Source organism: Chiroxiphia lanceolata, chromosome 23 (assembly GCF_009829145.1).
Source record: "Chiroxiphia lanceolata isolate bChiLan1 chromosome 23, bChiLan1.pri, whole genome shotgun sequence".
Lineage (NCBI taxonomy): Eukaryota > Metazoa > Chordata > Aves > Passeriformes > Pipridae > Chiroxiphia > Chiroxiphia lanceolata.
The window spans coordinates 7,245,553-7,316,163 of record NC_045659.1 but is presented as its reverse complement, the minus strand read 5'-3'; the positions used below and the strand labels follow the sequence as shown (position 1 = coordinate 7,316,163).

General features: G+C 47.2%; 1 protein-coding gene across 3 annotated transcripts; it reads left to right on the top strand.

The window, feature by feature from the left end:
• The first annotated feature begins 14,189 nt into the window (after positions 1-14,189).
• SNX19 (sorting nexin 19) lies at positions 14,190-53,188 on the top strand. 3 transcript variants are annotated; one of them, XM_032709567.1, is made up of 12 exons: positions 14,190-16,200; positions 16,561-16,699; positions 17,501-17,601; positions 17,723-17,842; positions 18,104-18,234; positions 19,372-19,468; positions 19,713-19,878; positions 22,178-22,307; positions 32,670-32,854; positions 33,652-33,739; positions 34,539-34,706; positions 52,962-53,188. In XM_032709567.1, exons 1-11 carry the CDS (start codon positions 14,677-14,679, stop codon positions 34,660-34,662), a joined length of 2,805 nt encoding a protein of 934 aa, XP_032565458.1. In that variant the 5' UTR covers positions 14,190-14,676; the 3' UTR covers positions 34,663-34,706; positions 52,962-53,188. The 3 variants fall into 3 exon arrangements, with proteins under 3 accessions (XP_032565458.1, XP_032565457.1, XP_032565459.1); XM_032709566.1 differs by lacking the exon at positions 52,962-53,188 and having other exon boundaries at positions 34,539-37,333; XM_032709568.1 differs by lacking the exons at positions 32,670-32,854; positions 33,652-33,739; positions 34,539-34,706; positions 52,962-53,188 and adding an exon at positions 24,087-24,305.
• Positions 53,189-70,611: the final 17,423 nt, after the last annotated feature.

Sequence of the window (70,611 nt, the reverse complement as noted above, 5' to 3'; positions counted from 1 at the left end):
AAAAAAAAAAAAAAAATTTTCCTTATCCTCTGGGAAATTCTTCAGGAAGCTTTTTTTAAATGGCATTTTGCAATAAGCATTTGTGTGTGTTTCTGTTTGATAGCCTGAAATACTGTGGAATCTTGGGTGTAGTTAGATATCTTATCAGTGGACAAACCGTGTTCTCTTCTGGCATCTAAAGTAGTGATATTAGGTATAACAACTGTGATATTTCTGTGGAATATGTTTGAAAAATGCAGAGCATATCAGTTTAACTGTCTAGGTCTATATTCGGACCTATAGTAATAGACAGTTTCTTTAGAGAAAATATTAATTTTTTTTGCGTAACTGATAGTTTCATCTGCAGATTTTCAAACAAAAAAGCCATTTCAAAAAAGCAATAAAGTAATCATATTAGATTCTATAGCATTAGAACAACTTACAAAAATGTTATTGTGTGGGTGGGTGGTTTTGATTGATTTTGGTTGCTTTTTTTTCTTTTTTTTTTCCTCCCCATAACCAGTAGGCCAGACGGGAAGCATGCTATTGGCAAATGGGCATTTTAGGATGATGCTACTACCCACTTATGTCAAACCATCTTCAAAAGTTATCCATTTACACTTAAACTTGTTTATGTGGCATTTATACCCACACTGTAGTGATATAGATAAGCTAATTTGCTACATAGATTTTGTCAATTCAAATTGTGCAAAATGAACATATTGCAATATATTTTGACCTAATGAACCTTCTAATGATCAAACTGAAGTGTAAATGGATAACTTTTGAAGATGGCTTGACATAAGTGGGTAGTAGCATCATCCTAAAATTAGCTTAAATTAGCACATGAAGTGTAATTTTAATGTGTGGTTTTATCTCCAGTAGCACAATAATAAAGGATGACAATAAGGTAACACTTGTTTGTGTTTCCTGTTCTCAGAAACCAGTCTTGAGCTGCAAGTCAGGTCTGGTTTTTTTAAGCTATATTCTGTATATATTTTTATTAATTATTCCTTGTCTACAGGGTGTCTTTGTGTTGATCACCTTCATGCTAGCAACAAAACTTGCAGTGGTGTTTCTGCTCCATGCTGGGTGCCTGGTAAAGCTAAGTAGTTTCCTGAGCATGAATCCTATTGTTAGGGCTGCAAATGAACTTCTGTCCTGACTTCTTTATGATGGTATTTGTGGGATTCCTGTTATTGGACCTTTGGTTTTGTTGTTTTAGTATGAATAGTAAAGCTCATAAATGATAACGTAATGGAAAGCAGGCATGGGAAAGTTTTAACTACAGCAGCATTTAAGCTTGTGATGTAATTGGAATAAATATTCATGACCAACTTCTTTCCCATTTGCACAGCTTTACTAAAAACCAATAGCATGCATATATAATTTGACTTTCACTTCTCAGATGGCTCTAGCTTTTAATTTCATTCTTTGTAATGGCTGTTTCACAACGTTTGGCTTGCAGGGCACGTGGGTGGAGTACATTTAATGCTGATAACTAGAAGCAAAGTAGTCTGAGGTTTAAAATGAGTGATTAATGCTTTCTTTTCTAAATGGGAGACTTTGTTCAGTAGCCTTACATTACAGAGTGTGAGAGGAATTGCTACCACAGACTTGATGAGGTGCTCATCCTGTGAAGTCAAAATAGAGTTTTGAGAGTGTAAAAATAAAACCTTGTTATATAATACACATAATTGCATCTAGCCAAAATTAATATAGTTTTAGTTTATTGCACTCTGAAAATTGCCCATATCACTTAAATCTACCAAAGAATAAGTATTCAACTTGCCTGCCTTTGAAATTTTGACATGGCACCTTCAAGTTTTAGGTAAATTTCTCTTTCAGATGAGCAATAACGGATGATATTTTTCTAATGCTTTGTTTATGTTGTATGATTTGATGCTGTTTTGCCATTTGTAAATGCTTGTAGCTAGAAGATCAGGTGTTTGTTTCTGTATAATTTCAGCAAGAGTCGCATTTAAACTGGGTAATGGAAGACGTAATTTACAAATACATCCATTGTAAAGGGAGTATGGTGTTTTTGAATCAGTGGAATGCCAACCATCTTACCCTGAAACTGCTTTCCTAACTCTGGTTATGAAGCGTATAAAAGCCTAAATCTCTGTAAAAAAGTAGATGACATGGAGACTCTCAAACTCTTGACTTGTCTGCTTCTTCCACCTAGCTATGAATAGGTATGACAAAGCTGCCAGTAAATGTGAGGAAAATCATGTGAACTCCAAACAAAGATTCTTGGTGCTCTAGTTTAAATCTGAATCCTAGAAAGCCCACTTCAATAACGAAAGTCATCTGTGGAACTAGGCCAGGTAGGGGTGAGTGTGTTCCAGGCAGCTATCAGTAAGACAAGAGGCCTCGGTCTTAAGCTCTGCCAGGGGAGGTTTAGGTTGGGTATTAGGAAGAAATTCTTTGCAGAGGGGGTATTCAGACATTGGATTGGGCTGCCCAGGGGAGTGGTGGATTCTGCATCCCTGGAGGTTTTTAAGATGAGACTGGATGTGGCATCAGTGCCATGATCTGGGAACCACGACGAGGTTGGGTCAAGGGTTGGACTTGATGACCTCAGAGGTCCTTTCCAACCCAGCTGATTCTATGATTGAGTGAAGTTGTTCTGCTGAAATTGCTCCAGTTTACAGAGGTGGTTATATGGCAGTGGTGAAGACTTGGAACGCATTTGTGATTGATGCAGTGATTATGTGGGACTGGTCTACCTTTCTCTGTCCCTCTGGTTGCTTTTCTTGTAATGAGACTGGGTCACTTTCTCTTCTTGATGGACTTAGGGCTATTACACTTTTAAAATATCCACTGGATGAATGGGTGCAGGGTGATTTGCAGGACTGGATTTCTAGATAAAAATCAAAAGAAGTGCATTACCTATTTAACTCTGTGGATCCTGCCTTACTTGCAAAGAAAATCACTTGAAAAGAGTGTAAGTAATGCAATACTTTGCCTGAAATTGTTCTGTGATGTTTTCAGACCTTGCAATACAGATGTCGGTCTTCATCAAACAAAATATAGTTTAAAAATATCTTTGAATTAACTATATTTCCACATGATCTGCTGTTGAGGGTGGTATGTTCTGTGGTTTGTGGGGTTTTGGGGGTTTTTTGCTTGTTTTTTTGTCTATACCCTCAGAATTTTGGTGTAAATGCCATTTATTTTTTGTATACTTTCTTATCTGTGGATTTTATTACCAAAATGTTGTATGCCTCAGCACAATGAGCTTTGTGATTAAGGCAACAATTCACAATAATATCGGGTACATTATCCAGTCTAAATTAGAAGTGTGTGTTGACTACCAATGAAATTAATAATCATCATGGCTGGGCTTCGCGAACTAAGATTTGGGAAGGGCTCTACCCACGTTTGTTGCAAGTGCGTTGGTGGCTGAAAAGGCCAATACGAGACAGGTATGTCCGGTTGCAGAAGGCACAGCAGAAAGACTCCTTATATGGTATATTCTGCCAGGCACGATTCTTTCTGCGTTGAATTAATAATAGGCACCAGAGAAAACCATACTACTGAGAATATAATTCTTGTAAGTGTTTTGGTATGTTCAGTTGGAAAGATAATAATGGAGAGTGATGCTGGTTCCCAGCAGGTACCAGCCATCTGCAGTCTTGTTTCAGTGGGATCAGACTGAGAAAGAGCCACTGCTAATTCTGGAGCGTCTCTTTCTGCCCCACACACCACCTAAAACTGTGTGGACCATTAACAAAATGTTTGCTAAGCTTGTCATTAAAGGCAGAGGACCCTAAAACTGTGTGGACCATTAACAAAATGTTTGCTAAGCTTGTCATTAAAGGCAGAGGACGACTGCAGGAACTAGACGGAAGGGATCCTGCCATCATCTACATCCCAGCTACGAAGGACAACTTCGATTGGATGCTGGTTGAGGACGCAGGATTCCAAGCTGCCTTGGCAAGCTTTGATGGTGACATTTCAATTCATCTCCCTAAACACAGATTGTGGGCAGAAATTGGTAATTTACCTTTAAAAGCCACTACCAGATGCAAAAATGAACCAGTGAAAGGCCTCACGGTCTTTACAGATGCATCTGGAAAAACATGAAAAGCTGCAGTAACCTGGGTAAACCCTAATACAGGACAATGGGAACGAGAGGTACAGACCATAAATCAAGGCTCTGTGTAGGTTCTGGAACTAGCTGCCATTCGTATTGCCTTGGGGAAATTTTCTGAACAACCTATTAATATTGTAACTGACTCTTGTTATGCTGCAGGGTTAGTCTCACGTCTAGAATGTTCGTTTCTTCGAGATGTCTCTAATCCTCATCTGTTATTTGAAATGCGTTCTATTTGGGTTCTTATCAATCACAGAAGGTTTGATTTCTACATAATGCACACCCGATTTCACACTGACATACCAGGGCCAATAGCTGACGGGAACCAGGAGGCTGACAAAGCAGCAATGTTTAACACCATATCCAGAGTCTTAGAGCAAGCAAAATTGTCCCATTCATTTTTTCATTGGAATACACGTTCTCTAAAGAGACAATTCAAAATAACGATTAATCAAGCTTGAAACATTATCATGGCATGCCCAGACTGTCAGAAAATCACACCCATGCCATCTCAGGAAGGCGTTAACCCCAGAGGGTTAATGGCAAATGAGATCTGGCAAACACACATCTCCGAATTTGGCACATTGAAATATGTACATGTAACTGTAGACACACATTCACAATACGTAACTGCCACAGCACACACGGGAGAGAAAGCCAAGGATGTAATAAGACACTGGCTCAGTTGTTTTGCTACCCTTGGTACCCCAAAACAAATAAAGACTGATAACGGACCAGCATTCATCTCAGAAAAGGTAAGAGATTTCCTGTCAGGTTGGGGAATTTCACATGTCACAAGAATCCCACAGTCACCAACCGGACAGGCAATTGTAGAAAGAGCACACCGTACAATGAAAGAAATGTTAGCTAGACAGAAAAAAGGGGGGAACCTGTATAGCCCGCAAGAGCGTCTGTGGAAAGCCATATATGTTATCAGTTTTTTAAATTGTGACAGTGCTGAAAGAAGTAAATATGAAAGGCAACATAGACCTCAGGCATCCGCCTCTCCCAGACCACCGGTCATGGTTAAAGATTTGATTTCGGGACAGTGGACAGGACCCCTAGATCTTGTGACTTGGGGTAGAGGCTATGCCTGCGTGGCTACAGGAAAAGAACTTAAGTAGATTCCTTCCGGGTGTGTAAAACCCTATTTAGGTACACAATCACAGCAGCAGGAACCAGAGTAACGCAGAAGTTATAAAAGAGTTATGTTTATGTTTCAGGTTTACATTAAGGGATGACCAATGTGGTGAAAAGCAGTCTGCAAAGTATCTGTGCATGTGTGAGTGTGAGTGAAAGACGGCCGTCGGTGAATGAGAGAGTGAATGAATAAGAAAGCTGTTTGACTGGACAAATATTAAGACACAAAACACCTCACAAAATAACATTACCTCCACCACAAGGTCACTTTAAGATAATTTAGTTTTGCTAAGCTTAGTCTGTTTTTTAAATAAAGTTGAACTCCCCAGTTATTTAAAAACCCTCAGATTAATAAAGGTTATAAGTTTATACATGGTTGAGCTAAGGCCCCTAGGTTAATAAAGTTATTTCTCCAAGTTGCACTACCCTTTAGGAATATGTATGGCCAGTCTTCGCGAACGAAGATTTGGGAAAGGTCTTTACCCTTCGAGCCTGCGCAGTGGATTTTTTTAGGTGAGACACAGTGTGCGCTGAGCTGAGCCCACCCTTTAATCCTAAGGTTCATCTGCCGGGGCCGAGCAAGCTTGGACAGTGGCAGTGAGGTCCTCAGGACGTAGGTTTGTTTAGAGTGACCTTCTCTTAGATGGATGGCCTTACAGGGCTGACGAGCTCCATCTGCCCGGGGGACTTCTCTGACCGGGAATCGAACCCGGGCCGCGGCAGTGAAAGCGCCGCATCCTAACCACTAGACCACCAGGGGGCCCCCCCTTTAGGAATATAAGAAAGTTTTAAAAGGTTTACAGTAGAAGTATAAGAGGCCAAAGCAAGCGATATGCTGGGTCGTTGCGAGCTTTGGTGGTTTTGATACAGGGGGTTAGGCCCAAAAGAGTTAACTAAGAAATTTGGGCCTACAAACAAGTTACCAACATCTAAAATGATCTGTACCCGTTCTGTTCTACTTACTGGACCAAAAGCTTAAGAGAACAGTACAAGAACATGTAATAGGCCTAGACGCAATAAATTAGAAATACAGCAGGATCAGGTAGACATTTGAATAGGAGAAATAGGCCTGGAGCCAGGGCCTTTTCCGAGCTTCAGTGAGCGGGTCAAGGACAATGGAAAGGAAGAAAGGTCAAGCTGAGGAAGAGGAGTTAAAGCCCCCAGACCCACCAAAATTGAGGGCCAAGAGAAGCACCGCCCCAAGTCCCGCCTGAGCTCCACCTATACTCCACCTATTATTAATATGCATAGATAGATGTTGTAATCACTTGAATATGCATTTAATCACATCTGAAGATTGTATAAAAATGCTGATTTTGTGTGAAGCCTTTGAGCAAGTTTGTCCAGCGCGAGCTGGCTTGCTCCCAACGTTGAATAAACAAATACCTTGCTACTTAAAGATAAAAAAAGTCTCTGAGCAGTTTCTTGGACCGATTTTTCGGATTCAGTTTACAATGTACTGTTCTGATTATTTGCACTGTTGTTTTTGCACTGTTTTCGTGACCTCCTTAAATAATTAAGAGGGGGGTGATGTAGGGGGCGTGTCTAAGGTACCAGGGAATGTACCAGGGCGAGAGTGCCCGAGGGAGCATGTGCCGATATAGACAACCCTATTGGTCAAGGAAGTCACATGGTTTTAAGGGATAAAAGCAGCGCCGAATTTGAAATAAACCTCTTTGTTTTACCACCTCACGAAGAGCATGTATATTCTTTATTACATAAAGACACGTGCACCCTACATGTGATCATTACGTTAACAGGACCGTGACCATCATCTGGACCAACAGGATTTAATTTCCTTTTACTTTGCACCCAGGGGGGCCACATGATGCTCAGCACAGGGGTTGACAAACACCGTTCTGTTCTTGTCCCAGGGTGCAGTTAATACATCTGTCTTTGTGGGTTAAAACCATTTTTTTCCGTATCATTGTATTTATTGTAATCTTTTTAGTAAATTGTAACTGACTTGTAATCTCTCTTGAGTTGGGTTCATTTCTCCCGCCAGTTTACTTTTAAAGCAGCACACAAGCCTTCATGCAAGATTTTGTTTTCAGATTTGAGTCAGCTCAAAAAATGTATTTAACAAATAATAAAACCAAAAAGACCACAAACAGCCAGGCTGTTTACATCTGAAGCAGCTTAGCTGTTGAACTAATTCCACTACAGGTGCAGAAGGAATTATATACAAAGAACTTTGCAGATTTAGTGGATTCACATAGTGGTATATAGGTACATTGGCCTAAAATGTGCTGACTGTGGTGTAGATGTGATCCTCCCCTGAGATCTGCCATTGTGTGTCCACAGGTTTCAGCTGCAGCAGTGCTCCATTTTCAGCTTGAAGTAACTTTTGCATTGGTTTGACCAGGTAATACAGCCCTTTGAAACTGCTGCATGGTGGGTTCATGCCTACAGCACTTAACGTGTCTATGGCGACTCTGGAAGAGTAGTGTGCTGGTCTTAGAGACCTCTGGCTCCAGTCACATCCTTGACCAGAGGCATAACTCTGAGCAGACGGAGGGTTCAATCAATAAAAGAACTTTCAACATCAGGCTATGTATGAAAAGTCACTTGCACAGTGTAGTAGTAGAGAATAAAAAGCTTGTTATGCTAATCTTTCCAATGCTGGCCCTCTTGGTCTCTGCAAGGGGTTCATAGGTTCTATTGAAATAGGAAGATTTGAACATCTAATGAAATCAAGGAACAAAATGTTAATGACATTTTATGGAATTCATTAAACTTGGTAATAAACTTTGCATGCAACATCCTCTCTCATCCAGAATGAAATGTTGAAAACACAAGTGTCTTTAAATACCCTAATATCCTAGGTGGTGCTAATGAAAACCTCTCTGCTGCAGATGCAGTTATGCCTGCTGGGTCGCACTGGGAAGCCGGTGCTAATGGCTAAGTTATGTGCAGCACTGTGTGTTGTTAAAGAACCTGCTTGTCTCTTGGCCTGGCAGATGCAGTGTATTATTAGTGGGCCTGTTGCCTGGCTTTCCTGAAGCACAATAACAGATGATATTTCCTGAAGCACAATAACAGATATCCCAACCGCTGACCTTCTGTTGCAGCTTAACGTATTGAGGATCTGTCTTTTCACAGAAAGCAATTTTTTTAAAAAAATCAACAGCTAGTATTTGATGAATTGCAGACTGAATCCCTGAGTGATCAAGGTGAAAGAACTTTTGGGCAGGATGGAGCTGGGCTTGTAGCTCATTGCTACTCCTGCACTGTCCAGCAAGTGCAAAAACCAGTATGCACTGTTCTATATAAAAGTGCTGTTGTTTTCCTATTATGCAAATAGCGAACACTGCAAGTTATACAGGCCAAAGAAATTATTTCAATTTACCCCTTGGCATGCTTTGTTCTTTATTTGGTGCTATATGCAATTATTTATATTACTAATAATTTTTAAAAAGGCTACGTCCAAATGGTTCTGTATTAAAAAGAAGCTTGAAACAGTGTCAGAATATACTCTATATACTCTAGTTTGCAGTAGTTCTCTTTCTACCGAAGTTTACCTTCTATCACAATAAGAATATATTACAACATACACTTAATATTGAGCTGAAGGGCTTTCAAGTTTGCAGTTTGAAAATATTGATTGTGAACAGTTTGGTGCCTAGGAAGCAATTTAACAACAGCATCAGTGCTGTGAAGAGTACCCAATAAATACGTGTCAGGATGGCTTATTGCATGCTACTTTTCATAATAAATTAAGAAATAAACTGTGTAAGATGGGAGATACCACCCAGCAAGAGCTGATTTCAGAAATGAAGGCTAATGGCTGCCTTTGTATTACTGGGCTTTGTAAACATCATTGTATTTATCTAACAGGTAGCATTCTGCATGTGCGCAGCTTTTGGTGAAGGGTGCTGACTAACTGTAAGGAGTTAAAGAGCACAGGTACCCATCTCAAACACTGTTACGGCTACAGAAGGAACTTGCTGTAAGATAAGCCTCTACAGTGGAAAGTTGAGATAAGCACAGAAGGGAGGAATTTGTGACAGGAAGGCAGTAATTCCAGGCCTGGGAGAGGTTAGGTCTGGTTAGCACATCCTGGTTAATGCAAGTGGACAGATGTTCCCACTGTGTCAAATGGTATGAAAGGAAGTAATTGCTCATACACATATCACCAGTCAAACAAAGATCACCCCAAGTAATGGGACAGGCGGCATCTGCGACCACCAACGAACACCGAAGCACTCCCAAATTAATTTCGGGGGCCTTCCACCAGAGGACTGTGCATGATCCATTAGTGTTGCACCCATTCCCAAGGAAGGTAGCTGGGTGTTCCCACCTGAACCCATTAAATTTTGCTTCATGGGCTTCCCCCGTCTTGGAGGGATTGAGGCATGCAACCATCACTTGGACGAAGAGACATCTAAATTGCAACAATGAAGTCTAGTTGCTGGATCCAAAGGTGGTGATAGCCTTCCTCTCCACTATCTACTCTTATCCTTTCTTTCTCTTTTTTTCTTTTCCTTAGATATTTTCTTAAATGATATCTGTCTTGATACCCTCTCACACACTATCCTTCTGGACAAAACATCCAGCATACAGCTGGATAACCATGATGGGTGAGCAACTGGCGAAGTTGTTATAGTGACTGGGGTGACATCAGGCAGGTGATGAGCCACTAGTGAGGCTCTACAGGGCTCCATGTTCAGCCCAGTTCTCTTCAACATCTTCATAAATGACTTGGACACAGGACTCAAAGGAACACTAAGTAAGTTTGCCGATGACACTAAATTGGGAGAAGCTGTCGACTCTGGCAAGGGCAGAGTGGCTCTGCAGGGAGACCTCAACAAATTAGAGAGATGGGCAATCACCAACTGTGTGAAGTTTAACAAGGGCAAATGCCAGATTCTGCACCTGGGATGGGGCAGCCTTGTCTGTGTTGTATAGACTGGGGCATGAGGGGTGTCAATAGCGGGAGTGGAAAGCTTAGACAAAGTTATTAAAAAGTAAAGCCTTACTGGTGATTTTCACGGCACAGAAAGGATTTCCTTGCTTTCTAAACCCCTTCTCAGAGAGGAGTCTAGGTGCAGCTAAACACAGTCTTAGCCTCAGATTATATAATGGTTTAAACTTAAGGAATTATAGAGGTATGACTGAACAACTTTTGTCCCGCAGGTTTTAATTATTGGCAAAAAGAGAATATTTATATAAAAAGAATAATTTATTTTATACAAATGTGTAGGGTGCACGTGTCTTTATGTAATAAAGAATATATACACTCTCCGTGAGGTGGTAAAACAAAGAGGTTTATTTCAAATTCGGCACTGCTTTTATCCCTTAAAACCATGTGACTTCCTTGACCAATAGGGTTGTCTATATCGGCGCATGCTCCCTCGGGCACTCTCGCCCTGGTACATTCCCTGGTACCTTAGACACAAATAATCAGACAGATTTTAATCAAAACTACTTACTACACAATATAAACACTAAAAATCTACTAGTAGAGTATAATATAGCATAAAGTAGTACTGCGCACTGTAACAAAGAAATTATTGAAGCAGTTATATTAAAGCTAGTGAAAAGAAATAACTATTAAGTAGAGGTCTCATGTAACCCACCCATACCAATGTTCATGGGGAGATCTCTTTCTCTCAACCTCGAGGAGTGACCTTGGAGGGCATCCCCAGCCAAGGGAGGAATCTCCGCACATACACCTCAAGAAGGGTTGTGTTAGAAGAACCTGACTGTACGAGAGGGGACTGGACTTGACCACTTGCCTGTGGTCGATATGTAGTATGTAATTGCCAATCAATTTGCAGAATGCTGCTTATTCTTTAGTGGTCCTCGGTCCGAGGAGATGATGTCAGGTACTTTGAACTTGGGGATAATTTCATTAAGTAATACTTTGACAACTTGTCAAGCCCCAGGAAAGAAAGCCTGGAAGCTTTGGCTTTCTGGCGCAGTTGGTAAGCCAGCCTGGGCACTCCAGGGGCAGCAAGAGCTTTCTGGTGTAGCACCTTTGGTGTGGGAGGAATCTTTGTCAGTATGCAATTTTGGGAGTCAGGCTGGCAGTTTGAGCGCAGGGCTGAGAAAAGCAAACAACAGCCCTTATTCCTAGGAAAGAAAGCCTGGAAGCTTTGGCTTTGTGGTGCAGTTGGTGGGCCAGCCTGGGCACTCCACGGGCAGCAAGACCTTTCTGTACTGGCATCTTTTGTCTGGGAAAAATCTTGGTCCCTCTGGAATTTTGTCTGGGAGGAATGGCAGTTTCAGTGCAGGGCTGGAAAAAGCAAACAACAGCCCTTATCCCCAGGAAAGAAAGTCTGGAAACTTTGGCCTTGTGGTGCAGTTGGTGGGCCAGCTGGGACACTCCATGGGCACCACTACCTCTCCTTGCTTGGCCTACCCATACCTTGCCTTACCCTGCCTTCCTCTCCCCTACCTTGCTTTGCCTTCCTTTGACCACCCCTACTGACCTTGTTTTGCAAGCCTTGCATTACCTGCTCCTGTGTTGCCTTGCCTTACTTGCCCCTCTCATGACTTGCCTTACCTTCTGCTCCCTTTCCTTGCCTTGAATTGCCTTGCATACTCATCCCCTGTCATGCTGTCTTGCCTACCCCTTGCTTGCCTGGTCTCGTCTTGCCTTGTCTTCCCCTCCTTTGACTTGCCTTGTCTTGCCCACCCCTTCCTCTCCTCGTCTTGCATACCTCTCGCCTTCACACATTTCACAGAATAGTCTGAGCTGGAAGGGACTAACAAGGACTGTCAAGTCCAACTCTTAAGGGAATGGCCTTCCCCTTCACTGCCTTGCCTCACCTTACCTTGCCTCTCTCTGCCCACCTCTCCCTTCCTTGCATTGCCTTTCATACCCATTCTCTGCCTCAACTTGCCTACCCCTTTTTTTTTCTTCCCTTACTGATCCCTCCCTTGCCTTGCATTGCCTGCTGCCTCCCTTACCTTAGGTGCCTAGTTTGCATATGTGATTCATTAATGTGTGTAATTAGGTATTGATCAGCTGATTCAGATATGTGAATGATTGTTATGCTTAATTAGGTGTTAATTGGTGGTTCTCGCCCAAATTGCTAGTCTACCTCCCAAAATTGAATACGGATTAAGATTCCTCCCAGGCAAAAGGGGCCAGGACAGAAAGGTCTTGCTGCCTGTGGAGTGCCATGGGAGGCCCACCAACTGCACCTGAGACACCCAGGCTATGGGCTTTCTTCGCTGGGGCAAAGGGCTACCGATATCAGGGAGGCTGCTTGTTTCTTGTGCCGTTATGCATTTCTCCATGAAGAACAAGCTTTCAGATTCCTGATTTATACCTATTATAAATTCAACTCTTAGTTGTCCTCGCTTCCCAGCTAAGCTCAGGAGCAACAGCTGCCAGCGGGTCCCTTTTTCTGCAGTTACACAGCACAGAAGCGTTACTACCTGCCCAAGGACCCCTCTGCCCCCTCCCACCTTCAATATAAAAGCCACTGGAGGGACAGGGATGTTTGTCACCTCTGGCATCATGATTAAAAAGTCTTGGCATTACTCTGGCAGGTCAGCATTCTCCAGCTCTGGTACCCTGTTATACAGGTAAGGCTGCTTGGCCAATCAAAAACTCATAGCAAGTCCAAAATATCTCTCAAAGAGTGAAGGGAAACATCTGGAAAAGGCTGGAGGTGAAGGGAAACTGAGGCACAATGTTTTAACTACTAAATCTCTTGGAGGCTTAATCCTGAAGCAGGATAAACCAGGCTCTGCTGCCCAGCTTTGTAACCCCAAAAATTCAAGCTCTCCCTTCTCCACGTATATTTTGGAGCAAACCTTGGAGGCAGAAACAGTTTATAAGATACATTTTACTTCCAAAAAAACCCCAAACCTGCTTCAGCATTTATTCATACCCACCTGGCACATGATACCAGGTACTGGGGCTTGTCTAACATAAGTATTTACACCATAATACACTAAAATAGGGGTGGCAGCACCCAGACCATGAGGGGCACAGCACAACCTGCACATAAGCAGCTCCAGCACCCAAACCCACCCTTGGATGTGCAGGAATTTCAGGGATGTACCACACCAGCATCACAGCTCTGCTTCCCAGAGGATTCAGGGTGCAAAGAACCCCTTTGAAAGCCTAAAACCAGCACCCTTTGGGAAAAAAAGACCAGGAAACCTTTGATTCAAATGCAAAGGTTTTGATTCAAAAATAAGGTTTTTATTAAACAAAGTTTTCTTTGCTACCTTATCCTTCTGTACCACTCACATACAGCTAAAAGACACTCTCAAAAATTACATATTTGGGGCAATTATTATAGCATTGCAAAATTCTCCACTACAAATGAGCAATTTCACATCCTGCTCCCCATCCCAGGCAGCTGTAGCTCCCAAATCCCATCCAATCCCCAGTCCCTTGGGCCGGAGCAACTTATCCCTCCCGTTTGCAGTTTATTTTTTGCTCTAAATAGAAACCCAAGAGCCACAACCACACACAGAGAAGAAGCAGAAAATCCCTGACAGGTTTGTTTAAGTTGTAGTCAAGGAGTTTCTCAGCACCGAACACAAATATCATCATTAAGAACAATCAAAATTTGCAGTAACACCTTCCCAAAACTCTTCCAGCAATAGTAGAAAAAGACATTATTTTCCTTTATTTAGTTTTAATAAGTTTTAGCTGAATAATAGTTTTTTTATGAGGTTGATAATAGTTTTCAGGTTTCCTTTATTTTAGTTTTAACACATTCATAATAAATTTTAATGAATTAAATAAATTTAATTTTTAAATTTTATTTCTCATCCATATGAATAATAACAATAAGGATAAATAAAAGATGAATTGATTGCGTTTTTACACTTTTCCTAACGCATCTAAAATATAACGTGTGGAGGTGGAAACTTATTTCGCGCTGCTGTGAAGTCTTAAAAAATTTTTTTTTTAATTTTTCATTTTTAAATCTCAACGACTCGGTTGCGAGAACTCCCGTGAGTCCTCCGCGCCGCCAGGGGGCGCTGTGGGGAGCACCGGGACGGAAGCGGAAGTAGCGGGCGGTGCCGCCGGTGGGCCCGGGGCGGTGAGTCGGGGCCGGGGGTCTCGATGTGGCGGTGTCGGCTCGGCAGCGCCGGGGCTGGGGGGTTTTATGTTGTCGGTACCGGCTGAAGGGGCCTGGGCGGTGGGGGCCTGAGGAGCTCCGGGGTCCGGTGAAGGGACCGGTCTGGGGGTCCATGACAAGCCCCAGTGAGGGTCCCGGGTGGTTGAGCCGTGGTACCCAGTCAGAGGGCCTGGACTGTTGTGTTCCGTGAGCCCCAGTGAAGAGCCCGGGCTGGGGCTCCCTGACGAACTCCAGTGCCTGCTGAGCGTCCTGCTCAGTTGAGCCCCAGTACCCTCTCAAGGAGCCCGGGCTGGGGGGGTCCCTGACGAGAGCCGGTACGGGGTCGAGCTGTGCCAAGCCCTATCTCTCATTGACCAGCCCGGGTGTTTGGCGCTTGGCAGCCCATCTGCCCACCCCACCATGCCGGGCCAGGGCCCCTCGGGGTCCCGCCGGCCGCTGCTGGCCCTGGTGGTCGCGCTGGGCTGGCTGCTGGCCCTGCAGCTGCTGCTGGACCTGCGGGCGCTGGGGCTGCTGTGCGGGGCCCTGGCGGTGCTGGGGGGCTGGCTGGGCCCCCCGGCCCTGGTTCCCCGCGGCCGCCGGCTGCGCCTGGAGCGCTTCGTGAGCTCCCTGCGGGCCCCGCCCGGCTGCCCCGCGGACGAGGCGCGGCTGGAGCGGGAGATCGCCAGCACCATCCGTAAGGTGGTGCGGGATTTCGTGGCCTCGTGGTACCGCACGGTGAGCAGGGAGCCGGCCTTCGAGGCCGAGGTGGAGAGGGCCATGGTGGGCCTGGCTGCAGAGCTGCGGCGGCGCATGGCGCGGGTGGACCGCCGCGCCCTGGCCCGCCGCCTGCTTCTGCTCTGCGGGCAACATCTCCAGAGCTTCCTGCGGGCACGGGACGCCCTGAGGGACGACCCCAAAGGCGGTGGGACGCTGTGGCGGGAGTACAGCCGGCTGGCAGGGCTGCATCCTGCCCTGCTCAGCCCCGCGGCCGAGGTGGGATGTGCCCGCGCGGCCGTGGAGACGCTGCTGCAGGCGTTGGTGCCATGGCCACACCTGGAAACGCGGACGGGACGCTTTGTGGTGGTGGAGCTGGTGGCCTGCAATGTGCTGCTGCCGGCCGTCAGGAAGATGTCTGATCCCGACTGGATCAATCTGCTGCTCATTGGGATGTTCTCCAAGAAGCCCCGCGGTGGGAAACCCCACACTGCACCCCCAGTGCCAGATTCCTTGCCCTTCCCAGCACAGATGGATATGGCTCCTGCTGGGCTATCCCCCTCCCCGAGGACTGTGGAGGGGCTCAGGAGAGAGGCAGGGACTGCTGGCGAGGAGGGAGAGGAGATAAGGAGGTCGTGCCACACAGAGGAGCCTTTCCTGCGCCCTCAAGCCCTGGGATCCCTCTTCCCCTGCGAGGGTTTGGAGCTGGAATCCTCCACGCCCAGTGTGGGCCAGGACACGGACCTGCTGGCACCATCCCCCACTGGGGAGCTCCTTGATGAGCCCCCCCAGGACCCCTCTGTGCTGGAGGGCCTGGCCTCTTTGGAAGATGGAACGGGAGACCTGGAGGAGGGCCCTGCCCCCAGCTCAGATGTTGGGCTGCTTTCCACCTTTGCCTTGAGCTCCTGCCCTGACATCCAGATTGAGCCGGTGGTGGAGAAGGAGGAGGAAAACCCAGCAGTCCCCAGGAAGTTCTCCTCGCAGAGACCCTCTGTTCTGGGGAGAGATCTGGGAGCAGCAGAGGGCCTACCACATATCCCCCCAGAGGCTGGGCAGTCCCTGCCCCTGCTCTCATCCTCCCCAACAGCTTCCATGAGCACCTTCAGCTTTGAGCCCCTGAGCAGCCCTGACGGTCCAGTCGTGATCCAGAACCTGCGGATAACTGGGACCATCACTGCCCGGGAGCACAGTGGGACTGGCTTCCACCCATATACCCTGTACACTGTCAAGGTAAGGGCTCCCCTGGCACTCACCTCTTTTCCCAAATCCCTGCCCTGACTGGAGCACTGGTTGGTGTTTGGAGGTGAGGATTTGCTCTGTGAGTGTCTCCACAACAAATTTTGTCTGACAGTGAGGGAATATCAGGCACAGGGTGTGGGATAGGAGTTCCCACTTTTAGCCAAGGGTCACATGAGGCTGGTAGAGTCTTTTGTGTTCTGTTTTTGCCAGTTGTTCCATTGGGATGGGTTCCTTCATCTTCAGGGAAGGGTTAATGCGAGGATGGAAGGGTCCTGGGAATTGTGGGGCCAGCAGCGCATTGGGATTGTTTTGATAATGTGTAAGGTTTGTTCCTGTTGCCTTCCTCCTCAGTATGAGACAGTCCTGGAGGGTGAGGGTGCAGGGAGCCTTCAGCAGGTGGCTTATCACACCGTGAACCGCCGCTACCGGGAGTTCCTCAACCTGCAGACCCGGCTGGAGGAGAAACCGGAGCTCCGCAAGTTCCTCAAAAGTCAGTGCCTGCATTAACTCTTGGAGTAAATCCTCTCCCTCTCATCCCATTCCATGCTCCTCAGCTCTGAGGGTTTTCTGCCCTGCCGGTGCCCACACCTCTGTTGTTTTGTGCAGAGCTGGCTGGAGAGTTTATCTCTTTTGGCAGCGAATTCCAGTGTTTCAAAATATTCTTTTTTTTTTTTGATCGCAACACCCAGTTTTGTAGCTTTGCACCTTAACAGTCAGTGGAAACACTGGTGTCTGAAAGAATCTTGTTTGCATAGAAGAAAATAGAAATATGTGTCAAACATGAGCTTTTTTTAGGAAGAAAACAGTATTTCTTCTAATGCTACTTCTATATAAAGCTCCATGGAGTTTAGCATGTTCCAACATAATTCCTTGGTTCTGACAGATTGACTACAAAACTGCTTTGTTGAGAATATTTGGGCTCTTGGAGCAATTTAGAGTCCTTGTGCTAGACTGGTGTTCTTACTGCTTTTAACTTGAAGGCATGGAAGATGTGAAATCCAGCAGAACACAGATTCCATATGGATTGAAGGTCTGATTCAACAGCCCTGGTTGAATCAGGGTTGAAACAGCCCCTGGTTGAGGGGTGTCTTGCCTTGGGCAGTGTGTGGTAATAGTCTTAACTATGAAAGCATTTAGGTTTTAATACAGACTAAAATCTGTATTTAGATTTTAAAATCTTAATTTTTAATCTTGGATTTTAAAATCTTTTAAATTAAGATTAATTTTGTCCAGTTAAGATTAATTTTTTCCAGTTTTCTCGAACTTGCTCATGGCTTTATTTCCTTTGTAGACATCAAAGGCCCAAAGAAACTGTTCCCTGATCTCCCCTTTGGAAACATGGACAGTGATAAAGTGGAAGCCAGGAAAAGTCTGCTGGAATCCTTCTTAAAGGTGAGATATTTGTGTGCCCCTGTGAGCTAAAAGCAGATGTGACATCAGATCTCTTCTACATTACATGATCAAGCTGGGAAGTTGACTCCAGAAAGCCCTAAATTTCCACCTCTCCTTGCAGCAATTGTGTGCAGTCCCTGAAATTGCCAACAGTGAGGAGGTGCAGGAATTTCTTGCCCTCAACACAGACGCCAGGATTGCATTTGTCAAGAAGCCCTTTGTTGTCTCCAGGATAGACAAGGTAGGAAAGCAGGAGACTGGTTACCTGAGCCCCTTCTACCTGGACATCTCTCTTAGGCTTCAGCGTCTATGAGGAGCCAAAAAACTCCAACATTCTGTAGCTGGGCTCAGCTTGCTCAGAAAGCCATAAAGCTGGGGAGGGTCAGACCCCATCTCAAAGAACCTGGGGTTTAATAGAAAATACAGTGCAAATTTGAAAACTCTTAATATCTTTAAGGAGTAAGGATCTATTCAGTAATTAATGGCACTGCTGGCCTTGCAGATCGTTGTCAATGCTATTGTGGACACTCTGAAGACGGCATTCCCCAGGTCAGAGCCCCAGAGCCCCACGGAGGATCTGAGTGAGTCTGAAGTGGATGGAAAGTCCCAGACAGATGGGAAGAAGGCGACCAAGTAAGGGCTTCTCCAGCTTTGCAGAATAAGGAATTAATGCATAAACTGAGCCCATTGTGGGGAAGAACTGACCTGGTGCTTTATGTGTTGTTGTACTTTAACCAAATTACTTTCTTCTTCCATTGCTGTTATCCAAAGGATTTCCCAGGAATGCTCAGGTTTCCACAGAAGGTGGTTTTCTTCCCAGGGGATCTGTCATGTGCTGCCGTTTGCCAGCAGAGACGCTGTTGCTCCCGGGGAATTCCTTTTTAACCTTAAACGTGTGCATGACCCATATATGTCATGAGTAACTGGAAAATGCAGCTATAAATTATCTACCTGAAGGTTCTCTCCTGCCTCTCCCATGTGTTCCACACAGTGGCCTTGCAAAAAACACATTTGAATGTTTATTTAGGAGTAATATTGAAGGTCACTGCATGTGTGTTGCTCACCAAGTGTTTATTGGTGCTGCTGGCAGTGCCAAACCTCATTGTGCTCATTAGTGATTCTTCCCTCACTGAAGAAGGGAAGGTTTTTGCACAAATAGTGCTTTTTCTTCCCAAAAAGTGACGTTTTGCTGGAAAAAGCTGCTTTGAACAAAAAGACAAACCAAAAAAGTACAAGTTTGGAACCATCTTGGCTGAAAAGGACATTCCTTAATGATAGGCACATTATTTTATGATTTGTCCCATAATCCTGAGCATCCTTTCATACTCTCCTTTCTGTGTGTCTTTATGATTGGATTTCACAATCCTGCTGAGTATGTTTCATCTCAGAGGCTTTTCTGAACACTTCCCTGAGTATGCTGGAATGTTCACACCTTACTGACATCTGCCTACATCTGCCTGTCGGCTTCCGTGTAACACACCTGTCTGTGTGTGGAATGTTGGAAAGTCTTGGCTCAGGTGTAGGTCAGGAAAAATGCTGTAATGCTTTTTTTGCCTGGTTTTACTGCTACCTCTTAGTTATCCTGGGCACAGGTGCTGGTTTTGAACCACTTTAGGTCTAATCAGGCTTTTTAGCTTGGATGTGGCACTGGGCAAAGATAACTGGTCCTGGGTCTTGGCTGAGGCTGGTCCTCGGTCTTGGTGGAGGCTGGAAAACTCATCACTCACAACTTGCAGAGAAAACTGACTGTGCCATGTCTCTGCTTTTCAGGTCCAGGCTGAGGTTCTCATCTAGTAAAATCACTCCAGTGCTGAGTGTGAGTGAAGCTCATGACAGGATAGTGTACTCCATCAGGGAGGGCAGCGCTGTAAGTTCATATCCCTCCTGGAATCCTTTCACGATCCCAATCATTGCCCTGTTTGGGTGCTGGCTTGGAATAATCCATGTGCACGAGGGTTGTGGTTGCTGCAGCCTTATTCCCATGTGCCAGGTGGACAGTAAGCAAGCCTGGATGTGTTGTTGGCTACACCAAGTGCAGACAAGGAGATGGGTGCTTGTCTGATCAGTGGAATCCAGGCCTGTGTGGTACTAATACAGCATGGCTTTTGTAGGTCTCTGGCACCCTGTCGCTGGCTGCTATGGAATCCTTCATCCAGAAGCAGGAGAAGCTGCTGGAAGCAATCCCTAGCAAAGCTCCTGAAGGCGAGGGAGGCAGAGAACCTAAGGGGAGCTCTGTGCAGGAGAATGCGGATGGGACGCATCTGGACACGGACTCTGGTGAGCTCAGCCCCTCTGTTACTGCTTTAATTTCTCTCCCTTGGGACCACAACAGCTCCAACAGCTCCAATCAATTTACAGGGTTTTCAGGACCTGTTCTTCTTGCCCTTGATTGAAGGGAAAGCAAACTGAGTTTTTCCAGTCCTGTGATTGCTCTGGGCTTTGTTGAAAGCAAGTTGGGTCTTGGCTCCTCTTGGATCTTCACCTTTGCGGACTCAGCACAGTCACTGCACAAATAAGTTTTTTAAGGACACAGTGCTTAAACTGGCAATGTTATAAAATCAAGCTCCTCGAAACTGAAAAATGGCCAAATTACAGTTTCTTGGTAGTCTCAAATTAGCTTTGATATGTCCATGCACTATAAAAGGACCTTTTGAGATCAAGTTTGGATAGATTTGATGGGAGTAGCAAAAACGTAATCCCAGTTCAAGGAATGATGTTCCCTTTCTGATTCTAGATCTCTTCTCTGAAGCACAGGGCTGCGGTGCCACAGCTTCTCAAAACAGTTACAAGATTATCTTGAACACAAGCGAAAATATGTTCTCTAATCTTTTTCTTGGAATTGCTGAGCTGTATCAACTGGAACTTCCCCAAAATTTCTTTCCAGTGTTTCAAGTTGGGCAAGCTCTGACATGTGCTTGTGACAGGATGGGTCTGGTGTTCTGAAACTCAGCTCGTGCTACCAACTTTGCCTATAATCTTGGAACACATGGTTTTGGGGAGGCAGGACTGGAATTGGAGGCCAGGGCTGTGCACCAAGTTCCCTGAACTCTGAGGGAGATGGAACATCAGTGATGGCAAATGCCTGCAGGTCTGGGATGTTTCAGGCTGGGCTGGCAGGGCGAGGGGAACAAATGTCTGGAGCAGCTGGATAAAAACGCAGCCTGTGTCCCTGTCTGCTCATGGAGTGACTTCTGGGAAGAGGTTGGCCAGCATCTCTCTGAGGAAGAGGACTTGAATGCTCCAGGAATAAACGGAGCTTGCTGAGGATGGTCCCTCTATGAGGTTATGGGGAAACTGGACAGCCTGCTTCTGGCTCTGCACTGGGAAGTCAAATCTCAGAGGGCAAAGCAAGTGAGGAATAGCTTAGACGTGGCCCAGAGCAAGAGGGTCAAGTGCCCTGTCTTTTCCAAGTGAAGTGGCCTGGAGTTAATTAGTCCTGCACATACGCAGTGGGGAGAGAAAGAGGAGGGAAGGAGAAGGTCCAGAATCCCTCTTCCCTTTATTTTCAGCAGTAGGTTGTGTGTGTAAATTCTCTATAGGCAGAGTGGTTGGAAGATGGGGCATCAGGGAATCCAAATTAGGAAAAGCTGCTGCACCTGATCTCACCTGGCCAACCTGACATTAGGCTCAGGTCGGGGCACTGGCCTAGGAGTGGCTGCCCAGGCAGGTTTGTGGCACATTAATGAGCCCGTTCAGGACAACACCTCAACTGCTTTGGGGCCAAAAGTAATTCTCCAGCAAGTAGAAGGTGTTTACACTGAAGGTTTTGATGTGCTCCTGAGGATCAGAGAGAGGCTGTGCTGTCCCAGGCTTGTGTCAGTAGGGATATGTGAGGACGTGTATGGATTTGTGTTTTATCATACGTCTGGTTTATCCAGATGTGGTTTATCCACCTTCCTGCAGAGATTGGGATCTGCCACACGATGGCAGCCTGCAGCCACCATCTGGAGCCTTGTGCCTGGGAAACTCTCGGAAGAGCGGAAAATTTTCCTGAAGACCAGGAAAATAGTCCTCAGCAGTGTAGCTTTTGCTGGCTGCAGTCACTACCTGCTTTCTCCCCTTTTTGGGCTCAGTTCCTTCTCAGTGAAACAGAGGGTTTATCAACTATCAGTCCACATATAGGGATGGCAGTGTGCCAAAAACAGATGAGGAAGCAGCCACCCACTGGAGCCTTGTGCCTGGAAAACTCTTGGAAGAGGGGAAAGTGATGGGGAAGACCAGGAAAATAGTCTTCAGCAGTGTACCTTTCTCTAGCTACAGTGACTACTTTCATTCTCACCTGTTTTGGGCACATTGTCATCCTCTCTTCAACTGAGAAGGAACTGAGCCCTCGGAGCAACTACATTCTGGTTTGGTGTGGCCCTTTGTGGGGAGATTAAGGCTGCTTGTATGGAAGTAGAAGTGAAAGAGTGGTAAGGGCAGGCTCCCCACACTGGCTGAGCTGCAGCAGGTCATCTGTGCGTGGCACAAAATGCCAGACTTGGAGGAAAGAGTGAGTTTGGGATGATGCTTTTCACCAGGTTTGCTCAGGCACTGAGTTGGTTTCTTCATCTGACCCTCCTCTTCCTCCTGGCAGACTCTGAGACAGCTTTAGCTGATCTGGCCCTGGATGTGCTTCGCCTGGTGCTGGTGGATCACTGGAGCTGGCTGTGTACAGAGAACATTCAGAAGGTCTTCAACCTGCTCTTTGGGACCCTTGTTCAAAGGTAAGGCCTGAATGAGCAACCTGGCAGCTCTGGGAGGGTAAATTCCCTTTGGAGTCACAGTCTTAAATGGAGCTCATGCCCGAGTGTGGGTAAATGTTTTCTGAGCATCAAACAAGGTTCTGTAAAGAAGGTGCTGTGTAAAAGAAACCTCTTGGAGATTTGCACTAGGAGCTGTTTTCCCCGTGAGCAAGGATGCAACTGTAGCAGGCAGCTTGCTATCCCTTAATAACAGGGAAAGGAAGGATCCAGCCCTGGGAATGGGAGTCTTGCCTCATGAAAAGGCAACAGTGCCCAGCTCCTTGGCTCTCCGGAGAGAACCGGCCTCCTGGTCTCACTGCCCAGTGGCTCATCTTGTTCTGTCTACAAAAGGAGAGTAAACAGGCCGAGGGAACAGCAACTTGTCAAAAACAGCTCAGAGTGTGACCTGCCAGGGCCTCTGCTCTCACTGCTGCACTGCCTGCTCTTTCCTGGGCCAGCAGTGCCTGTGCCTGGGGCAGGGAGATGCACATGGAGTGGGAACAGGCTTCGTTTCCAACTAGGATGGACTTGCCAAGCTGTCCTGGGGCCAGTGCCTCTGGGTGGTAAGGCTCTAGGCCAAGACACACAAACAGAGCATTCCTGTTTTCTGGTGTAGGTTGGTGGCTATCACTAACTGAGGATATGGTTCTTTAGAGCCCTGAAGGACTTGGGCTTGGGAGAATCTTGGAGCAGAGCTTTTCCTGCTCTTGCAGGCATCCAGAGTTGGCATCAGAAAGTGCAGGGCAGCACATTATAACTGAGCTGGTAACTTAAACTGCACTTAGTAGAGGTTGCCAAAGTGCTTTGAGGTCAGGCACTGCTGCTTTCACTCCTGGGTCTGTTCCCTTGGGCGGCAGGAGGTGGGCGTTGCTGCCATTTTTCCAAAATGGGATCTGGTCTCTTGGGAAATGAGCTGGAACCCAATCCCTGTGTGTAAGCAGAGAGGTATGAGAGCTTGAACAGGCACGTCATCGCCTCCTGTTAAGCTGTGTCCTGCTCACCCAGGGAACCTGCAGCACCCACGTGTGGCATTGGTATTTTCCACTAGAAAGCTGGGATACACACAGCACATGCCTGGCTCTGAAAGGTGCAGGAGCTCTGTGAGTTGTGCTGGTGGAGCAGAGTGAAGGGAGTGTGTTTGTAGCTGCTCTGCTTCAACAGGTGTGGGTAAACCCACTGCAGGCAGAGCTTTGCCTGGAGGTGATATGGTGGCTTCTCCGTGTCACCATCAGGACAGGGTGCAAATACAACCCCTTGAACAAACCCTGTGTCCATGCTGAAATCTACATGTTGAGGTTGACTCTGCTCTTGTTCTGGGACAGTCAACAGTCCACAGGTCTGATGTGAAGGAGACAGGGAAGGGACTTGCACAGTGGGAACTGACCTGTTGCCAGGAGGATGGTGTTGCTCATGGATTGCTGCAGGGAAAAAAGTAGATGTGGGCATCATCCCTTCAAGAGATGGTCCTTTCCCTGTTCCTGTCAGTGAGTGAGGTGGTATGGGGCAGAAAGGAGGTGCCCTGGAAGTGTTTTGAGTGTTAGGAAGGGGATTGCTGCTAGGTGCTCCTCTGCCAGTTTGTATTTGGTGAGTAGGTGCTGCTCCTGCTGCCTCCTTGCAGCTGCAAGATGATTCTGCTCTGGCATGAGGCACATTCAGTGCAGAGTGATAGAAATACCCGCAAACCAACAAAAAGCATACCAAGAACAAGAACCAGTTTCTCCCAAGAGCCAATCCCCCTCTCCCTTGGGGTCTTTTTCACAGTGACATCAAGTGATTGCTGTGACCATGGTGTCCATTCTGGGATCTCCCTACCTGCTCTGTTCACCGTTCTCTGCATGGAGCATCCCACCAGACTCCTCTTTCCCCTCCTTCCGTAGCTGGAATAGCTGGAGCCAGGCACTATCCATCTCCCCTGAGTGTCAGCTGGATGGCAGGGGGAGAGGAAGGCTCCATGACCGAAAAAGGTATTGTTAAGTAAAGGGAGGCCGTGTGTGCGAGGCCCGATCCGCTTACCCCGTTATGTAACAGGGAGGGATCCTTTTTAGGAGCCGAAAGGAGAGGCGGGTGGAAGGGAGGCGGATGGGCTGAGGGGTGGGAATGACCCTGGGGCCAAGGACTGCTTCCAGCAGCCTCTCTCTGTGTGCTGGGTCTGTGCCTGTAAACAAACCTACTGCCCCTTTCCAGCTCCGCTCCCTTCCCCTGTCCAGCTCTTGCTCCCCTCCCACAGGCTGGAAAGGCACATCTCCTCTCTTCCCTTGGGAAGCTGCAACAGGAACCTGTTTGCAAAGTGGGGGTATTCTGGACTCCGGGGGTGTTTGGTGGAAGAGCTCAAAAGCATTTGGAGAATCCGGGTGGTTTTTAGAGCCTTGTGAGTCAAAGAGGTGTTAAAAATACATGACGAGCACACAAACCATGCTGTGGCTGTGACCCCACACCCTGCCCTCATCTGGCCCCACTGGGTCAGGGGTCTGCCAGTGCCACAAGGAGCTCGGGACAGCAGTGGAGCCAAGGGACAGTCACCAGCTTGCTGCTCCCCTGCTCCTTCTGCTCCACTTTCCAGACAGGAGCCCCAGCAGAGTGCCAGCATCCCAAGGATGGATCTGGGAGTGTTTGAGGTGCAGATACAGGTCTGTAAGCTTTTCCTAGCTCTTTCCTGTGCAGCACAACAGAAAGCCATAGAGTGCAAACCACTGAGTGGGGTAAAGTGTCTTGGCTCACCCTGGCTGTCTGTCCCCTGAAACCTGAGCAGGGCTGGGGCACAGAGGCTGTGCTGGGCTCAGAAGTGCCTGTTTCTGAAAGGAGCGTGTAGAACTACTCAGACAGCTTTGATAGTGTCATGTTCCACTGATGTGACTTAAAATAAATGCAAATCATCTCTGCCTTACCCAGGAGCTCACCACTGCTTGGCTCTGTTCTTTGCTTTGGGTGATTCCACTGCTGCTCCAGGCTTTGTTCCCTGTCCCCTCATCCCTCAAGCGGGCGGGTTTGGGGACGTGACGTTTCAGTCCTTGTGAGCTGTAGGTGGACAGCCAGGGATGCTTTGAGACTGACTGCAGGTGACCATAAGGCTTTTGAGAGCATTCTTGCAAGTTCTTGCTGTCACCTTGGCTTTGGGGCTCTTCTGGCCTATCACTGTCAGCCCAGGTGTCACAGACACTTGTGCAACTACCGCTGTTAAGTCAGTGAGCTCTGTAGCTTCAGGGAGCTGCCTGCTATGTGCTTTTTATCTGTTTTTCTCTTCTTCTTCCTTGATCTCTGTGCCAAAAGAACTGGCACAAAGACCCTTGGCAGCTGCCTTGATCCTCTTGACTTCAAAGTGCTGCCAGTGTCTGACCCTCTTCGATGTCCCTGCTGCCTGTGTGCTCGGGCAGCACTTGTGGGATGGGAGTGCTGGGAGCACAATGCCCATGTCAGGGAATTCTGCCCAGCCTTGGAGCCATGCAGGGGCCACATTTGACAGCCAAGATGGTGCCCCAGGCCTCATTCCCTGTGGAGGCTGCCTCTTTCCTCCCTGCATTATCTTTAAAAGGCATTAAAGCCAAGGGTTGACTCATGCTCTGCAGGTGCCAGGAGAAGCCAGGAAGGTTTATGCTAAAGCTGTGGCTTGTCCCACTTTCCTTTGTCTTTGTGGAGCAGTAGCTTCCCACTCCAGCCTTGGGCAGCATCTCGGAGTTTTGGTGGCAGAAACAAGCAGCCAGAACTGCAATATGAATGCAACTGGAGCAACTAAATCCACTAATTCTTCTGGTTGTTACCAGGGGGAGTTGATTTGGGCGTGTTGGGGAGGACTGCACGTGGAGGGGCTGTGCTGGCAGGCCCAGGTTCGTGGCAGCAAAGTCCTTGTCCCTAAAAACCAAGCCAAAAAATCAGCACCAGACCTAGTAAATAGGGGAACCAACCTCATGGCATTTTAATCTTCCTCTCTGGATTTGGCTATTTGCGTTGTAAGTAGTAGCAGGAATCACAGGCCTGTGGTATGTCAGGAACAGCGATTTCAGGACTGTGTGTGTCTTCGTGTGTATATGTAAAGTAAATACAAATCAGCTTGGAAGTGGGCCTCAATTCAGCTGTCTCCAACCACCTGGAAATTTTGGATCTGGCTTCGAATCTCTGTCCCAAACAAAATTTTTTTCCCTCTTCTAGAAGCAGCATTCTTCCAAAAACAGCCACTAGAATGAAGCAAGCACTCTGTGCTTTGATAACAATTGCAACATTATTTTAACTGGGATTCTGTTTCGACAGTTGCAATGTGCCAACTTTTTTTCTAGATTTAAAAAACCACAACAAATTCTTATTTCAGATAGAGCAAAGAAGAAAAGGATGGAGAGAAATTAATGTGTCCTTGTCGGTTTTGATTTGCCCTGGTTTTTGAAGGGTTATTAGTAGCTTTATGTATTTTCATTCTGAAGTGGGCTAATGAAGCAATTGCTCTGAGCAAGGCCTGGCTGAGACAGCCTGGCCTCTCCCTGGGGCACCACTGAGAGCTTAATTGGCTCAGTAAATGCTTGATGAAGATCTTATCAAAAGCCAGGATGCTTTGTGAAAAATCAAAGAGGTTTGGATTTTTTTTTAACCGCATACTTCCCCCCCCCCTTCCCTGAGCCCCAAAGCATCATAGGGAGATCCAAGTGGATAAAAGCCAAACCAGAGCAGTTTGGGTGAAGACCATTGGAGTCCTGTGTGTTTCCATGATTTCTTTTAGCAGCAGGTGCGTTTTGAGGGAGCAACACATAAAATGGCAGAGAAATCCCAGCACCGAGGTGTGGTTTCATGCCTACAGGGGGTAATGGTTCCTTAGTGTAGGGAATGATGTGTTTTTTCTCCTCTCTGCCCCACAATAAGATGTCCTGCACACCCACATCTCCCAGGGCTTCTGCAGGTAGGAAAATCCCTCTGCCCGGGATGTCTGGCCTGGGTAATTCTGATTAAGGAATGATGGATGCAGATGCCACGGTGTGAACTTCCTGCAGCTGGGTTTGTTTTTTGCTTCCCTCACTGCAGAAATGGGGAGAGGGAACCTGGCAAGACACCCGGTTTGAGGGAAGGCACTCGGCCTCCTACTCAAACACTTCATCACTCTGTGTTCAGCTGAGTATAGGATGGGCTGTTCACAACTGTAACCGCGATAAAGCAGCAGGAGAGGAACTCTTCTCGTAAGAAAAGAAGGATAGTTCACTTTGCGCATCACGTGTCATTGGCCAGAAGTTTAAAAAGACTCAGGATGCTTTGTGTTCTTAGATTTATGGAGGATTTTTTCTTTTCTTTCCTATTTCCTTCCTTGGTGCAGGGTTTACCTGGACAAGTGTGGGGTTGATTTGAAGGTGTTGAGCTGAGCCTGCTGCACATCTCTGCTTGTGGCTGTCTGGAGAAGGTGTATTTAGGCTCAGGTAGCAGGTGCTCAAAGCTGAGCCTGGGGGCAAAAAGTCTCCATTTATGTTTCTCAAATTTAACTGTGCCCACTGCAGCTGCTGCTTCATTTTTACAGGCTTTGCTCAGAAAGGTTTTGCAGTCACAGCATTGAAATGTTGCTCCTCTTGAGTCAAGGATATTCTTGTGGTTCAAGGCACAGTTTGGGGAGGAATTTGGATATTCTGCGATTTGGTCTGGTGATTTAAGCACCAGCCTTTCTTGATTTCAGGAAGAGTCATGTTTGCATGACTTGTGGTTTCCAGATGTTGTCTTTTTCTTCAATCGTTTTCACTACCTTAGTCTCATGGACCATTTTGAGCTCCTGGATAGCCATGCTGAATTCCTCAGGGTAAGGGGGGGGCTTGTTCTGGGGTGGAAGGTGGTCAATGTTGAGCAGGACTTGCTACTCTTACACTCAGCTCATGTATATTTATGGAGCTGTTTGTATTTATACAGCTAATGCAGAGGGGCTCTCTCATTTTGTCTTCTTCCTAATGTGGTCTCCAGTTTGTGTTTTGTCTAAATCCTTAAAATCCCCAATTTCAGGGAAATCATAATTGCTATAGCTTCAGATTTTAATTATAATCAGCAAATTTGACTTCACTGTTCCTTCGCTCAAGTGATCTCAGTTCTTATCCTCACCTTGATGGATGAGAAAAGCAGAGTTTGACCAGCTTCTAGTAAATTTGGAGTACTGTATGTCTTTGGCCATTCCTGGTCCATCTTTATTTTTCAGATTAAGCAAATCCAACCTATCCAACCTTTCTTTGCTGAGCTCCCTCCATCTGCAGGTGAACCCTCTGGATAGTCCACTTCAGTGAGGGCATCCAGCCAGGTAAAACTGATCCCAGATGCCGTGTCTTGCCTGTCCCTGACTCCCAGTCTGCCTTTTCCATAGGCTGCTCCTTCTTAGCAGCCTTTGTTGCATCAAGGTGCTGAAGGAAGGCCCAGGTATGTCCCCGCCAGGCCTTGTTTTTCATTCCCAGGGTGTTCCAGTCTTAATGGATCCCTTCAGCTGACTTTGGAGTTCCATCTTAAGCCACAGCATTAATTTGGCTCTTTTTTAGCAGCCATTTCATTCCCCCACCAGCAGCTATTTCCAGCAGAGGTCCCTTACAACATGGGCAAGTTATGCACCTCCAGATTATCTTCCAGGACCCCATAGCCTTTGGAATCTGTCTCTTTGCATTGGGCATTATCAAAGCATTCAAATGTCTGAGCCCAGGAGGTCACTTTATTATTTCTGGTCTCAGCTGAAGTGTAAGGAGATGGCTCAGTGATAGGTGTGTTTTTTCTGTCTTTCTTATTAAGGCTATTTCTTCATGAAATAGCAGAATGGAAATAGTAACCCATCAGCCACCCAAAAATAAAAAAAGATAGGTCTATTTGTGTTTCTTGGTGGATTTATTTCTACCTGGGAACAGCCTGTGTGTGCCTTCAATGTGGCACATGGATCTCAAATGCTCAGGCCTTTAACAGCACATAAAATCATCTGTGACCTGCTGGCAAAGGTCAGCTTTGAACCAGCAAATCTTTGGAGTTCCTGTGCTGTTAATCCCCATCCTGGTGCAGCAAGTCTGCCTGGTGGAAAAATCAGTTTGCCATTTTCTGGGGTTTACTCAGGTAGGAATTTTCAATAACATTGGTGTGACCCTCCCTGAGCTGCAACAACAATAGTGGGAGTATGAGGTGGGATTCTTGGAGTATCCTGTGCAAGGCCAGGAGCTGGACTTGATGATCCTTGTGGGTCCCTTGCAATTCATGATGTTCCGTGATTCTATGAATTATTTTACTCCTCACAGTTTAAATGCTCCTGGTGCTCCCCCTGTGCATGTTGTGCAAATGGAATGTTATTCCCTCCAAATGGGTGTTGGTGGTGACTTTAACACATTCAGGTTGAACAGAGGTTGGAAAACTCTTTGTGGCAGGTTTGGATATTTTCTTTTGAAGTATCTGAGAGCATCAGCTGCTCTCCCAGGGAGGATTTAGAGCCAGATGGACCAGTCTGGACAGTTCTCCTCCCGGTGCTTTTGGAATGGCTCCACACCCCGGTAGACTAGCAAAAGGGGACCCAGAGCAGAGTTGCGTTAGTCTTTGTGTCATGTGCACCCAGCTTTGTTTTCTCCTTCTTTCTTGTCCCTTTTCCTGTTTAATTCCTTCTTTTATTGTATACTTGTGCATTTGGGTGCTTCTTCATCAGTTGTCTGAGCACCATGTGATGGGGCAAGTTGACCTCTTCTCAGGAACTTGCATGGAGCTGTGGCATTTATTGGTGCAAGACCCATGGAGCCATTCCCAGATCCTGCCCTTTGCTTCCCAAAGTGGAAGGCAGTGAGCTGCCAGACTAAGGAAGAAAATCCATCAATGGTGTTTCACAACTGTGGGATGCAAGACCTGTAAGCACTCACCTAATCACAGTATGTGCACATATGATGAGATTTATTGGTGTTACTTATAGGTCTCAATGCCTAATTGTGGTGGTTTTATGGAAATAAATGGGCTGAAAATGTGATGTTGTTTGTGTGGGACCTTCCAGCATTTATCAGTTCTCAGCTTGCCCTTGAGCTGCCTGGAAACATGTGCTGTCTTTAGGTTCAGCTTTCTCTCTGCTCAGTGTTTTCTTGATTTTTTGCTGTTTTAGGAATGTTTCTAAGGAAAAGAAAGCTCATTCTTTGCATTCTGCAACCTTTTTAACGCTGGAAAGTGGCTATTGCTGTAATGAGGTTCAAGTCAATGTTCAATCTTATCTCCTTGGTGCAGGTTGACTGTTTGCAGCTCTCTCCCCAAGGCTCTGAATTTCTGTTGCTTGTCACATGTTTTCTCAACCAGGAAAGCAGGCTGTGTAGAAAAACATGTTAATAAAAAACTATGTTAATGAAAGCTCTTGGCCTTGGGAAAGTCACAGTTTAACACTTTGATTTGGTTAGGAATGGCTGGAGGGTTTAACACGATCCAGAGTGTTAAAATCTGCTGATGGCTGGAGATTAAAACAATTTTAATTGTATTTCCAACATGGCCTTTCCCAGGCAGGACGGGGACACTTTGTCCTTTAAGACAGGTGGAAGCTTCAGATCTCTGGCATTATCTTGTAGCAACATCAGTATGTGTGGTCCCTGGTGAGGCTGAGCATAAAGAATGTGTCTTCCTATTAGTGGGATCACTGGGATCATTGCCCATGCTCCAGTAGGACCTTAATCTGAGAATACGAGGCCTTCCTGCTGCACCAAGGCTCCTTTTCAGATTTTTAATGGACATTTCTTGGGTGTTCGTCCCTCAAGACTTGCAGCTTGGCACCTCATTTCCTGCTGACGAAGGGAACGTCACGTTGCCGCACTGTCCCTGATGACAACCTACTTCCTTTGCCCTGGTTACCTTTAGGTGCTGCTATTCCTGACTCTCCACTCACATTAGCCCAAGTAAAGACACCCTTGGCCTGAATGGCTCGCCTGGGAAGAATGCAGACAGTCTGGCAGAGTGCAGGTTAAATAAAGTTTGCCTTGGCAGGGCCTGTTCTCTTGAATGGACTGGGAGCTGCTGGGGAATAGTGGTGACAGAATTGCAAGCACGAACACCAGCTGCCAAGAGGAATGGGTCTCCTGGCCCTGCTGGCTGACTCCTCTGCTCTGGGAATCTTGAAATACTGGCAAAATCACAAGCCTTTTCCCTATCCCAGCACTGTGCCAGTATTCCCGTCTTTGCTCCAAAGCCTCCTGCTGACAAGGACAGTGACACTGGGCCCTCATCGCCAAGTCCTGCTAAACCAGGGGACCACAGGGAAACCCTGTGGCATCAGGGATTCATCCATAGCCTCTCCTGATTCTGAGAGGAAAGATTTCAGGCAGTGGCAGGTTCTGACTGACAGCTCTGGCTTTTGCTGTTACGTTGGAAGGGATTTCACATCCAGGAAAGAGGGTCCATATGGTTGATTTAGAAACTCTCCCAGCACTTGTCTGGTGGGGACAAACCCGGTGCAGCTGCAAATGCCTCCAACCTGTTTTGTGGAGCAGCATTTCAGGGTCTGCAGGTTGTTAGTGTACAAAGGACACAGTCCTGACCCAGCAGGAGGGCCCACCAGCAATTCTGTTGGATTTTGGATGAGAACGAAGAAATTCTTTACTATAAGGGTGGTGAGACCCTGGCACAGGTTGCTCACAGAAGCTATGGCTGCCCCATCCCTGGAAGTGTTCAAGGCCAGGTTGGGCTTGGAGGAATGTGGTTTAGTGGAAGGTGTCCCTGCCCATGGCAGGGGGTGGAACAAGATGGTCTTTAAGGTCCCGAAACTAAACCATTCTGTGATTCTATGATTCCATTGCTTGCCATCAGTAGATGGAGCAGATGTGAAGAGTAGGAAAGCAGAGGGCCAAGAGGAGAGCAAAGCAGTAGGATATTCATGACTTGCCATCCTTGAACTTTGTTTTGGTCTCCAGGCAAGACATCCTTGACTGTCTTGGTGGCAGAGGGACTGATGAGAGGAACAGTGGCTGCCAGAACATGCTTATGTCCTTCCAGTCTTTTCTGGGTGTTGTTTTTAGTTAAAACACCAGTTTTTCCATCTCTGTATTGGCTTGTGCATGGAGATAACTTATGAGCTTCAGACCAGTTGTATCCCTTAGCTTTGCTTCCGTTAGGAATCAGTGATTCACTTGGATTCCTGTGATTAGCAGGATGATGGAGCTTTTTATGGCCTTCGCTTTTCCCCTGTGACTTTACACACGTGTTTGTCCGTAACAAAGGGATCATATCCTACTTCTGGTGCATGGGAAACTCAGCTAATTAATACTTAAGAAAATATTTGCTGTGCAGACTTGAAAACCGCATGTTAACGAACACAGCAAGCTGATTTAACCCTTCCAGGGCCCCTGATGGGCAGAAATAGCCTGACTTGGTCCCAAGACTGACTTTTCCTAACCTTTCTCTGTCTCCCTGTGCCCACAGGTGGCTGGAAGTGCAGATGTTTAACCTGACCTGCACCCAGCGTTGGGTCCAGTACCTCCAGTTGCTCCAGGAATCCATCTGGCCCGGAGGAGTTTTACCAGCAGTACCTAAACCCCCCAGGACAGAGGAGCAGAAGAAGGCAACAGCAGATCAGGCTCTGCAGAGCCTCATGGGGATTTTGCCTAGTAAGTGTGTCCCAGGGACTTGTCAGTTGCCCTTGGGAAAGAAAAGTGGCTGGAGAACCCTCCAGTGCACTGGAATCTGTGGAAATGTGGTTAAACACTGAGATGGAGTTTGCTTGTGCCAAGGCACTAGGAAAGGTTCATGACCCTTGAAGTTTGAATGGTTTCCTGCAAGCAAAAATCAGTTTCCCAGTTCTGGATAGTTTGCGTAAGTATTTGGGGAGCAGCGCAGCTCGGAGAGGAAGGATGGGTGTCTTGGTGATTCCCACATGGGGACTGGCCACAATTCCATGCTTAGAGTGGTGATGCAGTTCCTGCCAAGCCACCTCACCCAAGGCAGGGCTTAGGAAAACCAGAGGCACACTGTGCTCCCACCTGCTGCCAAAGGATCCCATGGCAGAGAAGAGTCACTAGGCAAAGCCTGCGGCTTTTCCACCGGACTGAAATCCTGAGCCCAGTTGCACTGGATTTCCCTCTCTTGAAGTTTGACTTGGAGACCTTAGGCATTAAAGCACCTGCTGGCTAATCCACGTGAGTGCAGTCTGAACTTTTAACTTCTTGCTGCAGTGTAAGGGGCCCTCACTATCCTTTGGTAATCAAAAAGCACTGCCAGTATGTGCCCTTCCAGCCTGGAACCCTTTCCTGGCAGTCTGTCCTGTCCCTGGGTGTTCCCTGTCATGGTGATGCTGGGCATGAGATGCCTCCGGCTCAGAGCACCATCACAAGCTGCGATTCAGCACCCACCAGGAGAAAACTGACCTGTGGAAATGTGCAGTTCCTAAAGCACTGTCTGTTTACAGATGTGATCCAAGAAATCCTTGGGACCAGCAAGTGTCGGATGAGTTGGAACCTGGTGCTAGAGTCCCTGAGCCAGCCTGTGATAAACAGGTATGTGGATTTTAGTCTTTACCCTGATGGCCTCTGATGGGGTCTGTGAGCTGTGCTCAGGGCTTTGCCATGCAATTCCTGCTTCCAGCTGCTTGGCGTGAAGCTTATCTGGCTCATTATCCCAGACTTGCAGTATTAGAGGGCATCTGGCTTTTTTGTGATGAGGGTGCGTGTCCAGGACCTTGGTCTGGCTGGAGGTTATTGAGTCATTAATTATGTTGTTGGGCCTGCTTAGTTAGGGGATGTCAGGGAAGTAAGACAAATCCTAGTTTAGTTTGTTTTTGGAGGAGCTGCAGATCCATGTAGGGGGGTATTTTTGTCTATGCCCAGTGCTGTGAGTTTGGAAAGCAAGGGTTTGGTAATGGACTGCAGAGAAATGAGGGTCAGACTGGACATCAGGAGGAATTTCTTCACTGAATGGGTTGTTAAACATTGGAAGGGGCTGGCTGGGGATGTGCTGAAGTCCCCATTCCTGGTTTAGGAAATGACTGGACATGGCACTCAGTGCTTAAGGTGGACTCGATGATCCCAGAGGTCTTTTCCAACCTCAGTGATCCTGTGAAACACATGTGCCACCTCCCTCCAGGAGGTGTGTTTGTGTTTTCTGTGCTGCTCAGCAGCTTCGACGCCTGCTGGTTTGGGAGAGGTGGAATAAAAGCTGAATCATCCCTTAAAACATTTCTTCCAGAATCTGAGATCATTCCTCTTTCCCCTGATGGCAGTCAGAACACACCTTCCTCATGTGAGCTTTGCCTCCTGTGCCCTGACCAGCCTAAGCTTTGTCTTCTCTCTCTTTCAGGCACCTGGTTTTCTGCCTCTTGGACATTCTGCTGGAGTTCTTGGTCCTGAAGGGCTCCAGTGAGGAGCCCAAGGCTGCAGCTGCGGCACCATCTGCCTATGGTGGACTGGACAAAGCACTTTAGCTAGGACTGGTTGAGCCAGCAGTGGGGGAGAGAAGCAGCCACAGGCACGGGATGATTTGATTTTCAGTGTTTACTAACCATGTCTGGGATCTTCTTGTACAGAATATTTCCAGCCAGTGCTAAAGGAAGCTACTTCCAGGCTTCTCTCTTCCGGCCAGGTGGTGGATTAAACCCAGTGTCAGGGACTGAACATCTACTGTGTATCTGTTCCATTGCTGACCTGATGGAGAGCCTGGAATGAAGATGCCTGAGCAGTTGGAGAAGGATATTCAGGCTGCTCACAAACCCTATAGTCTCGCCCCATATTTCTGAACAACTGTAACATCTGAAGGCAGAGATAGCACATAAGATTTGCTTTTGTGGCATCAGGCTTCATCTGGCACTGGCACAGAGAGACTTGATGTGATGTTGTTGTTCCTGCAGGAAGGTGGAGGGAGGGGAAATGCTGTCCCTGCTCTCTAATCATCCTGCCTTGTGCTTGCAATGCCCAGTTGGTGTTACTAGAAGGAAGATGGGGAGGGAATGGAGTGTGGAGATGTGGTGATAGTCCTGAAGTCAGTGTCCAGCTGCCCAAATACCTGGGAGGTGAGAGCAGTGCAGGAATCAAAACTGCTGTCCTGCCTTAGTGACAAAGATCAGCTGCTTCCCACTGCCACTGCTCTGACATGGTCTAGTTCTTCATCATCTGCCTGATCAGTAGGATGCAGGTGGACTGTGATCCTGGGAAAGAGAACTCTCCTCCGGCTAAGGAGGAATGGCAGCTTGGCTAGACTGTAGGATTCCCTTTCTGAGTCACCTTTTAGTCCCTGGGGCTGTCACCTGGAAGGCACAGGAGAAAAGAAGTTGACCCATGTGTGACACAGCAAGGAAATCAGCTCCCACACAAAAGTGCTTGTCACGGGAAGCTCTGGAAGAGGAGGGAACATGTTGGAGTCCGGGATGAACAGCCAGTGGGTCAGATCACAGCAAAGGGCTTGAGAGTACCACCTGAGCTCTGGTGTTGATTGTGTGTCACCTGCTTTGGTTTCCTGTGCAATAGTTCTGTGCAGAGGGCTCTGGGAAGCTCGTCAGATCACCATGTCCTACCTGGCACAGAATGGACGTGGATTTGGCAGCTGTTTCCCCAGGTTGTCCAAGACTTGAGTGGTTTGTGAGCTAATGCTGCTCAGGTCTCAGTACAAAAGGACAGAAATGCACCAACAGACTGGATTGATGACCTTTTTTGGTGTATTTCTGGGAGAAATATGATCTGAGCAGTGCTGGATGTGGCTGATCAAGGCATTCTCTACAGATCAAAGGAGAGGGAATCATGCAGGATCACAGCTACTGTCTGTTACAGTACTACATGAGGCATTTCATCTCATAGAATCATGGAGTATCAGGTGGGAAGAGACTGCCTGCTGTTCCTTGGAGCTGTATGCTCCATGGCACATTTGGAGGGAAGGCAGTGCAACTCCAATGTGCCTGTTCTGCTCTTCCCAGAAGGGCTGCTTAATAATGGACCCACAGCAGTGTGAGCTGCTTCCTGCTTCTGTGTGTTTTGTGAAAATACAGGAAGGGATTGGCTTGCTGTCTGCAAATATATTTTTAGGGAGCTCTAAGGACATGCCAAGACTAGGCAAAATCCAATATAATGAAGCAAAGCAGTTTTGCATCACTTTATCAGAGCCGTTTCTCAGCAGTAACACTTTGGAGATGGTAGATTGGCCACTTGCTTGGAAAAGGAGGGAGGTGTAAAGTGTATTAGGCAAAGAGTTGGAGAATGCTTTGGGATAGTCCCAAAGCAGAGATTATTGGGAAGGAGGGCTCAAATATATCCTTAAATACCTACTTGGAGAGCAGCTGCTTCACCCTGTCTTTCACTGCTAGGCTCGTTTCCCTTCTTTCTCCTGTTGCTTCCATTTACTGCCCCAGCTGTCAGGACTGGGAGCAGGAGCCATCGGCCAGGGATGATGCAGCAGAGCCCTGCTGTGCTTGGTGCCTTCCCAGGTGCTCTTGTTGTGCTTGTTTGCTATTGCTTCCTAATTAATTGTATGGTTTGGAGTTCCAGGACCCTGGTCTGTCATTAATTAGGGATAATATTAAGGATTAAATTAAGGACTGTAAATTATGCACTGCCAGCTCCAGGTCAGAGCAAAAGTCTAGCACAGTCCTTACACACACTGGATATGGCACTGGAAGAATGAGCTGATGCTTCTCCTTTGCCAGGAAGCCCAAGTTATCCCTGGTGTTAAACCTCATCTCTGCAATTATGCAAATGACTGAACATTCAGGAAATAATTTGTGGGTACTGCCAGTTTGGGAGCTGATGCTTTGCTGGGATGGTGTAGCCATGATTTGGGGTTGTACCAGCAGCAACATCCCCCTCTGTGTTTATTTACATGGGAGGAGCTGGGGCAGAGAGATGAAGCAGATTTACTTACATGCACTTTGAAGTCAGTATTGGAGTTGGAAACAGACCTGGGAGTTTGGATTGCGAGATCTTTGTTTTAATCTCCAGAACCCCCTTTCTTGTCTCGTTTAGGCTGAGCCCTTTCTCATGCTCTCACTGGCTGGGCTTCAATCTCCCATTCCCTCCTTGGTCTGGTCTCACAGCTGAGGTGAAGTTGCCCAGGAGCAAATAGCCCCTCTCTGGATCTTGTTGTTAAGGAATAAAAAAATCCAATAAAAAGATAAGCTTTTTTCTCCTGCTAGTTCTTTACCTCACTGTAATTTTGGGATTAAATTGAGCACAACGATGGCAAAGGCAAAAGTCCAGAGACAAAGCTTGGTTATTTAATAGTGTCTATAGGGGGAAAAGTCCCACCATGCACTGACTCCCCATTGTATTTCCTATATTCAACCCTTTGTATCAGCTGTTTATGGTGCTGCTGTTTGAATCTGTGTAGAATTGTCTCGAAAACCTGTTTTGTTGTTGAATGGGAAGCAAACCTGCACTCCCAAGTACCTGTGTGCAATGATATTTTATTTCAAACTTATTTCTTTGTCTGGGTTTGAAATTTGCCTTTGATCAGCAACTGTCTCTAAGGCAGCCCTTGTGAAGAGAAGAGCAAGTAGGGGAGAAGCCAGAAAGGCCGGGTGGCAGTGGGAAGGTGGGGACAAGCATTTCCCAGGTGTCACAAAATGCAGGACAGGTGACAGTGGGTGTGGGACAGTGGTTTTCCTTCCTGGCGCACAGTGGTTTTCCTTCCTGGCACACACATGCTCAGACATGGGAAAGACCACAGTCCTTAACAGCTTCATCAGGAATCAGGACAGTTTCCCACCTCTGGCAGCATCAGCATTTCTGCTTTCTCCCTGCAACATAAACTCCTTGGTTTAGCCTTGCCAGGGAATGTGAAACCAGGGAAGCCATGTGGAGATCTATTGCCTTTCTCCTGGAAGACAGAGAAAGACTCCCAGAGAAGCAGGGATTGTGCAGACCCATCTCCACATCCCTTGGGCAGTGGAGCTTAGGAAGTTCCCTTTGGAGCAGGAAAGCTGGTAAGGTCTAAGGAGGTAGGGAATGTCTGAAAAGGAGAAATTCCATGTGAAATTTGAAATATTATGTTGAAGGAAAAAAATGGAGGAAGAAAAACCTGATACAATCAATGCTTGGGTCATGTATTATTGTGGATTAGCTGTGCCACAGAAGGATCCTGTTCACCCCATGGAATCCATTCCCTGCAAGCTAGTGAACATTGTATGGCACATGATGTGGGAATCGTGGCTGAAGCCTAGTTCCCTGGGATAATATCCACCCCGGGGTGGATTGGGCCATTTCCAGTGTCAACAGCCAGACGATTAAGCATTTATCTCATCAGAGCAGGGATAATGAATACCAGATCGAACTTGGGGCTGAATTTGACACCGAGTGTGGCTTCACCTCCTGCAGGCGATTTGTGGGGACTGGGAAGATGTTCCTCTGTCCTGCAAGGTGCAGGGATTGCCTTGGAGATCCATAGCTACTGGGATGGCATTGATCTTCCCAAATGAAGCTGAGGGTGAGCTCTCAAGGTAGGCATTAGGGATGAAAACCTATCAGGAAGACTGTCCCTTCTAGCCAAAAGTTGGAAGAATAGAATCAAGGTGCTGTGATTTGCTATCATCTGGGTTTAAATGTAAAATCCAGGGTTTGGCACTTGTGACTTTGTTGAAATAAATTAATACCTTTATTCTGGTCACAGTCCAGGTCAGGTAATTATATTCTTCCTACCTTAATGCCACTCGAGCCCCTGTCTCTGCTGGATGTGCTGCACTCTAATTCCTGTCTGGAACTTGCTTATTATGTTACAAAGTCTTTCCTTTTTCCTCTTTGAGTAGAATTTGTGCACAGAGCACCACCAGCCCCCAGCTCTGCTGAGCTGCTGAAATAGCCTGGAAAACCTGCCTTAGACATTTGACTGCCTGAAGCACCTCTCTTGGCTTGGAAGCCTGTGAAGCTGGGAAGATGGATCACATCAAAGATGAGAGAACATGTTACAGTCTGTGGCTGCTGGAAACCTGCTTCTCTACTCTCTGAGTGCCTTAGGCTCGGGCGTGTGTTCATGAGTGGAACTCTGGACTCATGGGTGGTGTCTCACCTTCCTCTGCTGCCATTGCTTCAAAGGTTTTTGAAGACTAAACTGGAAAAATCCTCCTGTCTTTGAGAAGAATATACTATATTATTCACAAGCATATTGGACATGTCCAAACCTTGCTAATCTGGCAAAGCGGTCCTTGGTTTTAGGTTACCCAGCCCTAAGAAGCCCCATTTCCTGCAATACCTGAGCAATGCTCCAAGAAGTTTTGGAGTGCCAGCTTTCCCTGTTGGAGTGCAGCTGCTTGTCCATGTTGGTGGCTCCTTGGCCTTTACATTTCCTGCAATTGATGCATTGAGGTTTTGGGTTTTTTTTCTTTTCTTTTGGAAAGCATTTCAAGTCTCCTTCTTTCCTTACCTTTTCAGTCACACTCTCCATCTCCAGGCCTCGTGGAGGGGTGAAAAGGCTGCTCAAGCAGCACTTGAGGAGGGTGTTCCACAATTCCACGTACTTCCTTCCTGTTCCCAGACCCCTTCACTCTTCTGTGGCCCTCAAGGACAAGGGGGGTTTGAGGGACAGGTGGGGTGAGGATCAAAGCCATAAGCCGCTATTTAAAACACAGAACGGCCACTGCTCCTTTCGAGTGTTGCATCTGGTGGAGCCTCATTAACCTTCTGCTGCCCCCTCCTACTCCTTTGCCCCTGAAAATGAACAAAGCCAAACATCCCAAATTACCTTGATTGAAGCAGCCTGAAGTGTGTGTGCTTAGTGTGAAAAAGCAAAGCAGAGCCATTGGCCAAAGCCCCTTTTCTGTGCAGGCCACTTCACATTTTTTACGCTCCAACTGGAGCTCTTTAAACCCCGATGCTCTTTAGAGCTGAGCTCTTTAACTTTCTCCCTTCCTCCCCTTGCAGCTTCATTCTGCCCTTGTTCTGCTCCTTCCGTTCCTTTTTGTCCTGTGAGAACTAGTCTTTTAATCCCCCTGTACTGCAGACTAAAGCTGTTACAGCCTCCCCAAGTGGCATTCTCTCAGAGAGGCTTCACAGCCAGACCTTTATGACAGCTCCCTCTCTGTCTGCTCCTGCCTTTCTTCTCCCCACACCAACCTTCATCCCTGACCTTTCCCTGAAGAGGGAGAAGCTGTGGAGTCAATCTCATGTAGGCAGGGATTGGGCGCAGGAGGGCTCAAGGGGCAGGAAATTAAGACCCAGGGAAATTAAGAAGTAAATAAAAAGAGGAAGAGAAAGATGATGGGAATTAAGAGAGAGAACCAAAGCAACGTTCAGCATGTTTGGAAACCAAATGCTGAGCTTGGGGCTGAGTTTTGTGAGTGGGCCTGTCTTTACAAGGAGCCAAACCGTAAACCTGGGACTCAGTTCCAATGCTCACCTAAGTGATTTTAGAAGAAGACTGAAGAGGGGCTTTTTACAAGGATAAGGAAAGGACAAGGGGGATTGGTCTTAAGCCGAAGAAGGGTAGATTTAGATTGGATAGAGGGAAGAAATTCTTCCCTCTTGAGGGTGGTGAGGCCGTGGCACAGGTTGCTCAGAGAAGCTGTGGCTGCCCCATGCCTGGAAGTGTCCAAGGCCAGCTGGGACAGGACTTGAAGCGACCTCCACCATGGTCTAGGGGAAGGTGTCCCTGCCCATGGCAGGGAGTGGAATGAGATGGGCTTTAACATCCCTTCCAACCCAAACCATTCTACGATTTTTTAGTAGCAGATTGGAGTTGCCTGAAACCCAAACTTTAGTCCAACTCTGCACTTTGCATTCATTCCAAGACTAATGGATCCGGACACCTGGAAGCACACAGGTACATGTGGAGTTTGTGAGCTTACAGGGATTGAAGTGACTTCTGGTACTTTGGGGCACTGTCCATGACAGGAGGTTTCTTAGTATTTGTCATCCAATGACTGTACTCCCCTCTGAGACTGCAGTGAATTGATGTGCTGGTTCTTGTCTTGCGCACATCATAAAACCACAAAGGATTGAGGTAACTTACCTAAAGGTCCATGTGCTAATGGCAGAAACATCTTTCCTGTTGAGTTTTCTGTCTCATCATCAGCCCTGCTGCTGTTGAGGTGTCCTACAAATGTCCTAGAGTTGCTGGCAAATCACCAGGGGAGATGAAAAACCAGCTCTGAAATACATTTCCCAGAGGAATGGTGTAAAATTACCCCAAACAGGCCCCTTTTCAGGTTTGTGTACAATATGTAAAGATGCATTAGGGAGGGGGAGAGGGTGTCTAACATGCTTTTTGAGCAGGGAAGAGGCAGTTTGGGTTGTTATTTTCTCAGATTTCCAGCATGAACTTGGCCTGGTTAATCTGAGCCATTGTTTCACCCAGGTGTAAAATGGGGTTGGTACTTGACCCAGAGCTGTGCAGAAGTCCTGGCACTGAATGTTCTGGGTGCTGAGCTTGAACTGAAAAAAGTCACACAACACTTAAGAATGAATACAGAAAGGTCAAATTTGGGTCCTGCGAGACTTTACCTGCACACATTTATACCTGAGTTATGTTTTACCTGCCTTGTAAAAGGACAGAGATTTGACTTATCTTTATAAGCAATGTGAGAACAGAGTCTTCACATGTGTAGGGTTAGGAGAGATTTGAAAGGATTCAACCAGATTTTGCTAAAATAGGTGGTGACTGCATATCAATAACAGACCAGAGAGATGTGGATTCCCATCCCTGGAAGTGACCAAGGCCAGGTTGGACAGGGCTTGGAGCAACCTGCTCTAGTGGAAGGTGTCCCTGCCCATGGCAAGGGGCTGGAACAAGATGATCTTGAAGGTCCCTTCCAACCCAAACCAGTCTGGGATTCTATAAGAAGTTTTTCCATACATTTCGACCATAACAAGGCTGCTCTGACAGCCCAGCTCGTGGCACTTGTGCTCTCCCATCCTGTGGCCAAGCGAATGTGGAGGCTTCTGGGGGCAACAGCAAAACTGCTTTCAAAGCAACTAATAAAAGTGCAACTATCCCCTTTTGGGAACTCATTTAGGGGCAAAAGTTCCCCTGGCAGCTGATAATGAAATCAAACCAGGAGCCTGCCCCCAGAGGGAACCGTACGTGTGAACCACAGCCATGTCGAATCAGTATGAATCCTCCTCCAGGAAAGCCAAAGCCCTGTAATTACTGGGTTTCTAGCAGGCAGCCTTTTCTTTCTCTTTGTGTGGGCCCTCTCCCCCCTCTCTCTCCCTCCATAATAACAGGATATTTGTAATGAAAGTCACTGGGCAGAAGCAGAGAACAAAGCAGGGGCACTGGGTGGGGATATTGGAAGCACTGGTCTCCCACCTCCAGCTGGTCTGGACTCTGCTGGGAGAGCACGATGGGCTGGTGAGGCTCTGATTAACCTTAATCTGCAAAGAGGGCTGAAGCCACGCTGTGGCCCCGTTTCATAGCTACCCCATAAGGCGTGCAGCCTTATGAAGGGACAGTCTCCCCAGCAACTCTAATGCGTTTTTGCACCATCCCCTCTAATCTGAGGTAGAAATGTCACTGCTGTCAGCCCCCCGGGCTGGCAGCTCCCAGCCACAGCCACACTGGTGAGCACATATCCAGCTTCAGCCTTCTGGTTGCTGGGGTGAAAGGGCCTCTTCATCTCCACAGGGAGAGGCAGATGAATCCCTGCCTCAAACAACGGACCTGATTTTTTTTTTCAACCCCCCACCCTGCCGTCCGGTTCAAGGGCTCTTATTATGTCTTTTAATTCTCAGCTGCGAGTGGGAGGGAGCAATAAGGCTGGAGAAATGGGGAAGAAGGGAAAAGCCCTCACAGTGGGGAAAGGCCCCAGTCACCAGTGTGTGAAAAGAGAATGCAGAGTGGGGATTAAAAATGTCAGCCTCATGGGAAGTGCTTGGTATTTAATAGCTTCACTTGATGGCTGTGAGGTGGTGACATCCATGTGAGGGCAGCTATGAGCTGCTTCTCTTGGAGAAATCTACTAGAATTCCACTAGAAGGACTAGAATTCCCCTTACCTGGCCTGGTGGAAGGTGTCCCTACCCATGGCAGAGGGTGGAACGAAGTGATCTTTAAGGTCCCTTCCAACCCAAACTGTTCTAGAATTCTGTAAGTAATGCCATTCCTATGTGCCTCGAGAGCTCTTGCAGTACAGGATGGGGACAAAGAGCTGTGGAAGCTGAGCTGGTGTTAATTAATATCAGGTTATGAGGTTGGGGGCTCATCCTCTCCATGTCTGGCTGGTACAGCATGCAGGACACATGGTCCTGACCTCCCCTCTTGCTGCCAGCGAGTGGCCTCCAGCTGATGGCACTCGTGACATGTTTGTTGCAAAAAATGCTGCTGGATGCTCTGTCTGCAACATATTCTCTAGTTTGCTCATGTTTGCAGTCCCTTTTAGAGCATTAGCTCTGGGTAGTCTCCTCCACAGATGCTCTGATGCTTATCTGCCTCCTGTATAGTCAGGGCCACTGGAGAATTTGTCTGTGTGACAAGCGTGTGCTCCTGTGCTGGTGGGGATTTCAAATTTCACTCACATTTTTGAGTAATTAGGCCAATAAAAATTCTTGTATTCCTCCCTCACCACCACCATGCACGTGCTCCAGCCACCAGCACAAACAGCATATGCTTTATTTCTCACCCAGATCGCCTCACCTGCTCCTCTGGATGCGGCCTTGGGAGAGGAAGTTGCCATTGGAACAACTGAGTAATGCTAAGAGGACGCATATTGTTTCTTGTTGCTCCTTTTGTGACAAAGTGATGAAGACAAAGCGCCTGGAGCTCTCCTGGCATGCGAGGAGCCTTCCCAGGGCTGCACTTCATCACTATCTCAAAAGCCAATGTGCTTTTATTGAACCAAGGCTGCTCTGGGCTCCCGACACTCCATCAAGCTCCATTAAGCTTTTCCTTTTGTCCGTGCAAGTGAATTCTAATAAACTAGCTTTTATGGCTGTCACTCCCAACACACTTCAGCTCAAACACATCCTTGCGTGTTCCAGGAGCTTTACCCCAGATTCACATGCATCTCCAAAGCAGCCCCATCTGAAACACTCCCTATCCCTCAAGGTAGGCACAATGTTACTTGGCAATATTCCCGCCAGCACCTGCCTGGAAAAGCAGGATACATTCTTGTCCATCTTGAGGAAAACAGCATCCAGGGTATAAATAGCCACAACGTGCCACAATTCCTTTTTAAAGGTTGTTCTTGACCCAACAGAAAATAACCTGTTCTACCCCTAAGGTTCACCTGGAGCCCAAAAGCCACTTTAGAGCAGCATGGATGAAAGCACTTCACACAGCAAGGCCTTGAAAATAATCACTGCAATGTCTCTTTCTGATCACATTCCTTTCCACACCAGGCTGACGATTCCCAAGCCAAGAATGTCACTAACTTCTCATATTTCTCCTGGTCATTTCTGTCCTGAAACTGGAACGCAGCCACAGGCAAAAGGGGGTTGGATATTCTCGTGTCAGGGATCCAGATTTAAGAGACATTATCTCATCGATAGTGAACAACAACAAGGCTGGCAGGCCTGATATTCCCTGGAAGGTTCAGCGTGCATGGTGAGGGACATGGGGAAGGCTGAACTTGGAATAAGTTGCCCAGAGAGGTGATGGAATCAGTCTCTGGAAGTCTTCAAAAGGCTTCTGGATGTGGCCCTTGATGGTTTAGAGGTGGTTATGGTGGTGCTGGGTTGGTGTTTGGACTTGATCTTTGAAGGTCTCTTCCAAGTTCAGTGATTCTGTGATTCTGTGTGAAATCTGCACTTCTGTATTGTGTCTTGAGAGGAAAATTCTGTGGGTGGGAGAGAGGAGGACACATCAGGTACCTTGAGACATCAGGGTGTGAGATCAGCATGAGAGAGCAGGGCTACAGTCATTGCTTCACTCAGGTGGCAAACATAGAGCTAAAGTTCCCTCTAAAGCTACTAATACCCTTTCAAAAGCTCTTTATGTTTGGTCTGTGGATTGTATTGTCCTTAAGAAAAAGTTTATCTTTTCTGCTTGGCAGCAGCTGTGTTTAGCCTGGAGTGCAGCACAAGCACTGGCAAATGGGATGGCACTGAGAGATTTTGCAATCTTGATCCTTCTGGGGGAAAAACTTCAGAAGGACCTGATTTCATCACGATGTGAAATTAGAAAATGGTTGCAGTAGGGGTAGAAATGACTTGGGAAAGACTAGGGACACTTTTGTATGAGCAAATAACCCCTGGTGCTGCGCCGAATCCGGTTAAAGTGCCAGCTCTGACCCTGGAGGTGTGGAAAGCCTGGCAGGCACCGACAGTGTTTGCAGGGAGCATCCTCCTGCAACAACCTTAAACTTCCAAAAAAGTTGTCAGTTTAAGTTATGCTGCCTGTCACGTGAGTGCCTGTGGGCCCCAGCTCTGCAGGTCATGGGTGGAGATACCTCCCTCGTCTTCAAACACCTCTAGAAGGACCCAAGCCCTTCAGATTTTTTTGGGGAACAAAATTAGTGACACCTGGTAGCTCCTAAAATAATGTGCTGTGATCCTCAGGGGCAGGTTTGAGCTGTCAGATACAGACTTCCCCACCCACAGGATAAACCTTTGCCTGCACAATGTCCTTGTGTGGCCCCCAGGTGTTGTGGTTGATCAGGGCATGAACATGCCACATCCTGCCATGCCCAGGAGTGGTTTCTTCACTTTGATTTGGAGAGCAGGCAAAGTGCAAGGTCTGGTTTGCCCTCACACCTGCTCTGAACTTTCCAATTCAAGGGATCATGGAATCCCAGAATGGTTTGGGTTGGAAGGGACCTTAAACCTCATCTCGTTCCACCACCTGCCATGGGGATCCAACCTGGCCTTGATGTGCAACTTTGGATGTGCAGAGGAGCATCTAGGCTGGTGTGACCTGCTGGCTGCAGGATCCACGAGAGGGAGCTTTGGGATTGTCACTAAAATCTTTCCCCAGACCAAGCAGAGGCACAAGATGGTGCTGTTGTCTCAGCCACCGCAAATCCTGCGAGGGAAGAGGGAAAGCCACTGTTGACAGGGGACACTCGTGAACCTCCTGCCACCACAGCATCCTGCAAACTCTGTGCAGGCCAGAGCCCAGCTCCTGGATGGGAGCTTCTCTCAGATTTGAGCCTGTTTCCTTCAGGGTGATCCCAAGGCTCTGCTCAGTTTTTCTCAGGAAAATCTGGTGGACAAGTGATCTTGAAGAGAAAAAGTGTGGCTTCACACCCCCCCTGCGCTTCCCATGTTCCGAAATAACGTCCCGCCTGCAGGGTGAAGGGTCTGTGTCCCTGGGGGTTACAGCATCTATAAAGGTTAAAATCAGTCTGCAGAGCCGTGAGCCTCACAGTGAAGGGTCCTGGGGTGGGGAGAGGAGGAGAAGGAAATACAGAGAGGGGTGGGGGTGTCCCCATCCCAGGGGACCACCAGCTCTGCCAGGTGATGGGGATGTGGCATGCAGAGAGCCCTTGCTCACACTTCTCAAGGGGGAAGCTCCAGCTTGGGCTTGAAGAAAAGTTTCCCATGAAAGATTCCCTGCAACTGGTACATTCCCACCACAGGCTTTGATTTCAGTGTACTGGCATTTTCCGATGAGAAACCATCAAATTGGAAAATTCCCAACAAGCAGAGAGGGACTTCCTGGTGTATCAGGGGAGAGATCCTGTCACATGCGGTGGGAATTCAACACCAGTGGAGTCTTGTGTTTGGAGGCTTGGGATAAAGAGGGGTGAAGTGCAGCCAGCACTGCTCCTGGCACACTCTGGAGTCCTGCAGTTGAGGAGCTTTTGTTCTCTGCAGGCTGCTCCTTGTTTTCCCAACACTTTCCTCTAGACATTCCTTTTTCATCAGGGTGATGCTGCTTTCTGTGTAGGCAGAGGGTGCAGTGTGCCAGCAGTACAGATGCAGGACCTGTTAGGGCCATGGAGGCACTGGGAGCTGGTGCTCCAGTAGCTCATCCTGCATTGGTGGGGGTCTGAGCTAAACAGGGACCATGAAATTTGAGATAACAGGAGAAACCAAGGTGAGCAAATTCGGTATTAACAAGTTCCAATATTAGCAAGTTTAGCTATTAGGAGGAAGTCCTTCCCTGTGAGAGTGGTGAGGCCCTGGCGGAGATTGCCCAGAAAAGCTGTGGCTGCCCCATCCCTGGAAGTGTCCAAGGCCAGGTTGGGTGGGGCTTGGAGCAAGCTGGTCTAGTGGAAGGTGTCCCTGCCCATGGCAGGGGTTGGAATGAGATGAGCTTTAAGGTCCCTTCCAGTCCAAACCATTCTGGGATTCTAAGTTACCTGTTCTCATTGAATGATGCTGTTCCCACATCCCCTCCCAGTCCCTAGTCCTGTGGCTTGACTGTGGAGGAAAATTTCTGTGTGTGCTATGGAGGCAGCTCTTCTTTTTTTAGGTTTGGGGTTCCTCTAGAGCAATAATTGCACCCCCAAGGGATCTTTCTGATGGACTGTGGGACATTGCTGTAAGGGGGGATTCTGAAACACTCTGGGCAGGTGCTTCATGGCTGGAAGAATAGGATCTAGGTTTCTGGCAGTCCATGAGAAGCTGCTGAGGTCAGGCAGGCAAGGCAAAGTGAGTGGAGACTTGGAATGGAGCAGTATGGCTGCCAGTCCTGGAAAAGATGATGCTGTCCTAGGGGTTCTCTTCCTTTGTTGAAAAACCAAAGGTTGGGTCATGGGCTGGTCTTCTACTCTTAAAAGTAGCCTGAAATTTGGCCCATAATCCTTCTTTTTGGTATCATCACTGACTGCAGAGGAGGTGTTCATCTCAGGTGTCCTCACACAGAGGTGCCCTCACACAGAGGTGTCCTCACACAGAGTGTCCTCACAATCTCTCCAATGGAGGTGCCTTCCCCTCCCCAGGTGACATGTGCTGCTTTCAGGAGGATTTTCAGCCCTGCCCGTGCCATGCTGGGGGACCTCACACTCTGCGTGTCCTTAGTGGGATAGAAGTGATGGAGCTAGAGAACTGAAACCACAATTAGGTTATTTAATCCCCCTCTCTCTCTGCCCAGGGGCTCCTCTTCCTACACCAAGCCAGTTTCTTCCGTCATTCTTCAGGGCTGTTGCACAAAAGTGAAGGAGAACAGACTCCAGCCACAAATTTTCTCCAGGGCTTTATCCAGTCTGGTTTGGAATTACTCCCCTGAGAAGGCTTTCACCAGCCCTCCTGGGGTAGTGTACCACTACCTGCTTGATCTCTGATGGAAACCGTGCCCCTGTTCTGTGGCAGGTCCTTTATCTGGGCTCAAAGGCTTCCTTTGCTCCACTTGTTTTCCTGGTGGTTGTCTCTCTGTCAGAGGTTAGAGACTCCCTTTGTGAGGCCTGCACTTCTCAGATGTTATGTCTGGAAGTTTGCTCTGTTTTTTTGGCTAAGGGGCCCAGGGTCTAGAAGCAGAGAGGCTTTTATGGGAACCCAAGTCCCCTTTTGACATGACTTCCTTGTGCTTAAATTTCAGGTTGAGTTACAGGCTTGAACATTTTCTGGTTGGATATCTTTCATTGTCAGAAGGGATTAGGGCAGTGATTATTTACATGTACCTCTATTACACAGAGTCTGTTTCTTTTCTTTCCTTTTTTTTCCCCCAAGTAATTCTACATAATAATATAAACCTTGACTGAAGCAGTCCCACAGATGGGGAGAGGGAGTGAATGAGGCTCCTGCCATGCGAAGTGAAATGGGCAGATGGAGATCTCTGAGCTAGGAGATGCCTGTAAGGCCAGTGATCATATAATCATGGAATCCTGGAATTTTTTGGGCTGGAAGGGGCCTTAAAGATCACCTCATTCCAACACCCTGCCTTGGGAAGGGACAGGTTGCTCCAAGCCCTGTCCAACCTGACCTTGATGTTTCTGGAGAGCATCCTTTTCATCCTCTACATCCTCCTCCAAGCAGGCAGGATCACCCTGGCCCATCACTTCTCTCCAGTGCTAGAGATGATTCCCGCAGAGCCTGAGTCTTTGGCACCCTGGCTTCATCCAGGGTGGCTCCTCTGGAGCTTTGGCTGTTCCACAAGACATTGGGAGAATTTTTTTTTTTTTAACAGCCCAACACGCATGAGTTTTAAAAGGGATTTTTGATAGAAGTCCCATTTACTCCTTTATTTGGCTTGGGAGGCTGCAGTGGAACAGATTCCTTTACATATCCTTGAGTGTTATTTGATTAAGGTTATGACTGCTAATAAACACTCCAGGGCTATTCTCCTTCCCCACCACTTGTAGTTCAGGCAAACTGGGAGTACACCTTTTTTATACCAGTACAAGGGACCAGAGTGCTGATTCTGCTACCCTTTCATCAGTTCAGTGGTGTGTTGCTCACTTTGATTTATTCCAGCTTTATGAAGTAAGGGAAAATAGAAATGGGAGGAGTGCCAGGAGTGATTCTGGCACAATATCCAGCTTACTTCCTTTTCCTTCACTTTGCCATTTAGAATCACAAGTTCTTATATAAAGCAGCCACGAGAAGAGCAGACATTGCCCAGGAGTAAGAAAGCTTGAAGCTGCAGAATCAAACTAACAAATCCGAAATCTTGTTTGAAACGTAGGAGAGAGAACCTGGTTCTGCTTGGAAAGGCAGAGGGAGGAAGGGAGACAAGGGACTTTGTTTCTACCTAGAAAAATAGTGTATTTCTTAGTATGGCTGTGTTTTGCTATGTAAGAAAATATTTATAATATTTCAGGAAGGAAAGCAGGGGAAGTGATACAGACACCTCAGGTACCCAGCAGCGACAACTGAGGGAGGACATCTCAGCACTCAGGAGGGGTGGAGAGGGAACCACAGCCAAAACCAGCAACCTGTGGGCTCAGGAAAGAGAGGGTCAGGCTCTTCTAGAGAGAAGGAAGTGTCTGGAGAGAAGGAAGCACAGACTCCAGACTCAGAGACTCAGACCCTGGTGACCAGGGTGCTGCAGAAGTTTAAAAAATTCAGAATGTACCATACGCAATGAAACCAAAATGTGCTTGGATGTACCCAGGATGCACTGGAAACACACCCTGATAGCCAGCTGTGAATCCCTAAGAGGACAGAGAGCATTGTGGTTGTACCATGCCTCTCTGTTCCCCTTTTCCCTGCAGGCTGGGGGAGATGCCATTTTCCTGGACTCCTCCACAACAGCCATAATAATGCCTATGCTGTGCTGTGCACTAATGAAAAGCTGTGTGGGCCAGTCCCTAATTACACCCATCAGTTAAGCTGTCAGAGGAAGCTCTCCTTTTTCCATTATTAGACCTTGGTCCTTGATAAGCTGCAATCAGGCATGAAAGGGCAACCTGAGCCAAGCCAGGGAGGCTTCCACTCCCCCTGAGCTCAGGTGGGTTAGTACTAGACCTGGTTTTTCAGCTGTGGGGCAGGGAGAGAGCTGGGAGTGGGGAAGAGGGAAAGGAGGAGTAGAGATCCAGATCTAGATCCTTCAGCATTTTGAAGACAAGGAGCTGTTGCCTTCAACAAAGGCTTCCTAGATAAAAGCTTGAGGGCTTGCAGCTCTTTACATTTAGTTTCAATATAAATGGGATGCAGGGATGAGTCCAAGCCACAGCATATTTCAGCCATATCTGGATTTCAAAGTGCCCTGAAGAATGATATTGAGAGGACTATTTCTCCCTTTAAATTCACACTAGACCCAGTGGAAAACAGACATACAGATGGTGGGGTTTAATAACAGCCCCAGTTCATTTGAACCAGGGTCTTTATGGGGAGATGTGTTTTCTCAGGCCAGACATTATTAACTAATCCCCAGACTTTGTTTTTACAGTCGCATTGTGAACAACTTTCACTTCTCACCCCTTTTCTCCATCAAAACATCTTTGGCTCTGGAATGGTGCATGAGGCATCCTGTGCTGCTGGGATGGGTTTCCATTCAGCAGTCCTGCCTTAGCTGTGGCAAAGTCAGACTGGGAATTTCCTGGTGCTCTTCGGACGTGATCAGCTACAGTCGTTAGGCATCAAGGCCTAAGATGCGTCCAAGGCCAGGTTGGACGGGGCTTTGAGCAAAGTGTCCCTGCCCATGGCAGGGGGATGGAACTATGTTATCTTTAAGGTCCCTTCCAACACAAACCATTCTGGGAATCTATGATCCTGTTGCTTCTGGGTATGAAGGGGTAATAATATTGGTTTTTTTCTTTCCCACATATTCCCCATATATCTTCCCCATATATCCCCATAAGCTCCATTCTTATTCTAAAGTCCAGGTCCATCTCCTTTTCCCAGCTTCTCCTCTTCCAGGACAAGCCTGTCACTTGCTGCTTGTCCGCACTGGAAGAGCCCATTTGTCAAGAGCCACAAATGGAACACTTACAGGACCTTTTTCTGAAATATTTGATTATGTTAAACCATGAGAGAACAGGCTGCTCCAGAAGCTTTTTGCTATTCGTTCATGGATTAACAAAATCACAGAATATGCTGAGTTGGAAGGGACCCACAAGGATCATCGAATTCAGCTCTTGTCCCTTCACAGGACCATTCCCAAGAGTCACACCCTGTGCCCTGGAGTATCATCCAAATGCTCCTTGAGCTCTGTCAGCCTTGGGGCCATGACCACTGCCCTGGGGAGCCTGTTCAGTGCCCAACCACCCTCTGGGGGAAGAAATTTTTCTAATCTCCAACCTAAACCTCCCCCGACAGAACTTCAGGCCATTCCCTGGGGTCCTGTCCCTGGTTCCCCACAGGCTCAGTGCCTGCCCCTCCTCTTCCCCTCAGGAACTGCAATGAGGTCTCCCCTCAGTCTCCTCGAAGCTGAAGTGCCCCTCAGCTGCTCCTCACACCACTTCCCCTCAAGGCCCTTGACCATCCTTGTTGCCCTCCTTTGGCCACTCTCTAAAGAGCTTAATAGATTCAAGTAACCTTGAAATAATCACATTCACAGTTGTGGCTACACATGAGGTGCTGAGCAAAGCCAGAGTGCTAGGAAAGGGACAGGATTTTAGGCAACAGCTTCTCCTCATCAGGTTTCCCACCTGTGATTTTCACAGACAATCTCCTCTGATCTCTCTCAGCCTTCTCCTGACAAACAGAAAGCTGAAATGACACAGGCTGTTCTGGAGGGCTCATGGAGGTTGGGGGGCTCTGTTGTAAACCCCACACAGCTGTTAATCACCAAAGTATCCCTGGCTCCCAGCAGCTGCCTGGTGTTTATCTTAGCCTGGATATCTCCTGGCTGAGCCCACGGAGTGCAGGCTGTGCAGCCAAGCCAAACACAAGTGGAGCACAGATCATTTGCACACAAGGGTGTGCACAAGGGTTTTGCGTGTGCATACACAGAGAGGGTTTCTATCATCTGGAAGGGCACAGCAGTGATGTTTGTTAATTAAATCTGTAATTTTGTGGATGTGTCAGCACATGCAAAAAGGGAAGCTTAATGTATAGGTGATTTGGGTGCACATGTGGCTCAGAGGAGTTCTCTTGCTCGGTAATTCTCTCTAAGCCTTATGAAGCTTTTTAGATAAAGTGGAAAAATACAGGGCTTCCCAGATCTTCCAGTATCAGTCACCCACAAAGGCTTTAAAGTGCATCTCAAAGACAGTTCCCTGGGCCATCTCTGACTGTTTGGGAAACAAGGAGGAGGAGGACAAAGTAAACTGAACTGTCCTGCCTCCAGGAGAGAAGGAGGTTAAGCTTGTGGCTCCAATTAACCTGTCCTCACAGGTGTGTGAGGGCACGAAGTTGTATAAATGAGGCTCGGGGGGGGCTGAGTTTTCTAGGGAAGGGATGAGAAAAGTAGCTGTTGTGGTGTGTTAGATATTCCCTTTGCAGTAAGAAGCTTGCAGTGAGTGAGGACATTAAAGGCTTGAGGAGCAGCAAGGAGGAGTGTTTTATATTTTCTGAAGGCTTATACCTTTCGTTTTTCCTGTTTCCAGATCCTTTCTGTAACAGAACATCCTGGGCTACTACATGGCAACAGAGGAAGTCCTGGCTAGGTCTGAGTTGCTGCTTGTGTGACAGGACAGGATTTGACTGAACTTATGGGTGGCGGGAACCAACTGGAGTTTTCTTTTATTGAATTATAACTGCAAGAGTCCAAAGAAGTGCAAGGTTGTATTGCTGACTGTTGTAAATGTTCCAAATAAAGGGTTTGCAGTTTTTATTTACTGAGCAGTTGGCTGTGTATTTAATGTTGCCTTGTAAAGAAAGCTTGAGGTCCCAGTTGCTGCTGACCCTCCCCTGAGGTCTCAAAGACTGTCAGGCACTGGGAGTTACAGGCCCTGGCTGTACAAGATGGTGTGTGCATTGCACTTCCCCGAGCCCTGGAAAGGCTGGAATCTTGCTGTTTCTCACATTGAGCTCCTCAGGGGCAGCTGCACAGGATGAGCTGTGGGCTGGCTGTTGGAGGCTGTTTTTTGGGAGGTGGGAAGCTGGAGGGCTGTGCTGAGCTGTGTTTTGGGCTGTGCATGACTGAGTGAGGGGGTGTGTGTTTACTTATCCCTAATTTGCCTTTTGCTCTTGGAGCACAGTGAGTGTCTTCCATAGAGATTGCCCAACAAAGGCCAGGGCTTCTTCCAAAGCAGTTCAGCTCTCTTGGCTGTGAGTGCCCAGCTTTTCTTCCGGTCCCACTCCGGTATATATCAATTAACTTGCTCCAGATCCTGGGAGCAGCCACAGCTGTCCTTCTCTTCAGCACTGAGCACCCACTTCCTCCTGCCTTGCCTCATCCTGCAATTCCTGTCCCTCAGGGCACCCCGGACTGCAGCAGCCTGGACATCTGTCCTGTCTTCCATGCACACAGCAAAGCCTTGGAGGATAAAGGAATGGAAGAGAAAGAAGCCAGTTGCCCAGGAGTGGTGTTTAGGCAGGAACAGGCTTGTCATGCACCTGGAGACAGTGGGGTGAGCTTGTGGGATGCAATGAGGGTAACAAGCTGTCAGGATGCTTCTGATGAAAGCTGGGTGAAGAAAAGCAATTTCAGCGAGAGGTTGTAGTGGCTCCTGTTCCCACCAAAAATGACAAACCCTTTGCTCTCCTTTGCTGTAGGTGAGAGACTTCTCCATAGGGAACTCTCCCTCTATTTGGAAGGCAGAGGACAGGAAGAGAGGAGTTCAGCTGGACCAGACTCTCTAATAATGAACTAGTCAGCTGTTAATGTGCTGAGATGTGGGAGCCCACGGGTTTGCTGGACTACACATGCAGTGATTGCTTCTCTGAAAAACCAAGAGTCTCTGGAAGAGCAAAGGTGCAGATCCTTCCTCTCCCTCATGGAACACCACAAAGAACAGGGTGTTTTGGACGGCCACACACTAAGGTTAATGTGCTGCCCTAAAAGGGGAGTGAAACTGGAGAGGACTCAGTGCTGGAGAAACACTCTGCACATATACACTGCAGTGCACTGGGGACACGGTGGTAGAAAATGGCTCAGGAGGCAAACTGATGACAAGCCCAGCCTAGAACTGTATCCCCTCTGGTTTATTTTCCTTATTTCCAGGTTTGTAATGGGGAGCAGCACCTTTGGTTTTGCCTCATCCAATGTGCTTGGAGCAAAGCTGAACAGAGGTTGGGGCTCTATTTCTGTGAAGCTGGCACAGCATGGAGGGTGTGAGTGGGCTTTTCCTAAGTGTCCTTATATTCAGGATATATCTGGGCGCCTGTGGGGCTGGTGCAGAGTGGCAGGTTAGTCTGGCCCCCTTCCCACCCCCAGAGGCACCTAAAATTTTGAGGGAAAGTCCCAGACTTGTGTGCCTTGGCGTGGAAGCAGTGGGGTGTAGAAAGAGTGGCTTTGCCACTGTGGACAGCCCTGACAGAGAGCAGAGGGAAAGGGGGACAACAACATTATCCCGCAGTTCTGGCTTCAAATTCAAGTCAGCTGCAAGTTCCCATCCTGCCTGCTGGAAACAGGAGCTGGAAAGCCCTGCCTGGAAGGCTGTGGAGCTGGAGTAGGGTGATATGCTGGTAAAATATTATGTTCTTCACTGCCTGAGTGCTGCTGCTCTTCCTCAGCTGTCCTTTGTCACTATCACCAGTTGTCCTAGTTAGAGCAGCCGGGACCAGTTCATCACTGTCTGTGTATTCTACATCCTCTGTCATTTCCCAGGAACTGTTAACAATAGACCATTTGCGGCAGCTGCCCAGAGCACACCTGACCCCTCAGGCTATAAGCTAGGTGTTTAAAAAGCCCTTGAGATAGGAGGATGTTCCTATCCTCACACCAATGACTGAGGTGTGATAACTCCCCTCCAGGGAGTCATTAGCACCTCCACACCCAGCCTGAGGGGTCATGTCTGCTAATGGGCCATCAAGGATTCCAAAAATATCTCACAACTCACAGTCACCCATTGTGGAACTCCCCACCCTGGGGGAGGTACTGGGCATTCCCACTCAAACCTGAGGATATATAATCTTGGGGTCTTGGGACTTCTGGCCCCATTCATTGGATCCAGAGGAGGACCAGAACCTCGACCAGACTGCAACCACCACCCTTGACTGGACTGCGAGCAGCACTCTCGACCAGCAGGTTTTCCTCCCTTCTTCCTTTGGACTCAGGGGGACCATGTGGGGCTCAGCACAGGGGCCAATGAACACCACTCTGTTCATGCCCCAGGGTGCTGGGTTATACATCTGGGTTTTGTGAGTTAAAACCAATTGTTTGTCTGTACAATTGTATTTATTGTATTATTGTTATTAAATTATAACTCTGACTTATAATCTCTTTTGAGTTGGGTTCATTTCTCCTGCCGGTTTACCTTTAAACCAGCACACCAGTGTTTATGGCATCCAAGGCCCATCCCAACCTGTTCCTCTGTTCCCCCCATCTTGATGAGGAGCATCCTCAATACTTTTGGAACTAAAATGAATATTTTTGGTTGGCTACCTCCCCTGCCCTTGTTTTTTGGGAAGAACAAGCCAGAGTCCCAGCCCAGCTGCTGTCAGTGGGGGTCCTGTGGCGGTTTGTGTCCCAAAATCCCATCTTCCTCACTGAGCTGTGTTGTTCCTGGTCCCCATGTGTTCAGAGAGCAGGCATCCTTCTCCTCTCCATCCTCTCCATGTCCCTTGGCTGATGTTTGGTGTCAGCTGAGGACATTTGGTAGCCCACTGTGCAAACCACCATGGGAAGACATGTGCTTACCATTATTTACACAGGGATGTTCTTGCTTGCTTTAACGTGCTCTAATTTAAACAAAATTTTAAAGTTTTAAAATTACTTCAGAGAGTTTTGTTGCAGGAGACAGTCATTCTGTAGTTAGAAAGCGATTTTTTTTCTCGTAGGGAGAGGATTCTGCCTTTGAGTTAAGCTTGCTGAGTTGGGCAGCTCTTACAAGCAGAGCCTATATGGAAATGTATGAACCCTGCTAAACCAGGATTAGCAGATCCTTTAGGCACACAGCTCACCTTTCTGCCATTCCACAAACTCCTGATGATGCCTGGAGGAGGGAATTTCACACTGGAGTCACCTGGCATTGGTCTCAGTCAAGGTCACTTCTATTGACCTGAGCTGCATTCCAAACAATCACTTAGATGTGAAAAAAATCCACTGCCTGTTCCCTGGGCTATTCAATCCCCACACAGCGTATTTTAAAAATATTTTTAAAAATTCATTGCGAGTTGTCAATTTGGCCAGGGCTCATTTGGCCATTTAAGGATAGTGGTAACAACAAGCCCACAATGTCTAGGCAGAGGGAAAGGAGTGAGGGGCTTTCTGGTGGTTTATTGTTTTCCCCTGCATGGCCTTTAGTTGTTTGGATCTTGCACTGATTTCCAGCAGCTGGCCCTGCCATCATCCTGATTGTGTTGCTCTGGGATCTGGGGGGACTTGGCAACCTGGCAGCTGTCCCGGAGCCTGAGCCATGAATGAGCTCAGAAGGGGAAGGAGAGAGGCTGGGATGGGAGAAACTATATTTGTAGTGGCTTTTTGTGAGAGGCTGACAGAGCTGCCTGGATGCAGGCACAGCCTGAGCAGGTGGTGTGTGTGCTTTGCCCTTCCATGTTTCTCCTCCCTTATTGGTGCACAAACCCTCCTGCGGCACTTGGGGTGAGGGGTGGCCACAAGAAGCTCCTCTAATCTACCTTTTTCTGACCATCACTGGGCGCTGGGCATGGCTCATACCCACCCTGGGAGCTCTCGTGTAGCTCTGCCAACACACTCCAGGGCTGATTCCCAGTAGGTCTTGGCTCTTCCCACTCTGATGGCCCACACAGAGATCTTTAAGCTGTGCTTTCAGACTTGAACACAACCTACTGACAGCGTGCCTTAGGTTTTATGCTGCAGATCCTGAGTGACAGAGCTGCACAGGAAGCTGAGTCTTGGACCAACACCCTCAGTGCCCCTTGCAGCATGTTTTCCAGTGTAGCAATGTCCCTTGATATCAGACCTGATACCTCAAGCTGGTGTGATTTTCTGGGGATATTTTGTGCCATGTATGGGGTAGGGATGGCCTTTTCAGCCCCTATTTCATGTTCAAGCCTTTGAGCCCCTATCTCAAATTGGTTTGAGCTGTGTGTTAAAAGTTTCCTTAAAATAATCCACATAGACCAAGTTAAGCTGTAGCACACTAAGGGTGTGATTCCCTTCTTGTAGAGCCTAAATCACTCAAAAACGTAGACCCCCTTCTAAATTGTGGTTTGCAAAACAAGCCCCCCCGCTGCTTCTGAGTGGGTGAACTGGGGCAAACAAAGAAATGTGTTATGGTGCTTTCTTCAGGTGAGGAGGGTTTGGCAAAGCATCACAGGCTACTGCTTTTAAATAGCTCATCCTTTGCTAGGTTGCTGTCTCCAAGGGATCCCTGGAGGATGCTGGGGTTTCCATTTTTAAGGCATTCACCTCAGGATTCTGTGGAGATGGTGATGATGTGTGGCAGGACACGGCCTGCAAATGTGGGGAAAGCTGAAACCAAAACTCCTGTGAGAGCCTGCACACTGAGCTTTAATATTAAAGAAAATGAGGGGCTGCTTTGCTTTCCTCTGTGTCAGTGTGTCTTCACTCTTCCTTTGTGTTCCCCTTTCCCAGCAAGGCTTGGCTTCTCTGTTCCCTAATAGAAGCTCCCTGTGCAGATGCAGGTTTGGCTGCTCTGCCTTGATCTTGGCCTTTGGCATGTGGAAAGCTCCTGTTTTGGGCCTGTGTGTTAGTCCTGACCTATTTCTGAACTGCATCTCACCTGATCTCTCCACTGCAACATTGAAATCTTTCTGTCCTTTGCTGCCCTCATTCCCCAAAATTAAGTTCCGGTGGAGGTCTCAGTTTTGATTTGTTCTGGTTGCTGCAGGTTTTACCAAGGGTGATGATCTATGTGCCCTTCACCCTCACCCTTGGGCATATTCCATCCTTTCTCCTGTTATTTTACAGCACATCTGCCCTGATTTGCTGTACTTCTGCTGTGAGGACATCAGGAATTTGGTGTTCATGCTGCAAGGGGATCAGGTGTTGCTGCTGTGCTGGGTGACCTGCCTTGCTTTTGGAAGAGACAGACTAAACAGGTCAAGCCTAATGCTGTGGTCAAGTGGTGTTAAATAGGTGGTTGGTTTTGGGCTTCCCAGGCTTGTTTTCTTCCAAGCTCTGCCCTCAGGGACCATGGGAGAATGTGGGCAAACCACAAAGTGGGTCAGGAGTGAGCAGTGACCAGCTGTGCCTGTAACTGACGCTGCAGCTCTGGGAACAAACCTTCTTCTATACCTTAATGGCTATTGCAGATGCCAGGTCCTTCCTTGTGTCTTTCCAGGCATCTGTCTGGGTAGGAACAGCCCAGGAACTTACTCCAGTGTTGGAAAGCCAGCCAGCAATTGTGTGTGGAAATAATCCTTCTGGGTTAATTTAAGGTGCAAGTGCTCTGGTGCTCTTTTGAGGGTGTTTGTGGTACCTGGCACTTGCAGCTTCGAGCTTTTTGCTGGGCACCTGCAAGGGCTTTTTCCCAGCTGAATGGTTTGGGATGGGAGAGTTGAGCTTTTATGAGCCATGAATGGGAACTGGTTGGGGCTGCCTTAATTCTTTGACGTAGTGTGGAACTGCAGTAGTGAAAGCCACACTCAAATTAAGACAGACAAGTGCAGAAGGGGTTGTTGGAGGGGTCTGCTGTGTTTATTACAGAAGAGCCAAATCTTGGTTGTGTCTCAACACCATAGAGATGCTTTAAGCTGTCTGGCATGGGGCTATTTCTGCAAAGATGAGGTTGAAATAGGAGTTTTCACAGGATGACATTGGACTTTAAATAAAGGCTTTGGCTCTGTCACAACTTTTCTTCTGCATTGAGAGGAGGGAGCTCAGGTCTGTGCTGCTTTCTCTAAAAGTAAACCATATTTTGAGGTGTACAGAAGAGCACTAAAAACTGAACTCCCTGCAAGTTGTTTCATTTGAGCTCTTGATTACGCTGCAGTACATGCATCCTCTGTATGATCCAGGATAGATGATGTTCCAGCCATTTCTTTGAATACCTCATGGATCTCCAACAGCTGTGAGCAATTTATTCTGGGTATAATCAGTTAATGTTTTGGTGAAGTGCTTTGAAGATGTACAGCATCCTCAAATGCTGAGTAGAGTTTCATTATTATTGCTATTTAACATCTCTACATAGCTGAACTACTGTCAGACATCCTCACTTAATAACGTGTTTGGTGTCTGGATCTTCTCTGCAAAGGCAGGTTTTTGGCCAGGGGATGGTGGGATGACATAATAGGGTTTGCAGTTTTGTACTACCTGTCATCCCAGGCTCCCAATGAGCTGGAGAGGCACCAGTTAATTCTCACCACTTGGTAGGGCAGGCTGGCAATCTGGAATTCCATGATCTCCCTGCAGATGGGGAGGCTGAGGGGGAAAGTGTGGCCTTTTAGAGGTCACATGGGAAAGGTTTAAACCCAGATTCCCCAAAACCTGCTCTCTTCACTGCAGTTCCAGTGGCCTTTCACTGTGTCTACTCTTCTGCTCCTTACAAAGGGAAATGCTGACTTAAATATACTTATTTTGGATCAAAATCTGGTATTTGCTGCCATGCAAACCTTTGTGTACTGAAGATGTTGAAGTCCAAAGAGGTAGGAGACATCCAGGGTAAGCAGGAAAGCAGGAATGAATGACTCCTGAAGTCATGAGAAATTAGGAGTAAGGTTTTTGTCATCAGCTTGTTGTCTTTGCTTTCTCTCCTTGTAGTGCCACCTGGAGAACGGGTATTGATTATGTTACGTAATTGGATTTATGGCCAGCAGGACTGTTGGCAGAGCTCTCCAAGGAGCTGCTCTGTGGGATGCTGTGGGAAACCAGGCTGGACAGAGACCACCCATCAGCCCCTTCAGTGCGGTCAATCAGCTGGTCCCTCTGTCAGAGCAGAGCAGCTTTCCTTCTTTCCTGTGGCCATTCAAACACAGTTGTCAATCACCCCTTTCACCAGAAATAAAAATAAACAAAACAAAACCAAACAAAAACAAAAACAAAACAAAACAAAACACTTTAAAATGGAGGATGTGATATCAAGAGATGAAGCTGTGGAACTCCAGCAGCCAGTCCACCACATCTTGGACATTGACATCTAGTCTAGAAGACTTGGAAAGCAGTTCTTCCCCGCCATGCATCCCCCAACCCACCCCTGAGACAACATATAGTATGGAAACAAAATAAATAAAATTAACGGATTCTGCTATTCTGGCAAAGAGCAGCTCTTCATAACGGCTCTTGGTGTTGTTCTCCCTGCCAAGAGTCCTTACTGACTTATCTTTTCTAAAACTAGTGAAAGTTGACATCTAGGGGACAGAACCATCGGTCACTGCTGTGGGGAACATCTGTCTGTAGCTTCAGCTGCTTGCACCCTATGTGGGGAACCTCCCTCACTCAGCCACACGCTGGGACATGGAATTTACAGTTCCCTCCAAGGCTCGTGGATCAGCAAATCTTGGGGTGGCTGACAATCCAAGCCAGGAAAATTCCTCCTGCTTACAGCTTTTTGTAGGAGCTTTATCAAAGCCCTGCTCCTCCCAAGGAAAGCTTTTCCTGATAACCAAGAATTACAAACAGCCGCGAGCCAGGGTGGAAACTGCCCTAAACAGTCCCGGGTGGGATTGGGAGTTGGGCTGCAAATCCTGGGAGACAAGGAGCCTATTAACCACTGGCAGGATATTTATCTTCTAATGTGCTCGTTAAGAAAACAATGTTATCTGCATTTTAAAAGTTGGGAATAAAGAGATTTTACTGCTCAAAAGTCTCCTTGGTCTCAGTGCCTCCAGCTGGTGCTTTACTGGAGTCTGAACTGTTCCTAACTGTCCCCTGCTCCCCATTTCACTGGGACAGGGACTTGAAAGGGATTTATAGTGGCTAAATATGGCCCTTAACGACTGCCACAAAAATGCATCCCAGGGAAGGGATGCAAAGCAAGGCTTTCACACCTTATAAAAGCCCAGGAAAAGCTTTGCAGGGCTAAATGCACAGATCTGCCGGCTGAAGGTCCTCAGGTTCCTTGGCTGTGTGTCAAATGCCTCCTGAGGGCAATGCTGTGAAGGGTCATCTCTGCTCAGTGGGCTGAAGTTCAGGACTGGCAGCCTGATAAGAGAAACCATCCTAAAATTTGCCTGGAATTCTAAAGGCTAGTTTATGACCGTTAAATCTGAAACCAGTCAAGCCAAATTTGAAACCTTCATCTACTTTCTGAACTTTTTTTTCCTTGCTTGTTCAAATAATGGGAGGAAAGCCAGCTCTGGAAATGAAGTCATTTTTGAAAATGGCTCCTCTCCCCAGAAGGAGGTTCTGAAAATTCCCACTGTAACTTAGAGTCATTTTTTTCACCCCCTCAAAAAAAATAATCTTATGAACTGGGCTCTGAATCAGTCACTCCCAGCTGTCCTCAAATTAAAAAGAGAGGGAAAAAAATAAAAAGACACTGGCACTGCAAGACTTTTTTCTGACACCGATTTTACTGCGTAGGATTCAGCGCATTGACAGGCTATAAAAGTTTATTGGAAGCAGATACAGCCTGTCAATGGGCTGCCCAGTGCCCCTGGCTGAGATTCATCCCCAGGCTGCTGCAGGAGGGATGTGGGTGTGTGGGGTTTCCTGCATTTTCACTGGGTCATCCTTGGGGAGAGAATTTCCTGCAGGGAAATGACTGCAGGGAACCACCAACACTGGCACAGGGTGTGAGTCAGTCCTGTGCTGAGACGTGGTGCTGACAAGTTCTGTGGTGAGTCTTTTGGGGTGAAACACACGGCTGAGGTTATTCATGCTAGTAGGTCTTTCCCTGGCAGCTGGATTACACTCAGATAATATTCCCATTAATTCAAGGGCGTCCTCTGATACCTCTTCATCTTGTATGATATGTGTAAGTTCTGCACAAGAGGAGTGTCCATATCACAGAGCCCACCAGACAAGGAGTAAAACAAGGTCTTGTGTTGTTACTTGGGACTCCTCTGAACTTGGAAAATTTTCTTAGGAAAACTACTCTGTTTCAAGGGAAGGCTGCTCTTAATTCCATGTGCTCCTGTAGGTTACCTGGGACGCCTGTGCCATGAGTTTAACTTGTATGTGCAAAAACCTTGGAAGGTGTTGGGAGCTGCACACCAAAGATGTTGCTGATTCATCCCTCGGGGGCTTTGGTGTTTATTCCACCAGTCCTTGATGATTTTGCCCAACCTGAACTTCTGTCCCTGTTAAAGCAGCTTCGTGCTGAGCTGCTGCAGCAAAACTTGTCCTAAATAGAGTCAAGCTCCTCAAAGTGGTGAGCAAGGAGCCAGATCTGCGTCATTCCCAGGTCGATGAACTTAAATAACTCTTTCCCTTTGAGACACTTCAGAGACCCTGAGCAGAAAAGGGCTATATCCCACTGCCAGACCCCTCACCTTGTTGGCCAGGGCCACTTTGGCTGTGCTGTCAGGAATCATTTGCATTAGGTAAGACCCTGTTTTTGTCTCCACAACAGTGTTGGATCAAGGATGCTGTGTGTCATTTCATCACTTTGGCAAATGACAAGCTCAGGGCTTGGAGTGTGGAACCTTATTTTTAATAAAGGAAAAATCTTTGCACTCCTATTCTGCATCTGTCAGCGATCTCACTTGGCTGAGCCCTGGAGGAGTTCAGCTGGCCCTTGTGTTAAGGAAAACCAACAAATTAGTACAGATGTTTTTCTGAGAGCTATGGGGATCAGGGATCAGTGATTTAATACTGCCTGATATTTGATAGGGGACGCCCAGAGAATATGTGCTGGAAACCAGGAAGTAATATTGCATGAAATCAAAATATAAATATGGTCCTAAAGGTTTAGGTAATTTTTTGCAGTTTCCCCTTGTATAGTTTTAAATGAGGTCTCTCCTCCTCTTCCTGTTCTTCCTGCACTTTTTCATGGAGGAACTGGATTCAAAAGGCCAGTGAGTAAAACGGAGGCTTTTTGTGTGTTTTTTGTAGAATTATAGAATGGTTTGGACTGGAAGGGACCTTAAAGACCATCCAGTTCCAACCCTCTGCCATGGCAGGGACACCTTCCACTAGACCAGCTTGCTCCAAGCCCTGTCCAACCTCGCCTTGGACACTGCCAGGGATGGGGCAGCCACAGCTTCTCTGGGCAACCTGTGCCAGGGCCTCCCCACCCTCACAGCCAACAATTCCTTCCCAATATCCCATCTAACCCTGCCCTCTGGCAGTGGGAAGCCATTCCTCCTTGTCCTGTCCCTCCAGACCCTTGTCCAAAGTCCCTCTCTGGCTCTCTTGGAACCCCTTTAGGCCCTGGAAGGGGCCGTCAGGTCTCCCAGAGCCTTCCCTTCTCCATGTGAACACCCCCAGCTCTTCCAGCCTGGCTCCAGAGCAGAGGGGCTCCAGCCTTTGGAGCATCTCCATGGCCTCCTCAGCAGGTCCACATCTTTTTGTGGGCTTTAGCAGAGCTGAGAAGCACACATAGAAAAACAGAGATGTTTTTGGAGTAAAGTAGCCTTCACCACCGTGGTCACAAGTTTGCCTTTGGGAAGCATTCAGGCTTTGGGATCCATCCTTCACTGTGCCCTCCCTGCTTCTTCCAACCCTGAGAACTCACAAAGATCAGTTCATAGCATCATAAAATCACGGAATATCCTGAGTTGGACCCACAAAGACCATCAAGTCCAACTCCTGTCCTTCCGTTTAAAGCTCCTGCTGAAATATAACTTTAGGAAGAGACAACATGGTGGTGGGAGACAACAATGGCTTTTTTTTTTTTTTGTTGACATATCAACAAGCTATTTTTCTGAGGGATTTGGGGAGTTACTTCATTCCTGATGGTCTGAAAGGGCGCAAGTCTGTTGTCTTTTGGCATTTTGTATTCATGAATGTGTACAAGGTATGAAACCAAATGTAGAAAGGGAAGGTAAAGTAATTTTCTGCAAGTTCTGAGTTTAGGTAACATCTCTGAGCAGACTTAACATGACCATGAGAAGTATCTGCAATTCTTGATGGTTTTTAACACTTAGGACCTCCTGATGTGTCATCCTGGTGAGCCTGCCACATCTCCACCAAGGGGTTTTTGTATTGCTCAATGGCCTCACCACTGCTGGGTGGGGTGCTGATACCTAACTCACAGCAGGAAAATTCATTCACACCCTCCAAAAACCACAAGATATGGAAAAATTCATGTTGTTCTTGACTCTCAAAACCAGAACAGTTACTGGGATGAAGTCATAAAGGCTCAGCAATGACCATCAGGGGGATTTTGAAATAACTCTCACCCCTCTTTCTGTCCCTGGAATGCCCAGGGTGCCCCACGTCTGGCAGGGGACATGATATCCAGCATGAATTCTGTGCATTAGCAATGTTAGAGTGAAAAATAGCCTTTCTCCCCAACTTCCTGCTGCCCCACCTGGAGCTGGCAGGAAATCCCAAGCTGGTGCAAATCAAGGGGGAAGATGACTGGGTTGTGGCTGGAGGTTTTTGGCTTCTGGGTTGGAAAACTGGCTTTTTCATGAAGGTCACAATATAACTGACCTCCTAGGCAGGGACTGCTGCTCTGCCTTGAGCAGGGCTGTGATGCTGCTGGGGATGAGGTGCATCCTCTGGGTAACGTGGAACCCAAAAGCATTAAGCATTTTTGGCTGTTCATCACTCATTGCTTCACTCCGGAAGATGACACAAACAGCAGGCTTTTTCGCCCCACATTTCTCCTCTTACCCTTGGGCAAGAACCGAAACCCTTCCTGATATGTAATGAACTTCCTGGTCCTTTACCAGTGAATATTGTTCTGTCCTGGCTCTTGCTGCTGTTTCAGAGGATCACAGCTTTGTATACCTAGAAGCATCCCTGATGTTCATCCTCATGCTTCACTTCATGAATTTGGATAAAAATAAATGAACTTTTTATGAATGTCATGTTGAGGTTGCAGTGAAAACAAAACTATTTAAAGATAATGGGCTTCTCAGTGGTGGAAGTATAGAGCCAAGGAAATCCAGAGCAGGGATTGACACAGGGGAAATTCCTGCTGTGGCTGTTCCTTTTCCTTTCCCCATACAATTGTGTCTTCCCATAGCATGTGGTGACTCAAGGATCACTTGCCCACCTTACCCCACAGTTTCCTGGCTTGCTGGGATTCTGTAACTGCTTTGGTAGCCCTTCTACAGGGAGAGGAAGGCTGAGCTTATTGTAAGGCCTCAGCTGGCTTTAAATTGTATAAGCTCTGTGCTCTTTTTACTCCAGCCCACACGCTTAAGGAACATATTCAACTCCAAAACAGTTTCTCAACTTAGTGACAAATCTGCTTCCTATAAACCCAAGCTGTTGGCATTTGCTGTTACCCTCCCTTAATGCTTTATTAATGAAGTTCTTGTACAGCTGTTCCATTATTTCACCTGGGATAGGAGTCAGGGTCACAGGTGGGTAATTATGCGGGTCATCCTGTTTCTATCCTCTTAAAACTCTGACACAACATAAGCTTTCTTCCAGCCTTCAGTGTTCCAAAGACTTATTAAAAGTCAACATTACTGATCCAGAGCACTCTCTGGCCAGGTCCCTTTTAAATCTCAAATACGAGTTCTCTGGGCTTGCTGATTTCAAAAGACCTCATTTATTGGCTGTGGCTTAACATCCTCCTTAGTTACTGTTGGATTTCATCATTGTGTGATACAAAGAAATCCCACACCTTCCTCTCAAGTACAGAATGCCTGCTCTGGTGGCTGGAATACCTTGGAGCTGTGGATATACCCCTGTTCTCCTTGGCTAAGTGTGGTTGTGCTTTTGTGTTGAGTCAATACTGTTGTTGGGGGGATTTGTTCTTGTAGAGTTACCCTTGTCCCAAGGGGAATGATGCAGAAATTTTCTGTTTCCAGGCAGGAAAATCATTGCCATGAGGTGAGGAACTGTACATAGCACAGAGTCCAGGGGCAGAGAGAAAGGGAAAGAGGGGCAAGAAAGCTGTTCTGCAGTGGCATAGTGGGAGGATGAAGGCTGTATCCACCTCTAGGCTCAGGAATCAGAGAATTCCCAGACTGGTTCGGGTTGGAAGAGACCTTAAAGATCACCTTGTTCCAAACCCCTGCCATGGGCAGGGATACCTTCTACTAGACCAGGTTGCTCCAAGGCCCATCCAGCCTGGCCTTGAGCACTTCCAGGAATGGGGCAACCACAGCTTCTCTGTGCCAGAGCCTCACCACCCTCATAGGGAAGAATGTAAAACCATTCCCCCTTGTCCTATAGAAACCTCCCAGAGGAAACCTCTGGGAGATATGAGGGTGGGATATGGGCCATGTGTATGACCCCAGGAGAAAGGGCTCTTGAATCACTGCAGGATGATGATGGGATGGAGGCAGGAGGTTTGAAAAGTGCCAACTGGGATGGCACTGAGGGGAGATTTGTGGGGATTACTGGCACAAAAAAATGTCCGCATATGTGGAAGGGGTAGCCAGAGAGAAAACTCAGAGAGACTCTCCTTGGAGAGATGCTGCTAGCACGGAAATAAAAGGGTGAGAAGGGGAGCAAAGGAACAGAGGCCAAATAGAGGTCATCCTTTAATTGCTCCCACATGGATGTGAAGAGCTTGGCTGACCAGTGGAGAAACTGGCACTGCACATCTGAGCCTGCCCAGGCTGTGCTGGGAAGGGTTGCAGGAGTGGAAAGCAGAACATCATTGACCACAGACAGGGAGTGGGCAAAATGGTACAATGTGGGTGTTTAGGTTTCCTCTATTAATGGAAAATTCAGTGATTCCTGCAAGAAATGGGCTGTAGGATATTAACTGGCGTGTGATGCTGTCTGGCCAAAGTGGTGAGAGGGGAGAGTGCTCTGGATATGGGTGGTTGTTTAAAAATGAGCATTGTTTTGGAAAAGTATCACAGAGTAACAGCTGCTGGGTCACTTCTGTTGTTACTTCTGCTTTATCACAGTCATGTTCTGAATCTCTTCAAGTGCTGCATCCAATGTGGGAGATCTTTTTTTGCCAGTCTTGGTAGGTGAGAAGCAACTGGGCACAGAATAGGAGATCAATAACCACGAATAATAAGCAGAGGTGGCTCCCAGGTTCCTCTAATGATGACTTTCCCTGTTTCAGACAGTTTAAAATTAGCCTATGTACCAAATCCTGCAGACCTGTGCAGAGATTTTAAGCTTTAGATTGCAACAGGTGAGCTGTTTGGGAATAAAAAACACCCAGAATTCCCATGCATGCTTCTGTTGGCTTTTCTGATCCCATGTTAATGGAATATGTGCTACCTCAGGGTTTAGCCTGTTTAGTAGATCCAGAGTTAGAAATTTTGGGCAAGTTCAGCATAAATAGAGCCCAATTCCCATCAATCTGCTCTGTGATCATCTTGTAAATAAACATATGACAGTGTCACTGCAAAGAAACTCAACCCCTGTACCCTGTGTTATTTGTGGGCACTCTAGAAACTCTTCTGAAATTGAATCCTTGAATTATGTAGTTTTTTGCCTGATATTTACTCAAGGACTTGCTGTGTCACAGAGGAAAACAAGTCAATGTCAAGGACTAGTGGCTATTTCTGGTGATTTATTCTCCACCAGGTAATTTAATTATCTTTCCTCCTGGGTAACCAGATATGAGGATAGAGAAGAGTAAATTTGTATATCTTCAACTTACAGGTTGTTGGCATTGTGTCGTGGATCTTGGGAAGCACTTGAGTCTGGAGGCTGCTGTGAAAAGGTAAATGTGAGCAGGAGAAAAGCAGACACAGAACAGTTAATGGTTGGCTGCCAAAACAGCAAACTTTATTAAGTGAAATATTGCCAGGCCTGAAAAAAACCCCCACTCAAACCCAAAGTGTTTCATAATCCCTGAGGTTGTGGATGGTAGAAGAGGGAATACATGCGTCAGTGCTGCCAGTCTGGAAGGTGCTGCTGGAGGATGGGATGAGCTTTTGAGGTGGTTGCTGTAGTGGAGAGAAACCCCCTCCCTTCTGGGTGGGGAACAAACCCCTGGATATGATTTGTCATGGATAAGGTTTGCACATAAATCACCAGGTGCATAAACAGAGGAAGAATAAACAATGGCCAGCCAACAACTGTGCCTGGGGAGGTTTGAAGCTGACCTAGGCTTGGGTCTCATGTGGTTTTTGTGTTGCAAATAAGAAGATAAGTATCCTGCTGGGATGTATAAACAGGGCTAGTGTCCTGCTGGGATGTATAAACAGGGCTCTCAAGCCTTCAGACCCCACATTAACCGTGCTGTCAGCTGTCACTGGGAGCAGGTTGGGATGGTGGGGGATTGTCTTCAAATGTGCTATATGTGCATATTCACTTCGGTGTCAGAGCCAGCAATATGTGCATGTTAATCTCTCTCTAGACTCAAAAGCACCTTCAGGAGTGATGGACAATAACAAAGGTGTGCCTTGCCTGGTGGCACCTTTCCTCTCTCCAGTGATTCCTCTGGAAGCTTTAAACAGGTAAAGCTTCTCTGTGAGGAGTCATCGGGCTTTGGAACAAAAGCAATTCCCAAGAGGCAAACTTGTTTTTAGTGTTGCAAGTCCTGAAATAACTGACAGTTTAATAGGAAGCAGCCTCCATTGGGAACCACCCTCTTCTTAAACCTACCAGGAGAAAATTGTTCTGTTGAACAGTAAGAGAAGCTTTTAGGTGAGGATACAGTTCAGTGAGAGTTGAACTCTCAGCAGATCCAAGCAATGAGGTTAGCCAGTAGCATCCAGAGCATCAGGATTTGCACACCCTCCAGTTTTCTCCGTACCTTTTCAGAGAGCAGATGACTTGGGAATTGGGATCCTATGCCTCACTCTGCCAGTTTGGAGCCTGTGGCAGGTTTTGTAACTGAGGAGGTTCCTTCCCTCTGTGCCTCCTACCCAGTATTACTCATGTGGAAAATTTGGCAATTCACTGTTGGAATATAATACCCTGTCCTGGGTTACACAAAGACTCTGGTATCCACCTTTTCTTTTCTCTTTTCTCCGATTATGCCTACACATTTAGACTGTGGAGAGGGACTTAAGGGTGGTACTCTCCTAGGAGAAGAATGTATCCACCGGTGTGAAAAGACTGGCAGGCTGATGGCTCAGAGGGCATGCATACCTGCCAGCTCAGGCTATGAGCTGGGTAGTTTCTTTGTCCTTACACAAATGACCCATCTGTGATAACTCCCCTTCGGAAGACATCAGGACAATTCACACACATGGCCTGAAGACATTAATCTCTGCCGATGGCCATATTGGATCCACCTGTGCTTAGAAGGTGTCAAAGACTCTTGAAATATCCCGTGATCCAGTATTAATCATCCAGGGAAGAACTCCCCGCCCCAGGGGAGGTACCAGATGCACTCCCACCTACCTTGAGCCCAGTAAAAGACCACACTTGAACTTCACTTTCAAGTGGGTTGTGGGTTTCTTTCCCTTACTCCACGGGATTTCTACTACCCACCCCCACCGCCTTAGCGAATCAGGACTACAACCACCATCGGAGTGGCAGCGACCAGGTCTCATCGCTGGATCTGGCGGGTGTCTTGTGAGTCCTTCCAGTCGCAGCCCAGCTCCAGCTGCCAACTGTAGCCTCACTCCAGCACTGACCCTCCAAACCACTCTGCCGGGTTTCAGTGGGTGAGGGGAGGCCGGCCGCCATCTCCTTCAGGTCTGGGGGGCGGGAGCCTGGGAATTTTTCTGGTTAGCTTAACCCAGTTTTATCAGTATTGTTGTTTAGCATTCTTCTTGACAAAGAGTTGTTTTTTCACTTACATCCGGGCATGTTTGGTCTCTCTCTTTCTCTCTCTCTCTCTATGGGAGAGAACGCGGGGTATTGAATTGGAGGAAGGAGACTTTCGTTTGAGGTCTCTGCCCCTCCAAATTGTCTCATACCCAAAATCTGGGACAGGTCACTCTATTAAAGGATTTGTTGAATATGTTGAAGACAAACACCTTTGGTGGAACGTGTTGGGTGTTTCAATTCTGGTGTAACCACTTGAGTGTCCCACAGGATTTTAACGACGTGTCGTAGAACAGTTTGCAGTGTCCTGTGGGCAGAAATTCAGATGTCTGAGCCAAGAGTTGTCATAAACCAGATTTTGATGTCAAGAGTCTGGGGGATTTATTAAACTGGAGGATGTGATGATAATGTGAGCAGCTGCAGGACTTTTCCCTCAAAAAGACAGCTTTAGTCTCCAAACCTAGATGGTGCCACTGGGGGGGAAGATGGAGGGAGAGGAGCTGCTGAAG

Bases quoted from the DNA above. Each gene is read 5' to 3' on its own strand.
- SNX19 (XM_032709567.1), top strand. From the start codon at position 14,677: ATGCCGGGCCAGGGCCCCTCGGGGTCCCGCCGGCCGCTGCTGGCCCTG. The intron at 16,700-17,500 runs GTCAGTGCCTGC...TTTCCTTTGTAG, and splicing joins GCTCCGCAAGTTCCTCAAAA to ACATCAAAGGCCCAAAGAAA. The intron at 17,602-17,722 runs GTGAGATATTTG...CTCTCCTTGCAG, and splicing joins TGCTGGAATCCTTCTTAAAG to CAATTGTGTGCAGTCCCTGA.